Raw genomic sequence first — 72,089 nt, forward strand, 5'->3', positions numbered from 1 at the left:
ATTGGTAATTTTTTTAGTTGCAAGAAGCAAGGACATTAAGAACATGAGTATAGATCAAAGGCTAGTAATACACTAGTGGCACCTAGATTTGAAGAATATTGTTACAATTGTCAAAAATATGCACATAGAGCTCAAGAATGTAGATCTAAAGCAAAAGCTAACTAGACACCTAAGAATCAAGGGAATTTACATAAGCAAGGTAACAAGATTAATTGGGATTACAATACATGGTACAATTATCAGCTATGTGGTTAATATGGTCATATTGTAGAAAATTGTATCAGGATACATTTCAAAGGTAACTTCCAAGAGTTGGATGAATGGAAGTTTGGTTTGTTATAGCTATCAGAAGATTGGACATGTGAGTAGAAATTGCAAGACTCGAGCACTAGCACCTAGCAATGAACAAAAAAAAGGTGAAAAGATTGTTGAGCAGACAAAGAACCAGATGAACCAAACCTAATGGAAGAAGGAGGAAGCAAGAAGTAGTGGAGCTAGTAAAGTTGAGGTCACCCAATCCAATGGATCAGGTGATCACACCAATTCAAACTAAACAAAGATGGTATGTAAGGAACTGTACATTTAAATGTTATATCTTACATTAGTTCCTAACATATGATATGTTAAAATTCATGTGCATAAGATAAGATGCATTAGGATAGATTTGAAGTGAGAACCCAACAAATAATGCATATACATAATTAGTGTTGAGCACGAGTATTGATATCACTAGTGATCAAGTTATAGTGTGGACCGAGCTCCCGTATCAACTGAGTTTATATATTGACCAAGTTGAGATTGAGGATACAGTGCAGTTGTGACAAAGTCAAGGTGTTGATCGAACAAGTATAGTGGAGTATAGTGGTCAAGTTGTCTAGTGTTTGCCAAGATAGTTGTATGCCACCTACATATGCATAGTACATTTAATGGTGCTCTAAAATCAACTTTTCGAGGTATAAAGTGGATTTTTGAAGTCACTTGTCACACTTTGCATCTAAGTTTTAAGACTAGTGTTTTCAAAGAGATTTGAATAGAGAAATTTGAAGGAGAATTCAAAGTGTTCTATTAGCGAATCATGTTGAAAGTGAGAGAGTGTTGTTGTCAAGTTCTTCAGGAGTGTGAAACAAAACCCTAGATTGATGAAATGGAAACCAATTCATCTACAACCACAAAGAAGCAAAAAATCGAGGTGAGTAATGCATAGTTAATCAAGAATGATGTTTGTCCACCTCCAAATTATAAGGCTATACCAAAGATTGCAATGAAGGGTGATTCTATGGGTACCCTGTCATTGATTCCACCAAGGTCATTATGATTCGTGATGTAAGAAGTTGTTATATGTGCAAAATTAGTGAAGTTGGTGATTATGAGATCAGAATGGCACATGAAAAGTTTTGTGAAGAAGGATATTTAAAGGAAGAATTCAAAGCCATGACCAAGAAAGGGTTAACTCTTTCCCTTAACTTTTTGAGGAATTTCAAAGTTGAGAGGATTAAAGTTGTTCTTAGCCGAAATCATGATATGCAGTTGTGGTTGGAGATAGAACTAATCAAGATAACCAAGGAAATCATACATATCATGACTTGATACCCCACATGTGACTGAACAAAGGCCATGCAATGCCAAAGCAAAGAGGTTACTGAAGCAAACACCAAAGCAGTATGGAATGGTCAATTTATGTCAATTTGAAGCATTCAAGATCCTCTTATTGAGTTTGTTGTGCTTGCAATTTTACACAAGTTTTATCAATCGAGCCAACTGAATAGTGTACCCTGCATAGATGTTGATCAAGTGTGGCAGATAGTGAAGAAGGGTCATGAATACAACCTTGTCGAGCTACTGTGGACTCAATTAGCAAAGAACCTAGTTTCAATTTACATGGAGAAGAACTCTATGTGTAAGTTTGGATCACTTGTTATGTGCATATTATTTTATGTTCAAGAATTATTTTCACACTATTGGAAATGTGGTATGGGAACAAGGCAAACATGTGACAAGACAATTTGGAAACTTTATTCGGCAAATTAGTGATAACTTTGGGAACGTTATGGATAATTATTTTGAGGAATTTAAACAAATTATGAAATGGAGGTCTGATATCCCTAAGTCTCTTGTTGAGAAGTATTATGGTGATATATGCTTTCTAGTTGACACGGATAATACATATGTTCAAGCGGTGGTACCGAGGGTAGCATGGTTGATGCCATTGCCCCATGAGATCAACATAGTTGAAGTAACTATCGTCATTACAAAACTCTGAGTAGAGAAAATTGATACAAAGGCCGAGCAATTCGGTAAGTATGAAGTTTCTATGACAAGGATGACTTTTGATGTTATGACTTCTTCTATGGATAAGAGGACAAAGAAGATGATTGAATATTTGGAGAACAAATTATGTGAAAGAGTTGGCCAGGAAACACCCTTACAAATCACTCAAGGTCTAGGAGAGGATAGAAGTGATGATGAAGATGAAGAAGTGGAGGGTGGTAGTGCCAAGAAGAAAGGGAAGGAAATTGTACTTGTTGAACCTAAGGCAAAGAGGGGTAAACAAGTTGTTATTGCCAAGCCAAAGGTGAAACAAACCCTAAAAAAGGGCAATATTGAAACCTATTCAGGCCCCTAATCCTAGCCAATCTAGATCGAGGACAAGAGCATCTACAAGAGTAGCAAGAGTTGAGCCACAAAGGAAGGGAGTAGCTAGAATTATCAAATTTGGTGAAGGAACCGGTGCACAAAAGAGGAATCCTACCCCTCAACACGCTAAACCAAGCCAACCAGCCAAGAGACCAAAGAGAAAGTTGGTTGTGGAGAAAAGAAGAAGAAGAAGATGAGGATAGAACCAAGTCTAGTGATGCAAGTCACTACCAAGTAGCATTGCATAAACCTCCCAAGAATATTGATGAGGTATGTGATAACATAAGAAGTAGTGTAGGCCTATCAGGATTTAAATTCATTAAGTATGAGAAATTAGGAAAATATAATAAAGGAAAAATTGAAGAAGCCTTGATAGTTATGATGGCTAACTTCAAGACCACGCCATTAGAAATATGATATAATATTCTTGATGAATTATATGAAAAGATTAATGAGAAATAGTAGTATGCCATTATGCCCAAGAGAAAAATCAAAGAAGCAACACTTGCACAAATCATGCCTGAGTTGTCAAAGAAACAAATTGAAAAGAATATGGATAAACATAGAGGGAGATTTGTCCCTAAGGTGAGATTTTCAAATTTTGAAGAACAAGATTGAGGAAATTGTTGAACAAAGAAAAATGATATGGAAGAGAATCTTTGGATTGATACTTGATGATGATGCTAATAAAGAGAAAGAATCTGAACAAGTAGAACTTTATTATCAAGAGGATTTTATGATGATACCGAGACATTAGCTAAGGCTATTGAGAAGAAGGAAAAAGAGAGTGAGCAATAGTATATCATCACTGTTGAAGATGTGTCGAGTGATGAATCATAAGATACTGGTGTATTGACTGAGAAAGAACCCAAGGATGGTGAACCTATTCAAATGCCAACACCTGACATGTTGCTCAACTCCAATCTTTTTATTGTGCAAATCAAGGAATATCCATAGATTGGAGAGGAAGATATGGATCAATAAGTAATCGTGATTATAACAAAATCACCTATAGTTATTGTTGATTATAATACATAGCTACAAGAAAAGACACTTAATGTTGTAGATGTTGAGGAACAAAGTGTGATGGCTAATGAAGAGAAGAATGTAGAAGAGCTTGATAAGGTAGATCATACCACAAATGGTAATTCTAATGAGAACAAAGGAAATAAAGAGAGCCATAATGCTCAAGTAGAGAATTCTACTACTAGTGAAGGAAGACCACAAGTCTCAAGTTCTCTTGCTGAGGGAACAAAGGAGACAGTGCCACCAAGTGATGCAAGGATCGAGGAATAGGGTCGGAAGCAGAAGAAAGCAGAGGAAGAGCAAGGACCAAGTGTAGCACCTCCTACACAAATTGAAGCTCAGAAAGATGTCACACATGAAAAAGTGATTATAACTTTGAAGGAATTAGCTTCAGTGAGCATTGATACTAGTGAAGCCTAAAAGCTGAAGGGACGAAGTGTGGATGTCTCATCACACTCTTTATAGTTAGCCTTGCCAAGTAGCAACACACCACAGTCTAAGAAGAAGAAGATGCTAAAAAAGGAGGCAAGATCACCTAGGAATATAATGATTTCGAAGTAGGACACTGATAACTTAACTTATGAGCAGATGCAAACTTTGCAAGAATTGTTGGCAAAGAAGACAAGGCAAGAAGAACTACGAAAAGAGCATTAACAAAAACATGTACTGCATGAGATTAAAGATATCTTTGTTGATGCTTATGATATCAAGGATCCTGATGAAAAGGCCCCAATAATGGCCCAATCAATTCATATTGTAGAAAATGTGAATAATGATGACATTGATGCAAATGAAAAGTTAATGGAGTGGTCTGAGAAAAAAGTTTGATAAGAAAGTTTTGGAGAAAGCGACAACTACCATAAGGCAAGTTGAACTTTCTAACCTTGTAAATAATTTAGGAGTTGCAATGAATATCCAAATTTTGTATAAGACATTATGTGATGTACCAAGATTTACAAAGGATATTCAATATCAGATTTGACAAGATGCAATTAGATTTGAAATCAACAAGACATTCTTTGAATATGGATGCAAGTTCAAGTTCTATTCATTATAATAGCTTGATATTTGCACAAGGAAGATTAGTTGAATTGCAAGCTATAGATTGCAAGATGAGAGCAAAACTTATATCAATTCAATCAATGTTGATACATCATTTAAAGGTTATGCAGAGAGAGTTGTCATTAGGAAAGGAGATAGCTCAAAGAGATTCACAACTCTCTACTGCTAATACTCTGGTTGATCTAGCTACTCAGCTAGAAATCAAAATTCAAGTTTTGGAATCTATTAGAACAAGTTATGACAATGCATTAGCAATGATTATACAGATTCACAAACCCTTTTTGGACAAATATGATTTGACCCATCACCCCAACAACCATGAGTGACAAAAACAAGGGGGAAATGGAAATGGACATGATCAAAGGTATGCATGGAAGGAATGCAAAGTATATATGTTAATTTTGAAAATTTTGTAATGTATAATTATTTTAACATCAGAGTATGTCAGAATTCATGTATATATGTTGTATACATCGAAGTCTTTATGAAGACTGAGTCACAGTCAAAGGCAAAGTACTATTTTTCCAATTTTGGATGTAATGTTTGATCGTGACCAAGTGTTTTGGCCACTAATATCAAAGGGGAGATTGTTGATCCCTGAGTCTTGTTGTCTATTAGTGTCAAACACTTAGTCACTCATATGGGAGAGTTGGTTGGTCATCACTGTGACAGAGCCATCCTACTAAGGCTGACCATTGTATACAAGACTTGTTCATATTTTAGTTAAAGTCGAGCTATGTAATTAGTACCGAGCAAGTCTATGGTCGCTGAGTACTCCTATACAAGTTGAGTTGATTAGAATACTATATAAGCCAAGCTATCTAGAGTTAGTTCATGCCGAGTCATATAGTGTGTGCCGAGCAAATAGAATTTGAGGGACAACATGAAGACTAGTTATGACTGAGCATCAGAATATTCATTTGTCGAGCAAATCAGTTTTGGTATATTTGTTTGGAATGACACAAATAATGAGGTAAATTCTTTTAGCTGACATGGATGCATGATTTAATGATTGTAGAGTCATTTAAGGAGATGATTACGCCTCTTGTTGCATATCATTAATCCTTATGCATGGTAAATGACCATTCAGAAAAATGAAAGTATGTATGTTAATTTTGAAAATTTTGTAATGTATAATTATTTTAACTTCAAAGTATGTCAGAAGTCATGTATATATGTTGTATACATCGAAGTCTTTATGAAGACTGAGTCGCAGTCAAAGGCAAAGTACTATTTTTTCAATTTTGGATGTAATGTTTGATCGTGACCAAGTGTTTTGGCCACTAATATCAAAGGGGAGATTGTTGATCCCTGAGTCTTTTTGTCTATTAGTGTCAAACACTTATTCATTCATATGGGAGAATTGGTTGGTCATCACTGTGAAAGAGCCATCCTACTAAGGCTGACCATTGTATACATGACTTGTCATATTTCAGTTAAAATTGAGCTATGTAATTAGTACCGAGCAAGTCTATGATCGCTGAGTACTCCTATACAAGTTGAGTTGATTAGAATACTATATAAGCCAGGCTATCTAGAGTTAGTTCATGACGAGTCATATAGTGTGTGCCGAGCAAATAGAATTTGAGGGACAACATGAAGACTAGTTATGACTGAGCATCAGAATATTCATTTGTCGAGCAAATCAGTTTTGGTATATTTGTTTGGAATGACACAAATAATGAGGTAAATTCTTTTAGCTGACATGGATGCATGATTTAATGATTGTAGAGTCATTTAAGGAGATGATTACGCTTCTTGTTGCATATCATTAATCCTTATGAATGGTAAATGACCATTCAGAAAAATAAAAGTTTAAGCGGCAAAAGTGAAGGATCTAGATCATTAATCTTGATCTAGAAACTTCTACAATTGGTTATAAAAGAAGGATCTAAGCCCTAATTTCATATGTGTGCGAGAGAAATGAAGTTTGGATGCTAGAAGAGAAGTTTGAAGGTAAATTAGTCAGAGCGACCGAGCAGTTCAAAGGCAGTAAAGTGTAGAACAAAGTTAGATCAGATCAGTGAAAGGATTGGCATTGGAAAGAGGAGATCTATAATCTACATATTAAGTACAAAATGAAGGATTAGATATTGATACATTTTAACAAAGTGAATTAGGATAAATCTCTTAATAGAGTGGTCTTAACAGACCTTTATAAATCTCCTAATAGAGTGCTTACTAAGCTATAAGTTTAAATCCTTTAATCAAGGTAGATTGAATAAGTCTTCTAAGCTCTTAATAGGATAGACCCCTCACAGGGTAGATCATCAAAAGTAATCAAATTTGTAGCCTTAACAGGCAAGGTTTTTTGCTGCAGTAGTGAAGATTTATGGGTGTCATCCCCACCCTAGTTTTATCTTCACATTGGAGGGTTTCTGGGTAAAATCTTTGTGTTATGTGTTAATCATTTATTTACATGTTTATGGATGTGATTAGTAGTTAGATCTAATACATCATTGTAGTAAATGTTTATACAATTTATGATATTATTGTGAGAAGGATTAGAGGTGAAGTTATTAGTTTGAATAATTGTTTAAAAGATTAAAGTTTTATAGATCCCGATTCACATCCCCTATCAATATCTTACTTTCCCATTAGACTTCTAACAGTTGTCCATAATCATTTTGTCTCTTTGTTATGAAGATGCTCAACTATTCCAACATGTGTACTAATATGAGACCTCGACCTAGTCAATATCTGTAAAATATTAAATTTAATTTTTGACAACACATCGTAATAACTTTTACATATGAAACAAGTGGTCGTTGGAGGTTTAGATGTCAATTAACTACATTATAAATGTAAACATTTGAAACACAATTTGGAATCAACATAAGATGATAGCCTCATAATTTGTACAAAGTTTAGAATACAATAAAAATCTAAATAGAAAAACATTTAAGTCATGGTTACAAAAATTGGTATATAATGATTGCTTTACAAATAACAAGGAAATCACCTTTGCTCCATGTTTTAATGGAAAGGCTTGTTTTCGTGTTGACTGTCATTTCGCTTTACAAATAACAAGGAAATCACCTTTGCTCCATGTTTTAATGGAAAGGCTTGTTTTCGTGTTGACTGTCATTTCTCTTTACAAATAACAAGGAAATCACCTTTACTCCATGTTTTAATGGAAAGGCTTGTTTTCGTGTTGACTGTCATTTCCTTACTATGGTTTGGCCACAAAGTGAATCAAGCACCCTTTCACCCCTTTATTAAACTCTTAGGGCTCGTTTGGCTGTTGGCATAGGAATTGAGCATTGGAATTTGTTATATTGGATTTCTTTTACTAGAACTTGTTATTCTAGATTTGTTATTCCATACTTGTTTGGTTCGAGAAAACTAATTATGGATTTGTTACTCTAAATTTATTTGGTTCGACAAAACTAACTTTGGATTTATTATTCACAGTTCCATTTAGCGTCAAGAGCAAATGCTTTGTTCTGTATGCAATATTTCCGATAATCTCATTATCTGGAGCAACATACATATTTGGGCTCTACTCTCCTGCAATCAAATATATTTTGGAATACGATCAAAAGATACTAAACACACTTGGGTTTTCCAAGGAGCTGAGTGCCAATCTTGGCATAATCTCAGGTTTTATGAATGAAGCAACCCCTGCTTGGTTTGTCTTGCTCGTACAAGTAATGAATCTAACGAGTTTCCTTCTCGTGTGGTTCTCAGTCACTGGTCGCATGGGAAAGCCCAAGAAATGGTAGATGTTCACTTACATAGCCATTGGGTCCAACTCTCAGACCTTTACCAACATGAGGGCCCTGGTCACTTGTGTGAAGAATTTCCCCCAAAGCAGAGGGATTATTCTTGGTATCCTCAAGGGGTTTTTAGGGCTCATCGGTGCCATTTTTGAGATATATGGGGCTCGTTCTACTTCTCTTATCCTCCTCATGGGCTAGTTGCCCTGTCTCATCTACCTCACTTTGATGTTCATAGTTTGTCCCACAAATCTTGCTCTAGAATTTAAAGAGCTCAATAGATTTTATTACTTTCTCTACATTGTCCTTGCTCTTGCTAGGTTTCTCACAATAGTCATCATTTTACAAAGCCATATCAGGTTCCATCCACTAGGGTTTAAGCTTGTAGTTGCAACCATTGTGGTTTTTCTTGTGCTTCCTTTGATCGTGGTTGCCAAGGTAGAGTGGGAAAAGGTTAAGGCAAAGTTAAGCCGTATACCTTGGAGCTTGTCTGTGCAGATTGTGACTAGATCACTCATTACTTGCAATGAAATCAAGCGTTCAAACAAAGGTGAGTCAATCATAGAGAGTCAAGATTGCACCCATCTTCTCACCTTGGCCCTCTGCGTCCATTAAAAAATTAGACACAAAACAAATCAGCCTGACAGTGAATTAAGCGAACTTGAAATTTTCATCAAATATGAAAAAGTTAAAATGGGAATAAGAATTGCAATTCCAATAACACCTATTTAGATAGAATAACAAATGCTCGTTTTGGAGCCAAAATGCATTTAATTCCTATTCTCAATTTCGCCCAAACTGAAGATTTGAAATTTTGAGAATTTATTTATTCCAATTCCAACTCATTTCTAACAACCAAACAACCCTTAAAGCTTAAAATCACACCTCGCCATGATTCTCATCCTGTTTTGAACAAGATAGAATTACACTTCTACTTATCAAGGAGGACACCTCGTTAAGAAAGTATGAGACATTAAGGACAAAGAGGCTTTCTATTGTTTTGTTGATTTCAAAAAAGCATTTGATACAGTTCCCAGAGATGAGCTTTGGAATCGCATGGAAGACCTCAAAGTACCAAACGAGCTTTGTGTGGCTATCCATAGGCTTTATGAGTAGGTTAGAGCTAAAATCAGAACAAAAGATGGCATATTTGAATGGTTTGGCAGTGATATTGGTGTAAAAACGGGTCGCCCCATATCACCCGCCTTATTTGGATTATATATTGACAAATTAGAAGACTGGCTAAACAAAACTTCAAGAGGGGGAGTCCAACTTGCTAAGTACGTGATTAAACTACTCCTATATGCAGATGATCTCATTCTAATAGCTCAAACAACCAAGGGTTTAAGAGAACAACTGAGAACATTGGAAGATTTTTGCCAAGAAGTTGGGATGCAAGTGAACACTAGCAAGACTAAAATTATGATCTTCTCTTTGAAGAAGAAACAAGAAGAAGTTGATTTTCATTTAGAAAGAAATAATCTAGAAATTGTGGAAAAATACAAGCATTTGGGCATGGATTTTAACAAACTCAACTAGGAAACTTGTAGAACCAAGTGGATACAAGGAGGATGGAAGGCACTCTTTTTGTTGCAAAACAGGTGTAGGCAGGCATAACTCTAGGATTAGAAAACCAAATAAACTCTTTTTCGGTTGTCGGTCACTCTAGTTATGTTGTATGTGTGAGGTTTTGGGGGGGCAATCCAACCGTTCACAATGGAAGCAGATATAAAGAATACAAAAGCACTTTATTATTATTACACTTAAAGTCAAATCAACCATACCTTGTAAGATACTCTTAGCGGAAGCAAGACTGTTCCCGATGGAAGCCTCTCTGATTATTCGTTTGTTAAATTATCTAAATAAGGTTGAAAATATGAATGATCAATGCTGGCCCGAGATGGTGGTTAAAGAGGAAATAGACAGGAGAAAGAAAACATGGATGAAACAGAATGAAAAGTAGTTAAGTAGGGCATTGTCATCTTAGAGCACCCCAACACAAATGAAGGGGTAAAAAGTTATGTGCTGTAAAATTTAAAATTGTCATGTGGACAAAACAAATGGGGAGAAAAAAGACAAACTATGTGAAAGAGTTCAACCCCATGTGGTGTCATGAAATTAAAGACTACCTACAGATAGACATGAAAGGTAAAAATGGGTTGCTGATTGCGCAGCTAAGAACGGGATCCCATCATCTACGATGTGAGACAAGTAGATGGACGATACCCAAGGAGGCGTGGGAAGAAAAAACATGCACCTTTTGCAATAAAGGATATGTTGAAATGGAATGACACTTTGTATATGAATGCATTGCATACCAAGATATTCGAGTTAAATATGAGAATACTTTGAAGGAGGTCTAGTTACACCAACTCTTTGCGGGAACCAAACTACACAAGATAACTAGCACCCTGAGGCAAATGCATAGCAAGTGCTATAACTTTGTAAAGAACTTTGTAGAGAGGAAAAAGAAAGAAATGAGAAAGTAACAAATATCGTTGTCAAAGGGCTACGAGACTATGGAGAACAGGAGAAAACAACGGATTTAGTTAAAGACTTCTTTAAAGACCAATTAGACTGGCATGGAACAACCATACAAGCTCAAAGAATCGGAAAATGGATTAGAGGAGGCAAAGATAGACATGTTAGAGTGACAATGAAGAATATAGGAGATAAAAATAACATTTTCAGCAAGAGGAAGTTTCTTAGAGGCACACGCATATATCTTGATGATGACCTCACGGTAACTCGGCAAGAAGAAAGGAGGAAGGAATGGGAAAAAGTGAAAACAACAAGAGGAAAAGGCAAGTGGGCGTGGCTACAAGATGGCAAAGCCCAAATCAGCGACAAAATCACACGCAATAAATAGGAACTCGGGCCCACCCAGGAACATTTAACTATAGTTAGCTGGAACTGTAGAGGTTGTCCTTGGAGAAGAGGACCTGGGTTAGGGCCGATAGCTAAAGATAATGACATCATTATGCTTACCGAGACTCATGAACATGATGGATGTAGAGTTCCAGATTTTGAAGGGTATAAGAAGGTATCACTGTGGAATGAAAAGATAGATAATGGTAAGGGGCATGGAGGCATCACCGTTCTAATAAAAGAAACTTGGAGCAGATTTGTAAACTTAGAGAAAGAAGATGTAAACAAGCAGTATATTTGGATAAAAATAACAGAGAATCAGATTTCTACAAGGGTGGCTATATGTTACTTCGCTCCAAAAGGCTCAAAAATATATATAAAACATAGGTTGGATCGAGAAGATCCGTTTGTTGCGCTAAAAAAAGACATAACAGCCTTTAGCTCTTTAGGGGAAATAATGTTAATAGGGGATTTCAATGCTAGAACAACAAACAACCAAACTCTCAATCTTAAGGAGAGTTACAATGAAAGCAGAGATCCAGTTTGGCTCGAAGAAGAAGGGACACAAAAATGGGAAAGATCTTCACAGGATAGCATGGGAAAGATTAATCATTTTGGTGCTGAATTACTAGGCTTATGCTGCCTATACAACATGGTTATATGCAATGGTATGGAAAAGTGGCCTAAATCAGGAGGCATCACATGCAAAAGACACAGTGGACAAAGTGTTGTTGATTATGTTATATGCTCGCAAGACTATGTCGCAAAGATAATTAACTTTGACATAGAAGATTGCCCCATGGAGTTAAAATCTGATCATAACCCCATCTTGATAAGGGTGACTACTCACTTTAAAGATCAACATATTGTCCCAAAACTTTTACAGAAGAGGAAGATGATTCCGACTGGCAAAGTTTTAATGACACAAGAAAACCATGATACTTTTCAAGACTCTCTTTTGCGGCTGTCTAGGGTTCCGGGAAACCATCTAGAGTCTGAAAAACAACATTTCATGGACAAGGATAATCTTGTTCTTACTATCATTAAAGCATTGGAGGAGTGTAAAAGATCTAGGGCCACAAAAGAAGCCAAGAATACTTTTCCGGCCAATCCTTGGTTTGATGAGGAGTGCAAAATGGCAAAAAGGAATTGGAAAAAGAACATGAACAAAGAAAGTAGAAAATAGTATAATCAACTGATTAAAAAGAAGAAAGAAGAGTATGTGAACAAGAGAAGAATAGAGTAGATTAATCTTGGTAAAAACAACCCCAGGAAATTTTGGAAAGAGCTTCAGCAGAGAAAAACTCAGATAGTGAATAACATAACAGGAACCAAATGGCTGGAATATGCCAAGACTCTCTACGAATGTGATCTAAGAGAGCATAGTACCATGGAAACAGAGACTACAGGGGAGTTATTCAGTGAAAATGATATTATTCAAGGCATCAGAAGGTTAGCTGTTGGTAAAGCGCAAGATATAGATGGGCTACAAGCGGAATACTTAAAATGGGGTGCTGAAATCCTCACACCACACATCACTAAGATTTTCAACAATGTCAATAGAGAGGGTTTCCCTGTAAAATGGACTACAAGTGTGGTGATCCCACTCCACAAAAGTGGAGATATAAACAATCCTTCTAATTACCGAACCATCATGATCAATTCACTATTTGGCAAGTTATTTGGTAGTTTGGTAGAACAAAAAATCAGCAACTGGGCTGAAACAGAAGGCAAACATGCAAAAGGGCAAGCAGGCTTTAGACCAAAACACTCTACTATAGATCACGGCATCACTCTCAGGCATTTGATAGAGAAAGTTTGGGACACTCCGGAGAACGAGGCTTTTTGTTGTTTCGTGGACTTTAAAAAAGCTTTCGACACAGTGCCACGTAATAAACTATGGGATAGAATGGTAGAGCTAGATGTCCCTAAAGAATTTAGGTCAGCGGTTTACAGATTATATGAGCAGGTCAAAGCTAAAATCAGAACGACAGAAGGGATATCAGAAGATTTTGATAGCAACATCGGGGTTAAGCAAGGGTGTCCGCTTTCTCCCACACTATTCGGGTTTTATATTGACAAGTTAGAAGAGTGGATAAACAAGACCAATGGTGAGGGGGTGCAGCTAGACCACTTCGTGATAAGATTGCTCTTATATGCAGATGATCTCATAATTCTTGCTAGAACAGCTAAAGGTTTGAAAGAGCACTTGAAAGCACTAGAATTTTTTTGCCATGATGTAGGAATGCAAGTTAACACTAGCAAAACCAAAATTATGATCTTCTCACTAAAGAAGAATAGGGGCATACAAGACAAGTTTCTATTTGAAAATAGCCCCCTTGAGATTGTGGAATAGTACAAATACTTGAGCATCGATTTTCATAACAAACTCAACTGGGATACTTGTAGATCGAAAAGAATCCAAGGGGGCTGGAAGGCGTTATACTATTTAGAAAACAAGTGCAGGAACGTAGAATTATGGGATTGGACGACCATGAAAACTCTGTTTGGTTTGCTGGTCACTCCGGTTATTCTATACGGATGTGAAGTGTGGGGCGGTAGTATGTCCAAACAGAAATGGCGGCAAGTAGAAAGAATTCAAAAACACTTTATCACATGCAATCTTAAAGTCAAGACCACAGTTCCGTATGAAATCCTTTTGGCGGAGGTGGGTTCCTTTCCATTAGAAGCCGTCGCATTGATCCGAATGCTAAGCTATTTAAAGAAAACTCAAGGTCTAGAAACACATCGTTGGCCCAAGTTGGTAATAGAGGAAAAACTTGTGAGGCGGAAAAGCACATGGATGAAACAAAATGACAAATGGATGCAAAAATGGGATATCAACATCCAAGCTTGCCCGGATAACATTAAAGAAATAAAAAAGTTTGTCAATGAAAATTTTTGCAATATTCTGTGGACAAGACACATAGGGAGGAAAAAATCTTATTACATTAAAGAATTTAATCCCACTTCTAGTCATGATGAAAAGGCCTATATAAGGGCACCTATTAACTGGAAAGCAAAAATGTTGATGGCACAAATTAGAACTAGTTCACATCAGCTACGATGTGAAACTGGTAGATGGCAAGTTCCAAAGGAAGAGTGGGGAGACAGAACATGTTTATTCTGCAATATGGGAACAATGGAGACAGAGCAACACTTTGTCATGGAATGCTTGGCTTACAACGACATCAAATCTGATTATACAAAAATTCTGCAGAACAAGGACTTCAACTATTTATTTGAGGAAGATCAAGTGAAGAGAACAGCGGAGTTGATTATCAAAATTCAGAGAAGAAGAGACAAGTTAACCAAAACTTTGCAACTGACTAGTTTGGCTCCTGACTCGGGAGGGCGATTGCATGAGTCCCATAGACTACTTTAGTCTTGTGGACGTCATTAAAATCTATCATATCATATCATATCATATCATGCATATGGTCCCATAGGCTGCCTGACCTCGTGGATGCTGTTAAAATTCATTCATTCATTCATACTGAATCAACTGATTTCAAAAGCCAATCAAATGCCCCCGAGTGCATACCCATTTCTTTCAATTTTACTTATGACGAAGAAAGGTGTCATCTGGCACTGCCATCTGTCGCTGTTGTCTTGCCGCAATTGTACCTCTCATGTGCCCCTGGTGCCTGTTTGCCCTCCCCTGTGTAGGTTTCTGGAGCGATTGCAGCTACTGACAGGCTTCCTACTTCAGTCACGCGTTTGGCTTTTGGGGCCGCAAGTCCTTCAGCGATTGGAAGCCCACTCAAATGAAAAACAAATTGATCATTCTTCTCGTTGCGGCTCCAAATGGATTGTGGGTATGAATGGAAATCTATCCTTTCCAGCCATGGATTGGGAGGAGGTTCCTTCACTACGGTTGTTTTCCTTACTGTGGGTTTGGTTGGCTCCTACCTTGCTCAGTCTCCCTCTGTGCAATCGTATTGAAAATCGAAACTTACAGTACCCATCGTAATCCAATCTTCGGGTTTAATCATTTGTGCCCCCCTCGTAGACCTACAGAAGTGCATTTTGGAGTCTTCGACGCATCCCGCTGATGTTGAAATGAAGCGTGTTCTTTGTGCCAAGCCTTTCTTTGTTGCGGGATTTTAAACACCGGACATATGGAGTAGGTGTTGAATGGTCAAGTGTGGCTTTCGGGCAAGAATTCCCTCTCTAAAACATGGTTCTATTTATTTTCCCGTGACTCAATCTGCCAATTTGGGTTAGGATGCCTAATCTCCCTCTCCATCTTTGGGAAGATTCTTGCTTTGAGGACGTTGACAATGCTATTCGTTGTTTTCTGAAGGTAAAGTACACCACTTACAACATCAGTCATTACATCTGCCGATATCTTGGTGGCCATCAACATTTCTAAGGTGCTTCATGGGGATGTTGCGTTGGTTGGTGGAGTCATCCACCTAATTATGAGAGACTACCACCCTGTTGCAGACAATGGTTTATTATGGGGACTCTTACTTTCTGAATGATCTGGGTCCTGGTGCAGAAATGCAGGCTCTACTACTTGCTGGAGAAACTTGCTGGAGAAATGGCCTTCCTGACGATTTGACTGTGGATATGTTGATTCAGACCCTAGCAGGTGACGTTGCACCCCTATTGGTGGAGATTGAAACGACTTTAGTGGCAACCCTGGGGGATGTTGTGTAGGTTGCATCATTGTTTAGGACTTTGCCTTCTAAATCAACTCAGACTTCTAATTTGAATCAAACTGCCTTGGCAGAAGACTCTGAAAATGTACTCTTTCCTAAGCAGTCTGGATTCCAGGATGTGTGTAACATCTACAGTTGGGCCTCCCCTCTCCTGCCGCGACCCCCCCCCACCCCCCCCAAAGCTGTTCAAGGATTTTTTGGTTGAGGCATCTGTGGAGAATTCCCTCCTCTCCACACCCTAGAGGAACTAGATAATGGTATATCCTAGATGATTGTTCACAGAAGGAAAACAACTCTTTCTAAGTCTCTTTTGAAATCCCATCCCAGGGTTGAGTGCAGATTGCCAGGAAAGGGTCAGATATAAAGTTGAAGTACAAGTTATCCAAAATGGCAGCTTGGCTCAGTTATATTGTAGAATGGCTCGGTAGTCATTGGCTTTGGTTTTGTGTTTCTTCTGTTTGGTTGTTGATCCGCTTCTGTTCTGTTGATGCTCTGTTGTAGATCGGTTTTGGAATCCTGTTAAACCTATATACCCTTAATCAAAAACAAAGATTTGATTTGATGGTCCCGAGACATTGCAATAGTCATGTGTCATGTTGCTTCAAAGGAAGTTTTCTGGATATTTGTTATCCTATTTGCATAGCTTGAGTAAAAGTAGACAATGGCTACAACACAATATAACTGAATTTATCTAAATTGGTCTTCACTTAAGCAAGATGTGCATCTACATGTTCAACAATCAACCCTCATCTATCACTGCCATGAAAGTAATGTTACTGGTCTCATCTTGGCACGTTGATTACTCCCACGCAAGGTGTATAATTTGAACCTATTAGGAATTCATGAACTAGTCAAACATAGAATGGTAAACATGCTTAAATGTCAAAACTAAACTTCGTTGAAAAAGCAGCACTGCTCATGCAAATCTTACTATATTAAAAGCATGCACGTGACAACTAATTTCAAGTCAAGCCTTCCAAGTTTCACTCTTTGATGTCAACTAGTACTAATTAAAACATAGAATAGTGGACATGCACTGCAAATGCCAATATGGCAACGTAATATCACTAGAAATGTTCACAGTTGTTTATTATGTTGTGGGGAAAAAAGTACTGCTCCTGCATATTTACCTTATGGAATGATAAATCACACGTGACAAGATACACTTGCAGAAGAAAAATTGAAATTAAGATTATATTAACCAGTAGATCTCGATAACTTGAATTGGTGAACATCCATCAAGCTTATCAGGAGCAAAATTGCAAACTAAACGCATTAAAATCCAGTCACAATGGAGACTTCATACGGCTCGCAAAATGCCATATTTTATGTGCAACCTACAGCTAGAACCTCAATTTTTGCTATTTTGAACTGCCTATCCATGTGTTAGAATCCCAAATATGAAATCATAGAGAGAAATTAACTTCCTTCCAAGAGGAGATACATACAGATATTGACATTTCAAGCCAAACCCAATGAGATATGATCAGCATTGATCAAATAAATATGCGACAATCAAGAACAGTCAGAAACTATAATGACCTCACCAGAAAGTGTAAACCAAAGAGATCCAACCAGCATGTCTAAAAACAATTAGAGCACAACACAAACTAGTAGTGACCAAAATGATCATTCCAACAAGTGTCTGTCTGTGCGTCTATCAACTGTTGAAGCCAAATCTGAGCTGCATGGAAGATATTTCAGCAGCACGTATCCAAAATAATTTATCACATAACATGTACCATAAGTAAGCCGCAATCATTAGATAAATATGAATTATCTGAGGAATGTATCATAAGTAAGAAGCAATCATTAGACAATTAGCTGAGGGCACTTGACGCAAATACAGCACCATCTCATTCATCAAAATGATGAACTAGCTATGTTCAAGTCTACTAAAAGCAGTTTTGGTGCAAGCCCAATTAAAGATCACCATGACTAATAAACCGAGGAAATTTAATATGAACTTCTATAAATATGTTACTATAAGAGAATTATACATGATGTGAACTAGAATCAACATGTACACCAAGATAAGAGCAGTCTCCCAGAGAAATAAAACCCTAACCCAGTAATTTCAAAGCACAAGAAAGTTTTCAAAGAAGTAGCTAATGCTGACCCATTCATCGCTTATTGCATATATGATTATCTCTAGGCATCAATGAAGTAGTTATCTGTTGATGGTTATTGCCTAAGTCAATATGTAGAAAACCTCAACATATTACTTGATATGTACAATCAAAACAGAAATGCTTTTCCAAGTCTCCATAGTCTAATAAGGCTGCTTAAAATTATTATTTTGACCAGGTCGATTTCCAGCCATTGCAACAATAGCAGAGGTAGTCATCATAAATGAGCTTCTAGTGAAGCCCAAGCCTTTCCTAATTGCTTCAAATACAAGCCAGAAAAATCCAATCCATCCTGCAATACAAAGAAAGAGGTAGATCCACTCAAAATTTCATCAGGAGAGAATTTTAGTACAACTTAATTGTACCCTAGTAATTATAAACCTGGAAAGGGGAATTTATTGAAACAATAAGGGCATTTTCAGTTTTCTTAAACAACTACCAGAAGCAAAAATATACCGAGCACTTCATGACAAACATAAAACATTGGGAGAAGGCATAATATGAAAATGGACAAACCTGGATATAAAAACTTAAAATGCTAGCATGTCAACAGCTAAGATGATAACTACAGTCTACACACAGTCTACACATAATGAAGTTAGCAAACATGTAATTTCCCCTTTTTGGAATGATATGGTTAATGGTTGGATTAGCCTATTTTTTGGCCCTTGTAGGCTAAGACTGATGGTTCGAGGGTCTCAGTTGGCAGTGAAGGAGGGTTATTCCCATTCCGGTGGGTTGCAGTGTTCAGGATTGCTCTTAATTTGGTTCAATTTGGCACACTTACTATTTCTTAAGTGACTATTTCAGGAAAAAAGTAGTCATTACTAATTACAGTAGGGCATCTGAACAAGCTATTAGCAGTGTTGATCACTGGCACTATTGGGTTGATCAGATATTCAAAGACTAAGTATTTATAGTAAGTAATATTTGCAGAGTTACTTTCTTTGGCAAGGCACCTGAATGCATGGTGTATGCAGTGACCGTCCTGCTTTTCAGTTGACTTAGTGAAATAATGATATCGGTGCGAGTTATATTATTTAATTATTAGTAAAGGTACTTCATCAATAATTAATCATTAAAGGAAAATTATAAAGTCACTTTATGCATAATAGGCCAATGACCTTCATTTTAAGTGATTTAAAAGTGCATTAATTGATTATAATTTATGGAGGCAATTATTTATGATGTCAATGTGAGGACATGTTGTATCATTTAAATGATATTAAAAAGGCATTTAATGAGACTTGCTCTTGGGCGCCCATATTGAGGAAAATTAAAGGTATTACTAAGTCAACATCAAAAGCAACAAAAGACTGTCATTTAATGATTTTAAATGATTAAGTGGATCGAACTCTTATTCTTAAGTATATAAAGGCATCATGGCAATTCAAATGGATTATAGAATGATTATTTGTTGTTGCTATTTGGTGCTTAGAGTTGGAGCTTGAGAACAAGGGTTTTCATCTCTACTAGGGCATTGGAGGTTGTGCAATCTTCTTTGTTATTGCTTCCTAAGGTGGTGAAATATTCCATTGAAGGTTTGCCTCAGAGATGGCTTCATACAGGAGCCATTATTGTGCATATTGGTGATAATATTCAAAGATTATTCAAGAGTTTCAAGATTATATGTTTGCAGATCTGAAGATAGTTGAAGATTAAAATTTAATCATTTGCAAACCAAAATTTGTGTTGGCAGATAGAGTGACATGGACCGTAAATGCTACAGTACTTTGGCAATTTGGTGAAATTTACACACGCGTTTACTCTACTTTTGAAGGGTTATTGAAGTATTGCTGGTAGCTATAAATAACATTTATAGCTATCATCTACAGGTTCTTATATTGCTGCTACAGCAGCCATGTTTCGGTCTTTATGCTGGGCATCCTCATCTCAGGCTGAAACACCAATCTTCTTTGGCATATTCTTGCATCATACTGAGCACCTATCTTCAATAAAGCATATTGAAGACATTTCAAAGTGTGCAAATCAATTTCTATTGCAGATTGAAGTTGTTACCAGACCTTATAGCTGCTGCTATTAATTCTAGATTTCACTATTAAAGAGTTGGTGCAGATTCCAGGTATGAATTAGAGTGTTTTCAATCATTATATAGGAAGATATAAATAATAAAATTCCATTGAAGCACTCATATAGTTGAAGTTTACTTCAGTTTGTTTAAGAAAATTGCACAAGTCAATACTTGCCTGGCAATCCATTTAAACATTCAAGAAATTACATATTATTCCAAAACAATCAATCAAATATATCATTGCATAGCAATTCAGTGGCTTGGTGAAATTAGAACTTGCAGAGGTTCTTATACACACCATTTCTAAATGTCTTATAGAATAAAATAACCAGAATGTTAAACAATTTATAACTTGCGAATGAATAAGTCAATTGTTAGTACTTCCATAATCTAATATCACTGCAGAAAAGCACAAAGACTTCCGATTCAATCTGACACGAGTAAATATTGTCTAAACTTATGTACTGAGATGAGCAATGGCTATGTTTTATATCAGATTTATTTCAATGTTTACAGAAGAGTTAAGGCCATGGGATTTACCTGCAACAACAGCAACAGCTGTTATGGTAATCAAAGTTGTCACGGAAATAACAAGTGCAGCAATAGACAAAGCACCCACATATATTGCTGTAAGACAAGTGAAGAAAAGAACCATGAATCCGCCCACTGCTGCTAAAGACATCAATAAACCAACCATGATTGTATTGGTTGTAGCTGCCAAAAAGATCAGCATAAATGCCCCTAAACCTGTCAGGGACAACAGCAAAATCATGCCAACCTGCAAAAGAAAAGATTCACTTTTTCACATATAGCCATAAAGTTTCCAAATGTAATCAATTTTTTGCTTAAGGAATCAATAGCATCTCTGTCTGACTTGTTCTACTCAATAAGCATTAAAGAGAACACATTTGATTGATATCAAGTAGCAAATATCTAACAAGACCAATTCAGAAAGAGGGACCGTCCATGAATAGAAACTACTTTCTAAGAATTGTCTAAATTCAATGTATCTTTCCTTGTTCCCTTAGTTTATTATATGAATAGCTAATTGTTTTTTTAAGTCACAACATTAACCAACTTCCTAATATCATTTTCTTCCCTATTTTCTGATTCCATTTACTCAGATCAAGTGGGACTAACTTAACCAGAATATCCTCCCCATACAAGAACTAGTAAGTTCTAAAAAGCTAGCAACATGAATGGTAAGACATATGATAACAATATCAATGAGAAATGGACATTTATCCTTTGTTGCAAATGTTCATTTGAACCTGTCAAAGACATAGCTGTCTGTTTGTTGTAAAATGCGAATTTTCATTTCAACCAATCAGCCATACCTTAAAGTCCTTGTAAGACTTTCTATTTCATTGACACTTTTTTTAAGAGCTCTCTACAAAAAATTAACATTTTAGTAAATCACCCAAAAAAAGTTGTGCATTTTATTATCAGTAAGTATTGAAGGTGTTTAAGGGGTAATGGCTGTTAAAAGATAATAGGAAAGATAAGGAATGGCAATCTCCACAAATGATAGTCAAAAATAAATTACGATGGGGTTTCAAAAGTCCATCAGAAGATCTTTAGTTTGACAAATGTTCATTTCAACCAGTCAGTCATGAATTAAGTCCTTGTAAGACTTTCTGTTGCATTGGCACTTTTTAACAAGCTCTCTACAAGATTTTACCAATATAGTAAACCAAGAAGAAATGTTGTGCATTTTGTTAGCATTAAGGATTGAAGGTGTTTAAGGTGTAATGGCTGTTAAAAGATAATAGGAAAGATAAGAAATGCCAATTTCCAAGAATGGGTGTTAAAACTAAATTTTGGTGGGGCTTGAAAAGATCTACTGCTTGACAGGGTCTGGTTTTATTTAAAGAGATGCAAAGGTGATTTTATTCTTAGGGCCTTACAAATTCTTGGGATTGAAACTAATAACAATGTGGATTGGAAGGCTTTCTTAGCAATGTGAACTAAGCCGCCTATAGATTGAGATTAAGAGAGTGAGTAATAGAAGGTAATTCAGGGAAATCTGGTATCATTAATATTAGGTGATACTTAGAATTTATAAATGCATTTAATAATAGGTTTTGTCCTAATTGGTACCTGAAAGGCTACCCTCGAAAGAATACTGATTTGAAATTATCCGTTTAATATTGTTATAGTTCGGACTGTTTAGGGAACAGAATATGCTACACCCTCCACCAATTGAGATAATATAAGTGTATTTACTAGTTTGTTCTTTAGGCAAACCAAGTTGGGGTTATGTGTATAAATAGAGATGAGCGAAGCTGTTCGAAATCATCATATTAATTATATTATATTGTAAGAAATTGGAGGTGACACATTGAAATAACTCAGATACTTATCCATTCTTTTTGTTCTTGTTCTAATTATACTATAATAATTTTCTAACAATTTGGGCCAAAACAATGGTTCCCACCATATCTTTCTATCCCTTGCACATATTTGAGTAATATTTTTGGGGATGTGACAATGCATACAAGGAAACTACAGTCCATAATGCAGATATCTACAGTACAATCTGGGTGAATTATTGCAATTTTGATTTTTTTCATTGCAAATCATGGAACTTTCCTGATAAATTTGCATTCAACTATTTAAATTGAGACTAACTTAAGCACCAAATCATCTAGAAAAAGTTGAAGAAACAGAAACATGATGTTCCCTTTTCAATTAAAGCACTGAATGGTATTCCAGTTAACAAGTAATTAGGAAATAAAGGTCCTGTCAGAAGTCAAGTCAGATCAAGACAGTCTTCGGCCTTCCAGAAAAATAATAGAGGTCTATCTGCAGTTCAATCGAATTAAGACAGACTTTCATCTTAAGACTTCTGCTAGAATAGGAAACTTAATTTCAATTAGTTATCAGCTATCTCAGTAAATTAGGAGTTAGTTTCAATTATATGCAGATAAACTAAGAGTCATGCCCTCAGTTATCTCTTAATCAGTTAACTGTACATGTGGGATTAATTCCCCAAATAGTCCATGGGGTTGAGCATAATTGGTTAAAAAATTGATTTCTCATTTTGGAGACCCATGTTCAAATCCCAAAGGGACATCTTGCAAACCACTAAGGTTGCCATTGCACCAAAAGATGGACCTGTTAATGCCCAATACCACCATTAGACTAATAGAAGAAACAAGAGTTGGTTAAGCCATGTCACGAACCCCGCAGGGACGCTGGCCCACTACCAACAATCCTATCTGACCGTCACTGGTCGTGGCCTACATGGATTCAAACCTATGACCAAGCTCTGATACTGCTTGTTAATAGCTAGAGTTGTGTTGCACCAAAAGATCAACCTATTAATGCCTGATACAACCACTAGACTTATAGAAGACACATGAGGCAGTTAACCCATGTCACGAACCCCACGACGGATGCTGGCCCACCGTCAACACATCTAATATGGAATTCTAAGTTGTGACTCTTGGTCTTCCATAGCAAGCTTCTAGTGTGGAAGTGGTTTCTAAATAGGTGGATTTCTAAGTCATGACTCTTGGTCTGCACATGTGATTTCGAGTGCAGTTGCTTGAAAGGAGCTCGCAAGAGAATATATTGTTATATTTTTGACACTCATATGACCAAAATATTTTAAACAATATCAAAATAGGTGGATTGCCCAAATGGAGGATATTATATTCAACACACGGAACAGTAGAAAAGCATCTTTTGGAATTCGTTCAAAAACTTTCTTTTTTATGAGCAAATTAGCAGAGGTCTTCAGTGGAACTACTCAAGAGACATAACCCTCCCACAGTCATTACCATTTCAGTTTGGCCACAGCGGCAGTTGTTAGCAGGATGTAGGAAAGGAAGCACCAAGAGTTATCAAGGAGGATGGAAACCCTCACCAACAATCATCATCCCAGAAAAAAAAGACTGAATCTGTCCTGGGCAACTAGAATCCAAGTGGCACCCAGCTTCATCAAGGGATCCATTCTGTCAAAGATTTGTTTTGTGGACTGGCATAGTTATCAAAAGATCAAAGTTTTGTTCTTATTTTTCCCTACCCAGAAAAAAAAGACTGAATCTGTCCTGGGCAACTAGAATCCAATTGGCACCCAGCTTCATCAAGGGATCCATTCTGTCAAAGATTTGTTTTGTGGACTGGCATAGTTATCAAAAGATCAAAGTTTTGTTCTTATTTTTCCCTACATCAATTATCTTTAATGTTTTAGTTAAAATATACCATTGGTATTAGAGCTGTGATCTTGCCAACTTGTGGGAAAAGGATAATATATATTATTAGACAATAAAAATTTATAGAATTAAGCACCACATGTCAAAAAGTGACTATGAAACAGAAAAAGCAAAAGATTCGGGTGAACAATCATAGGAATATTCTGAAGTGATGAGATCTTTGAAGGGAGTTACAGTGGTTCAAAAAGGTAGGCAGCAACAGCTCATTGAGCTCATCATTCTAAACCAACAGAGTAAGGAAGTATATCAGGCTGCTACACCTCTGAGGAATGGCACACAGAGCATCTTCATTTGCAGCCATGAATCAAAACATTCTAGCAAAGTCAACTACAATTTAGCCAAGGTTATATTAGTGTAGAAAGCAGTGATGTAGGATAAAAATATAGACAAACAGCAGGAGAAGGTTTGGATGCCTTACATGTGGAAACTGGGGTTAAAACTTAAAAGTGCATTATTTCAAGTAGATATTACATTTGTGAATTTCATAAAGTGAAGATGAAGATTAGAACTATAAATGCGAGTAATTCCTGTTCTTAGGCATCATAAATATTTATTAAGCAGGTTGAAAGCTCACTGTCCCCTGATTCAGTGAATCTTAAAAAACACAGGCAAAGCATGGATTCAAAAAACCTGAACATATATTTCATTGAGCCCAACATATGAGGAAAAACAATCAAATTTGCAATCCCTAACCTTGAAGATGTCACACCTGAATGGTGACTTCACTTCCTAGTGACTTTGGCACAACCTTCACACCAGATGTTTGGAATTTTGTGAGATTATAAAATAGATTTGGGAGGCAAGATCCTGAAGACTACTTTTAGGCGCTCAGATAGCCACACTGCCATAGCTCAGTGGATAATTATGTGGTTGAATTTAAAAGAATAGCACTGATAGTACCTAATGTATCAGACCATGAATGTCCCATCTCTGAAATAGGATTTTAAAAATAAAACAATAATAAAATTAGAATATAAAAATATATTAATAAATAAATAATAATTGTAAGATATGAAATATGGATGAAAATGGTTTTAAAATAGTGTACATGAAAGGGACCCTAAACCTATTATTTACACATATATATATAGATTCTTATGATATTGGATGTAAATATAGCAGACTAATATTGAAATGAAGAAATAAAAGCTACTTACCTCCAAAAAAGAATCGGCTGAAAACCTTGTCAAACGATCTCAAAAACTGTTGATTTCCCCAAACCTGAACCAAAACTGCAAAATCTACAAAACCCAGAAATTTTTTTCTTTTTTGAGGGTAGGTCGACCTTGACCAAATAGCGGGGTACAATCTTACCCCGGGGCACAATTGTACCCCAAAAAATCGATCTTGGCTTGCACTGCTACGACGAAAATTCTGTTCGTGGATCCTGCAGGTTTGGCTAAAAGGATATCCAAATCTGCACTTTAATTCGCTGTCCTGTACCTGTACCTACAAGAAAAATGGTTTTTTTTGTTTGGATGGGGGCTTGGATGAATGTGGAAGGAGAAATCTTCAACAAGAGGGCTCCATAGAGATTGAATCCTTCAATGGCTAACAATGGACATCCTTGAATTGGATCTTGAAAGCTTGAACACTTAATGGATAATAGATCTTCACTTCATAGCAAAACCGTTCGTCTGATATCTCTTGTGGGTGTCCAAAACTTCATAGTAGGTGGATGTCAAAATGAGGGAAGAAAGCTTCCTTATGTAGAGATCTAGGGCACAAATTTCTAGAGAAGACTGACATAGAAGCATTAAATCTCAATTAACCTTAACCCCTAGAAATGGACCTAGATTAAATGTAATTTAAGAGTTTACCGTTTTGGAGACCAAAACAGCCGACTCGGAAGCGGGAAAACAATTCTTTTTGAAACCTGGTATACGGAAATCATGGAAACTTGAAATTTGGACCTTGGGTCAGGGTTGAGGTCGACTCTTACCTAGGTTAGGGTCGAGGTCATCCTTGACCTAGGTCAAGGTCGAGGTCAACCTTGACGTTGAAGTCAAAAATGTCAGGATCTCAGTCCAGAATGCTAGAAAAATGCAAAAGAAAGTGGAAAAGGGAGCAAAATCAAGGGAAAAAGCCAGATCTAAGCCGAGGACCCATTCAAGGTACTTGACATGACCCAAAGCCACTTACTCGGAGGGCTAAATGCTCTTAACATGGAAGTGCTTCCATTTTAAGATGATACAATAACAGAATCAAAAGTTAATTAAGTTCAATGAAAAGTTGAAAGATATGTAATGAAGAATTGTGAGTCCCTCAACATAAGATATAAAAGGGAGAAGAGTACATTTGAATGGGGATATTCAGGAAGGAAGTGGGGATCATAGGTATTAAAGAAGGATTAATGTAAGAAGAAAGGAATGGAAGAAAATAAGGAAGTAATTCTTTCAAAGGGCAGTAATGATGAAGGGTTCTAACTCTTTCAAAGGGTTGTAATTATGGAATATTGTGACTCTCTCAAATGGCAAAAATGATGAAGGGTTTTGACTCTTCCAAAAGGTTGTAATAGTAGAAGGTTGTAATGATGAGGGGTTGTGACTCTTTTGAAGGGCAGTAATTGTGAATGTTGTAACCGTTGCAATGTGGTAGACATGATTCAGAGGTGTAGCTCTCCCCTACACTGGAAAATATTAAGGGGAGAGAGTTTCACTTGAGGACATCCAAGGGATATCAACTTGAGAAATAATATAATATTTTCAAAGGCAACAATGAAAAGTGGTCACTCAAGTGGTAATTAAAGGTGGTGACCCCAGTCACCAATAAAGTATAAAGGAGATTTCATCTCAAGCATTGAAAGGGGAATAATCACTCATAAATATATCCATGACATATTGCTCCTATTCTAATAGCAGATTTACATCAGAAAGAGAAACGACAATCAGATTAAATAATATGGAAGAAACATAATAGATATTTAAATCATCAATTGAACTAAGGCAAACAAGGATGTGGCAAGAAATATACATCACTTTTAACAACAGGCAGGATGCATTTACTATAGGTAAACAGATGCAATTAAGATAAGAGCAATGATCTGATAATTTGATCCCATCCGTCGTTGAGTATTACTCAAAAAATATACAATCAAGTTGATAAACAAAGGGCAACTTAAGGATGCAATTAAATCAACCAAAGGAGAGTGATTGAAGAGGCATGTCCATTGCCAAAGAAGAAACACACCAATAGATGTTCCTCCTCATAAAATGCATTAACATATTAAATAAATATGACACAAAAGTATTATGAAGTAATTGGTAAATATTTGCTTGATATTAACAAAGACCGAGAGATCAATAAATGAATGAACAATGTTTCTATAGAAAACAATCGTAAAGAATAGAAATATTCTATTCTAGCTAATAGAAAACTAATAGATAACTACACGCTAACTAAATATTAAAAACATTCTAATATTTACAATAGATTACAAATAGATAACCATTAGATAATAATAGATGCTATCTATTATCGTTATACCCTCCCTTAATGGTTAATCTATCTACAAAACCAAGTTGTCCTATCAGGACCAAGAGGCTTGGTAAGAATGTATGTAGTCTGATCCGTTGTAGGAACATACTACAAGTCTATTGCCTCGTCTTCAACTAGCTGTCGTATGTAGTGACTATGAACATCTACATGCTTGGTTCGTTCATGGAAGACTAAATTTTGTGCTGATTTCATAGCGCCTTCGTTATCAACAAACAAAGTGGTCGGTTCTACTAGTGACATCTGCATATCCCCAAGCATCCGACAAAGCCAAACAACTTCACAACCTACCTTAATTGTCTCTCTGTATTTAGTCTCTATGGAGGAGAGAGAAATTGTCTACTGTGTCTTACTAGTCCATGTGACGACATCGGATCCTAAACCGAACACATATCTAGAAGTTGACTTTTTATCATCAAAAGAGCTTGCCCAATCTGGATCCATGAACCCACTGAGTCTAGGATTAGAACTCTGAGAGTAAAGAAGTCTATAATCTATAGTGTCCTTCACATAACAAAGCACATGGTTTGCTGCCATCCAATAATCGGCCTTGAGAGTTGTCATAGAGCATGAGATATAGCTGACTGGGAAGCTGATATCATGCCAAGTAGTAGAGAGGTAGATGAGACTACCTACTAGTTGCCTATAGTAGTATCATCAATGGGAGGAGAATCAGACTTGGCTAATAACTTGAGACCTTTTTTCATGGGTGTAGACGCAAGCTTGCAATCCTACATACGAAATTTGTCTAACAAAGTCCTGCTATATTTGGTCTGAGAAATGAATATACCAAATGACTGTTGCCAAACCTCAACACCTAGGCAATAATGCATGAGCCCAAAGTCAATCATATCAAAAGACTAGCATAAACTTTGTTTGTTTCCTTGAATCAAAGATGCCGAACTGCCAGTGATGATCAAATCATCCACATAAATAACCAGAAAAAATGTCACCGTCAGTAGTCTTGATGTACAAATTTGAGTTTGAAAAACTCCTCTCGAAGCCTTGATCAATGAGGTACTTATCAATTTTCATTTACCATGCCCTAGGGGCTTGCTACAAGCCATAGAGAGCTTTCACTAATCTGAGAACCTGATGATCTTTATCGCCAACCTTGAAACCGGGAGGTTGCGTCATGTAGACCTCTTCGTGGAGATCGCCATTCAAGAAAGCACTCTTGACATCCATTTGATGGACCCTCCAACCAAACTGTGTTGCCATGGCTAGGACTAATATAATTGTGCTCATCTTTGCAGTAGGAGCAAAGGTCTCCTCATAATCAATGTCCTAGCGCTGAGAGAAGCATTTTGCAACTAAACGAGTTTTGTACTTATCCAAAGTACCATCATATTTGTATTTGATTTTGTAAACTCATTTGCAGCCAATGGGTTTATTCCATGATGGAAGATCAGAAAGGACCCAGGTGTTATTCTTCAGTAGGCTCTGGTGTTCATATGTCATGGCATGTTCCCACTTTGGAACTCCTTTAGCCTTGGAATATGTTTGAGGTTCAAACACACTATGAATGTTGGCCATGAGATAAAAGTTAACAGACTCTGTAGGTTTGCTCTTTTTCTGAGCAGTTCTTCCATCAATGAGCCCAAAATCACAAAGATCAAGATGTGTCTTAGCCCACCACTTAGGCCAGAGAGGAGAATGACCAACATTAGTATCAAGAGATGCTCTATGATTAGGTTCCTCATCAAAAGAATCTGGATCAAACTCGAGTGAGGCATCTATAAATCTGGGTGATCCTGCAGGGTAAGTTGGAGGTGTCTGTACAGGGATCACTGGTATAACTGGAGCTATCAGAGCTGCTAGAGCACTCCCATCAAGTGAACCTAATAAAAGCCTAACTACCAAATCACGAGCGTGTTGAAAACAATTTTTCAATTGTATATTATCTTTGATGTTACACAAAATGTCAAGTCTTTACCAGTCAGTGTTTGTCAAGCTCACTCGGGCAATGAAGACAGTTTCCAATGTTTGTTGAGCATTCCAGAGATAATCAAGTTTGAAGACAGTATCTGCTAAGTTCACTTGGGCACCAAAGGAAGTTTGCAGGAAGACAATGTTTGCCGAGTTCACTTGGGCACCAAAGAAAAGTTGGCACAAAAGCAGTGCTAATCAAGCTCGCTTGGTTAACAAAAGGAATTCAATTCAGGATGCAATATTAACTAAGTTCATGCGGTTAACAAAGGAAGTTTGAAGAAAGTCTTTTTTGAGTTAGTATTGACCGAGCAAGGTCGGCTAAGGAAGGATTTTCTTGAATCAGCATATTTAGTTTGATGAATATTGAATATTTGTAAGTATATTCAAGCAGACTTGACAAGGCAAAATATATAAGTATAAGGTCAAGTTGTGGGATTGAATGAGAGAAGCATGGGATTAAAAAGATAAACCAAGGAAGCAAATTGGAAGGATAATAGAGTATCTTGACTTGACTGAGCTGCAAAGTTTTATTCGATCAAGGAGGATCAAGTATTCAAGCTAGAACAGAGATCTGAAATCAGCAATACAGTTGCATCAACAATTAGGTTGTATCATTGTTACTCTCTAATAATTGTAGCAGTGTATCAAATCTCTTAACAAAGTTAGCTTAACAGCTATTTACCAAATCCTCTAATAATGTGACATTTCTAGATTGAAGTGTCTAAAGACCTCTAACAGGACCACTCCTAACAACGTGATTAAATCCTTTAATAGGATCACACCTAATAGTGTGTTTTGTAACCTTTAATAGGGTTAGCTCCTAATAAGGCTCACTTCACAAAAGTAAAAAACAGTAACTATTTGCAATTGGTGGTTTTTCGCAAATTAGGTTTTTACATTAAATCCTAGTGTCATATGTGTTCATGTTATTTGCTTTTTATTTCTACAACTTAGTTAATAACATTAAACATCTTAAGAAGCATTTATTTCAATGATTGCCGAGTAGCAGTAATTCTTAGTGTTTGCTGAGTGATTCAGTGCTAACCGAGTTACAACAGTATTTTCAGTTTCAGCAAAGTTTGGTTTTGATTTGTATTGACATCTAAGGGATTTGGGATTTATTTTTTTGGTAACTGATTCACCCCTCCCTCTCAATTACTCCTCTTATGTTTCCAACAATTGGTATCAAAGCTTTTGGTGTTTGCAAAGAAGGTTTCAAGGACCTAAGCTAAAGATCAGGATGTCTTACAGAAGGGAGATTCCTAAACTAAACAGAGATAACTTCAAGGCATGGCAGGAACTCATGAGATTGCGTTTGACAACCATTGGAGACTCAAGCCTAAAGAACCTAGACACCAAGTATTGGCACCTACTGGAACTATGACTATTGAAAAAATTACAAAAAAGAAGAATCATAATATTATGATGATTGATATTGCTTCAACTCTCAACTATGCTGAATTTGATGAAGTCAAAGACTGTTGTATTGCTTATGAGATGTGGATCAAGCTCAAAGCCATCTATGGAGGTGATGACAATGTAAGGAGAGCTAAGGCAGAAAATCTCAGAGGTCAATTCGATCAAATGAGGATGAGGGAAAGATGAGAACATTGCAAAATACAGTGATAGAATCAAAGACACTGTGTGCGCACTCAGAGCCTCAGAAGGAAAGATAGATGATGAAACAGTGGTAAACAAGACTCTCAGAACACTTCTTCCTATATGTGTAATTAGAGTTTAGCAATTCAAGAAATGCTAAGAATGACCTATCATTGGATGCACTAGTGGGAAGGTTGACAGCATTTGAGTTACATAACTATGATATCTATATTCCTAACTCTAGCAACCTTGAGTTTGCATTTCAAGCCAAGCTATCACTCAAGAAGAAAGCTGCAAAATCTAAAAAGCAATCTGACAGTGAGGATGAAGATGGTTTTGATGATCTTGAAGTCATTAAAGCATTACTTGCAAGAAGATTTCCTAAGGGCAAACGGAAGTACAAAGGCAAAATTCCTTTGATTTGTTTTTCTTGTGAAGAAGTTGGTCACATTGCTGCAAGGTGTCCAAACAAAGAAGGAAAAGAAGAAAAGAAGAATGACAAGTACAAGGGGAAGAAGGACTTCAAAAGCTATAAGGACTACAAAGACAAAAGTAAGAAATCCTATTACATTGCTAAAGATTCTGATAGTAGTGAAGAAGATGATAAAATGATCTACATTGTTGTTAAGGATGAATCAGAGGATGAGAACGATAAGATGGCACTTATCTCACATATTAGTAAGAATGATACATGGATTATTGATAGTGGTTGTTCTCACCATATGACTGGTGACAAATCTAAACTCAAGAACTTGGTACACTATGATGGTGGAAGTGTTAGATTTGGCAATGATGAACCATGTTATGTGAAAGGTAAAGGTTGTATTGCACTAACCAATGATCTCAGATGTGCTAATGCTTATTGGGTTAAAGGACTGAAGCATAATCTACTTAGTGTGGCTCAATTGAATAACATTGGATTCAAGGTAGAATTCATGAATGGAAAGGCCAATCTGTTGGATAAGAAAGGAAATCTGGTTGGGACTAGCAAGCAAACAAAAGGTAATCTATTCTACCTAGATCTAAATGAAAGTTCATGTTTCATTGCTCAAGTAGAAGAAAGTTGGTTATGGCATAAAGTTGGTTATGTCATGTGAATTTTGATAACATGGTAAACATAAGAAAGAACAAAAAGGTTAGAGGCATTCCAAGCCTGAAGAAACTTGACATGGGTATGTGCAAGAATTGTCAAATTGCTAAGATAAAGACAAGTTTTAAAAACAAAAACTATCATTTTGAAGAAGTGTTGGAGCTGGTTCATACAAACCTTTGCGGACCTATTGGCATAGAAAGCTACACAGGAGATAAGTACTTTATTTTATTTGTTGATGATTATTCTAAAATGATGACATTTATGTACCTGAAGGATGAATCAGAAGATTTTCAAAAGTTGAAATGGTATCTGGCTAGAGTGGAGAAAGAAACTAAAATGTTTAAGATCAGACAGAGGAGAAATCATTTCCAATGAATTTTATGAATTCTGCAATGAGAGAAGAATAAAAAGGCAAGTGTTTGCACCTGGTACACCTCAGCAGAATGGCATTGCTGAAAGAAGGAATAGATCAATCATGGATTGTGCAAGGACCCTGATGATAAAGAAAAAAGTTGCTATTAAATACTGGAAGGAAGCAATCAGCACTGCAGTTCATACCTTGAACCAAGTTCAGTTAATGAAGGATTCAAATCAAACACCTTTTGAATTATGGTATGGCTATAAACCTAATGTGTGTTACTTCAAAGTATTTGGCAGTAAATGTTATATTCTGAAGGAGTCCAGAAAATGAAAAATTTGATGTGAAAAGTGATGAAGGCATATTTCTGGGATATTCCAATAAGAGCAAAGCATATAAATGTCTGAATCTATCTACTTATAAAGTTATAAAAAGTGCACATGTGAAGATTGATGAGTTTGGAGAAAAGAGTGAAGAACAAAGCAGTAAGGAACTTGAAGACTATAGAAACTTTGTTTGCTAAGAGCCTGATACTGTATCTAATGTTCAAGCAAGTGGCAATCAGCAACTTTCACCACCTGAGTCCCCAAAATCTCCAGTTCAACTCGAGTTGCAACAAGTGCAACCCGAGTCATTAGAAGGACTCGAGTCGCAATTAGAAGGACTTGAGTTTCAGCAAGAGGAAACCGAGTCATAGACAATGGGACCCGAGCATGATTCTAAAGATCATGGTGAATCTAGTAATTTCAGAAAGGAGCCCAGACTTGCTGGATATGTCAAAAGGCATCATGTACCTGAGAAAATCATTGGAGATCAGTCAGTTGGTACAATGACAAGGAACAAATTAAAAGGTACATGTTTGCTTACTGAATTTGAACCTAGATTTGTAAAAGATGCATTAGAGAATGAAAGTTGGATTGAAGCAATGAATGAAGAAATTGATTAGATAGAAAGGAATAAGACTTGGATTCTTGTTCCTAGACCCAAGGATAAGAATATAATTGACACAAAATGGGTATTCAAAAATAAGTTGAATGAGAATGGAGAAGTTTCAAGAAGCAAGACTAGTTTGCAAGAATGCTCAAGAGGAAAGTATTGACTATGGAGAAACTTTTGCTCTTGTTGCTAGACTAGAAGGTGTTAGAACACTCTTTGCATATACAACACACAAAGGATTCAAAGTGTATCAGATGGATGTGAAATCAGCATTCCTGAATGGAATCTTAGAAGAGGAAGTCTACATTGAGCAACCAGAAGGTTTCGTTGATCCTAGCAAAAGGGAAACAGTTTGCAAATTACATAAAGCTTTGTATGGTCTCAAACAAGCCCCCAGAGCATGGTATGAAAGGTCACACAAGTATCTCATAAAAATTGGTTTTCAAAGAAATAATGACAACAACATCCTATATATCAAAGAAGGACCAAATAAGAAGATTGTGTTGGCAGAAATCTTTGTGGATGATACATTGTTTACTGTAAATGATGATGCAAATCTTTTTCTGAGGAAATGAGTACGAAATTTGAGATGTCAATGTTTGGAGAGATCAAATTCTTTGTTGGCTTGTAGATTCAACAGAAGAAGGATGGTATCTATATTACTCAATCAAAATACATCAAAGAGATACTAAGTTTGGAATGGAGAATTCTAGACCAGTTGGAACACATATGTTTACTAGACATAAACTTTTCAAAGATGATGATTCAAAAAAGGTAGATCAGACTACATACAAATCAATGATTGGAAAACTTCAGTATGTGGTGCATACAAGACCTGATATAGCATTAGCAGTTGGAATGGTGGCAAGGTTCTTTGCTAATCCAAAAGAAAATCATATGATGGCAATAATAAGAATCATGAGGTATCTAAAAGGTACTAAAGATTATGGTTTGTGGTATAAGAAAGGAGACAACTTTGAATTCAAAGCATTTATTGATGCTGATTGGGCAAGAAACATTGATGATAGAAAGAGCACTAGTGGTGGAGCATTCTTTCTTGGAAAGAAACTAGTATCTTGGACAAGCAAGAACCAAAACTATATCTCTCAGTCAATAGCAGAAGCAAAATATGTTGTTGCAGCAATCAATTGTTCAAATATTGTTTAGTTCAAACAACTGTTGACAGGTATGAAGGAAGATATCAAGGATCCAGTTGTTGTTTTTTGTGATAACACTAGTCCAATTAACATTTCCAAGAGTCCGGTGATGCATACCAAAACCAAGCACATTGCAATTAAGTATCATTTCTTAAGAGAATGCAAGACAAAGAGGTAAGATTGGAATATGTGAATACAAAAGAACATATTGCAGACATATTCACCAAACCATTACATAAGGATGCATTCTTGTATCTAAGAGGTAAGCTAGTTGTCATTCTCCTATCTAAAGCTCACTGATTAGATTTTAGTGATGCATCAACCAAGCATGTTGAAGATCAGTCAAGTTGATGCAGTATTGTAAAGGGCAGATTGCATATAAATTAGTACATCAGGTACATGGAAGTTCACTGAATGCTATCTTTGGCATGAGATGTCAAAGAGGGAGAGTTCTGTCATACATCAAATAAATTTTATGTCTGATAGGGAGTCTGTTGTCATATATCAAAGATATTCTTTATATATGTCAAAAATGTCAAAGATGGAGAATGAACTTGAGGGAGAGTTTGATATTGCAGTCACAACAATTAGAGATTGATGATAGAGGGAGTTCACACTAATAGAGGGAGTTCTCATGGATGAGAATTAGAATGAAACTAAGGATATTATCCTTACTTTTATTTTGCTCTAAAATTTCATTGTATTATGACATGTGTTGTCATCCATGCCAAAGAGAGAGATTGTTGAAAACAATCATTCAATTATATATTGTCTTTGATGTTACACAAAATGTCAAGACTTTTACCAGTCAGTGTCTATCGAGCTCACTCGGGCAATGAAGACATTTTCCAGTGTCTATCGAGCATTCCAGAGATAATCAAGTTCGAAGACAATATCTGCCGAGTTCACTCAAGTACCAAAGGAAGTTTGCAGGACAATAGTGTCTGCCAAGTTCACTCGGGCACCAAAGAGAAGTTGGCATGCAACCGGTGTTAATTGAGCTCGCTTGGTTAACAAAAGAAATTCAGTTTCGTATGCAGTGTTAACCGAGTTCACGTAGTTAACAAAGGAAGTCTGAAGAAAGTCTTTTCTAAGTTAGTATTGACCGAGCTAGGTTGGCTAATGAAGGATTTTCTTGAATTAGCATATTTAGTTTGATGAATTTATTTGTTAAGTCTAGCCGACTTAAGAGATGAATATTGAATATTTGTAAATATATTCAAGCCAACTTGACAAGCCAAAAGATATAAGTATAAGGTCAAGTTGTGGGATTGAATGAGAGAAGCATGGGATTAAAAAGATAAACCAAGGAAGCGAATTGGAAGGATAACAAAGTATCCTGAGTTGCCCAAGCTACAAAGTTTTATTCAATCAAGGAGGATCAAGTATTCAAGCCAATACAAAGATTTGAAATCAGCAATATAGTTGTATTAACAGTCAGATCGTATCATTGTTGCTCTCTAATAATTGTAGCAGTGTATCAAATCTCTTAATAGAGTTAGATTAACAGCTATTTGCCAAATCCTCTAACAAGGTGGCATTTCTAGATTGAAGTGTATAAAAACCTCTAACAAGGCCACTCCTAACAAGGTGATTAAATCCTTTAATAGGGTCACACCTAACAGTGTGTTTTGTAATTAGTTGCAATTGGTGGTTTTTCCCAAATTGGCTTTCCACGTTAAATCTTAGTGTCATATGTTCATGTTATTTGCTTTCTGTTTCTACAACTAAGTTAATTGTGGTTAATAAAATTAAAAATCTTAAAAAGCATTTATTTCAGTGTTTGCCGAGTGATTCACTACTAACCAAGTTATAGTAGTATTTTCAGTTTTAGCAGAGTTTGGTTTTGATTTGTATTGACATCTAAGGGATCTAGGATTTATTTTTGTGGTAATTGATTCACCCCTCCCCTCTTAATTACTCCTCTTATATTTCCAACAGAACCTTCATAGGTTGGTCTACTGGATCAGGGACAAGAGAAATTGGCACAAATAGTCCTTGTCGCTCATCAAAGACTACATCACGACTATAGAGGAGATGAGATGTCTCAGTATCGATCAAGTGGTAGGCATTGTGAACACTATTGTATCTAGCAAGCATGAGTTTCTCATTCTTGGTATCCAACTTGGTGCATAATGCATTAGGGATCCAAACAAAAGCAAGAGAGCCAAAAACCTTCAAGTGACTGATTCTAGGCTTGTGACTTGACTAGGCCTCTTCTAGAGTCTTTACCTTTGACCATTACTGTGGGTAACCGGTTCAAAAGATAAACTGCAGTGTTAACTTCTACCGAAAACTTCTTTGAAACATGACTCTATTCGACCCATCTCGGTGATTGATTTGTTCCGATATTCAACTACATTGTTCTATTGTGGTGTGTGGGGTGTACTTAACAGGCGCTTGATGCCATGAGTATCACAAAAGCTAGAGAATTCATCAGAACAAAAATCCCCCGGTTGTTTGACCTAAGAGTAATAATAGATTTCCCAAACTATTTTTCAACTAAAGGTTTAAATTTTTGTAAAATAGTAAATGTTTCTGATTTCTTTTTAACAAAATATACTCACATTTTTCTACTAAAATCGTCAACAAACAATAGAAAATACATGCACCCAAGAACAACAAGAGTGGCCATAGGTCCGTAGCTATCGACATGAACAAGCTAAAGTGCTTGAGAAGCTCACCATGAATTGCTACTGGTGAAAGGTGTGCGATGTTGCTTCCCAGCCTAACATGCATCACAAACTTCAAGCTGCTAAGTCTGAATCTCTACCAATTCGAGGAAAAGCTCTTCCCGAGCAAGCTGAGAGAGATAATGCACATTTAAGTGCCTATATCACTGATGCCAAAGTGTGCTAATAGAAGACCGCCGAGCAGCCATAGCTAAGTCCTGAAAATCACCAGAATTAGTAAGTCTGAAAAGTACATGATCCTCAAGACCCACCTCAACAATAGATTGAGTTGCCCTATCAGTGGTGATACACTGATGTGAACTGAAGGTCACATCCAACTGTGAAGAATGTCACAGCAACTGACTGACTAAGAGAAGATTAAGTTACATCCCTAGAACGTAGTACACATCAAGGAAAATGAGATTCCTCCCAGCAGACTAAATCTGAATGTTGCCTATACCAACAATGGTGTACTCTTCTCTGCCACCAAAATTACTTAATCTGAATAAGGCTGATAGTCAATGAACTAGTCTCTGCAGTGGGTGAAATGACAAGACACCTGAATCAATGTACCAAGTAGACGACTTCACATGATCTACAAGTCTTTTAGCCATGAAAGCATAAAAGGTAGATTCGGTTTGCTCAGTGTGCTCTACATTGTTCGCTTTGGGATGCGAACCAGATTCCTTAGATTGGGTAGCTAAGTGTTTCCAACATTCAACCTTCACATAACCATACTTGTGGCAATAGTTGCATTGAATGTTCTTTTTCTTAGAGCCTTCTAAAGCTGGAGTAGAGGACTTTTGCTAAGAAGACTGCTGAGACTTACCTTTATCCTTCTGAAAGGATTTAACTGCAAAGGGTTGCTCTGTGGACGTGGAGCTAGAACTGCTACCGAACTGTTGTTTCCACCGATCTTGCTGATGCAGAGTGTGCAAAGATTTGTGAACTTTAGATCAACACCAGTAGAAGTGATGTTGAGAATCTTGATAAAATGCTCGTAGGACTTAGGCAAACTTTTGAGGGTTATGACCACAATGTCTTCTTCCTCCATCTTGCGTCCAATGGCTAGCAACTAATCACAGATTTCCTGAATCCTATTCAGGTGTTCTTGAAGCAATTTCCACTCATCCATGATAATAGAAAACAAAGTGTTCTTGACAAAGAAGGCTCTGCTTTTGTTTGAAGTCTCATGAAGTTCCTTGAGATGCTTCCATATCTTGACAACTATTTTGTCAGATGGAATCTAAGGGAGCTGATCATCAACTACAGATAATTTGAGAAGCATCACAGCGTCCCAATTATTTAGATCCCATGTAGCTTGATCATTACCAAGTGCTGTCAAATGCTCTGTAACACTCAGAAAAATTTGATCAGTATTCTAATATTCAAAGATTGTTAGTATCTCTTGCTTCCATGAGCCATAATTCCGACTAGTGAATTTTGAATTGCCCTCGAGAAGAATATTAGTCAGAGTTGCCATAGCACATTTTTCAGTGAAAAAGCATAAAAATCTATGAAAGCATGTACTTCGAGGCAAAAAAATGGAAGACCCAGAAAAATTGAAGGGCGGCCCAAAAGAGAGCTCAAAAAACTCAAAAAAGAATATGTTGTCGATTTCTAGATTTGTTGGATCAAAAACTAAGGCATGAAAATTGAGGCACCCAAAAAAATCTGATGACAACCCAGTTAAGCTCTCAAAAAACCCAACAAGAATATCTAAAAATATTTTGGATCTGGTATAGAAAACTAGGTTTTGAGCAAAACCCTAGCCGACTACAAAATGAGCTCCAAACAATGTTGGATTTGGGCAAAGAAGTTGCAAAATTGGACCAGAAATAGGCGGATTACAAAGGCGTCAAGTGCTATGAAGAGGTCGTGGCAATATTAATAGGAAAAAAATGGGAGTTTGTTGCTTTAGATGTGAAAAAAGAAGCTCGAGGCAAGCTTGCACACAAAAGAAAATCAATGCCACACAGATCACACAAAATGATGCAAAAAATGAATAGATTTTGACAGTCAATCAAGCCCACAATGACCAGACACGAGCTCGAAAAAATTGCGAGTTGCAAAGAGAAGATCCAATCGCGAGCAAGAGAAGAGAGCACAAGTTGCAAGTAATGGCCAAAGATTTTTGCATCAAAAAACCCTGCACGAACCAAGTATTACAAAGCAAATATATTATAAAGAAAAATGATTTCAAAAGGAAGGGTCAGATTGAAATTACTATTTAAAAAAAATTTGAATATTGGCTCTCATACTATATTATGAAGTAATTGGTAAATATTTGTTTACTATTAACAAAGACTGAGAGGTCAATATATACAAAAGAATGAACAATGTTTCCTTGGGAAACGATCATAAAGAATAGAAACATTCTATTCTAGCTAATAGAAAACTAATAGATAACTACAGGCTAACTAAATATTAGAAACATTTTGATATTCATATTTGTAATAGATAACCATTAGATAATAACAAACGCTCTCTATTATTGTAATAAAAAGCACCCAGGACCTCACATCAACAATCAAACAAATCAATTCAATTAGCAATTACTGCTCATAGAGCCTGCTTCTTTTTATTTCTTTTTGTATTTTTTTCTTTTTTTAATTGACTTGACAAAAGTCAATATAAAAAATTCTTATTCTATTCTATTTTCTAATAATCTATTTATTAATAATTAGGCAAAAGGAGGTAATGAGAAGTGGGTAGATTCATGGTGTTTCTAGTAGTTTACGTTGTTGTCAGAAATTTTCTCCCTTAGATGAGTAATGAATTGAATTTCAGGTTGCAATCTCTCAGATATTAGCAATTAGGCACAAAGGTCAATCAAATCAGAAATTCCCATTTATTGCAGACACTAGTGTTGGAAACTTACAATTGAAACAATTGTTATTTTGTCATTGATGTCAAATCTATGTATGAGACATATTGCTACTTAATCTAAATGTCATATCTATTTGATTGATGAAGAGGATTTGAGAGTTACTCATAACTATAGCACCTAGAGGAAAGGTTGAAGTTATGAAAAGGAAGTTACAATGGATATTTGATTAGATAGACTTTGATAAAGCAAAGTAATTGTTTATGTCAAGAAAGCTAAGCCAAGCTGAGCAAAAGAGTAAATGCTAAGGAGTGTCAAATAATGCTAGTGTCAACCGAGCCACAGTTAGTGCTGAGCAAATCTAGTGTTGACCGAGCATTAGCATCGACTGAGCAAGTTAGTTGATGCCAAGTCAGAAAGCTTAAACAACAACTGAGTATTTCAGTGATTTCCAAGTGATAGTAAAAGATCAAATTAAAAGGAATCGTAAGATCAAGCCGACTCAGTTGATTTCTTGGGAGATATATAATGTGTTGAAGATTAAATTGAGTTGGATCATTAAATTTAAGATGGTCATTAGGTAAAGACCTAACAGAAGGATTCTAGAGAAGTTTCTAGAGGATGATCAAGAAGTTGTACAGATACATTGAATCGAGTTGAATCTAATTGTAAAACCTAAGATCTACGGTGGATGTAGAAAATGGTAAAGCACAGATTGTTTATTTAAGGTTGTATAGAACTGAATATTTGGTGTTGAGTCCAGCCCCAGCCAGTGTGCGTGTGAGTTTGTATGCGAAGGAAGTCATACAGAGAAAGGTTGATCAAAAACACAGAAGTAAGTGGATGTGAAGCTAAAGAGAAAGCTTGCAGATGCTGTTGTTGATGAGTGAATTTGAGTAGAAGGCTTACATGTTGATGAGAAGAGTAGACCAATTTCTTGAAGGGTGTCCAAGCAAATCAAGATTAGAGATGACAATGAAAGGCTTATCAACGAACCAGCATAAGGACCGAACAGAAATTTGAAGCAGCAAAAGTCAGTTGTAATCACATAGATCAAAACCTACTATTTTCTTTCTTATAATTGTAAACAATTTGTATTGAAATCCTTTTAACAAAGGTTGACCTAACAGTTATTGGAAGACTTAATAGTCTGTGTAAATCCTTTAACTAGGTGACATTCTAAATGGAATGATTAAAGTCCTCTTACAAGGCCACACCTAACAAGGTGATTAAATCCTCTAACCAGGTCACATTTAATAGTTTGTATTGTAACCTTTAACAAGGTTGGCTCCTAACAGAGCTCACTTCAAAAGAGTGAAAAAGAGTGACATGTTGCTGGTGGTTTTTCCCAAATTGGGTTTCCACGTAAAATTCTAGTGTCAAACTGTGATGAATGTCTTATGAATGTTTTACATGTGATGATGTTTTCATTATGCAATGCAAGTTAAGTTTATGATAGTTTTATAGTAGTGACCAAGCAACAGCAAGAAAAGTAGGATTGACAGAACATTGATGTGTTTAATGTTTAATTGTTCAAGTGGTACATATAGACCTTGAGTAACTGATTCACCCCCCCCCGCTCGCCGAAGTTTTTCTAAACTATTCTAACAACTAGCACACTTGTGCAATTGTGTTATGCATGAAATGTGTACTTGGGATAGCTAGCATCTTATTTCTTTTGTGAAATTCTAGATTCTAAATTATTCATTTATTTTCGTAAGGACTCCTCACTAGATACACCCCCTTATCTAGATGGCAAGAGCCACATGAGGCCAAGAGGGGTCATAATTGGCTCTTTGGTCTAGTGTAGAGGGTTAATGGATTATTGATCTCTCACTAGATACACCCCCTCATCTCATTGTAAAAAACCACATGCGGAGAAAGGGGATACTCTTCTCTTGGGTTTAATGTAGAGGGCTAATGGATTATGGATCTCTCACTAGATACACCCCTTCATCTAGATGGAAAGAGCAAGTAAGGACAAGAGGGATAATAATCATCTCTTGGGTATAGTGTAGAGGGTTAATGGATTGTGGATCTCTCTCTTATTACACCCCTCATTTGGATGGCAGGAACCACATGAGGCCAAGAGGGGTAATAATGGCCTCTTGGGTCTACTGTAGAGGGCTAATGGATTATGAATATTTCACAAGATGCAACCCCTTATCTAGATGGCAAGAGCCATGAGGCCAAGAGGGATAATAATCGGCTCTTGGGTCTAGTGCAGAGGGTCAATGGGTTATGGACATTTAGAAATATATGATTGTTTCTCATACAAATGGTTTCAGGTTTTGATCTTGGTTGTGACATTCTCTATTGTTTTGTAGTGTGTTCCTCGTGATCCAAAAGTTGTAATTCTTTCCAGTTCTTGTTCTAATCTGAAAATATGTTGTGGCAAATTATGATGTGGCATGTTGACATAGCTTCTAATGTGGCATGTGGTTCTTTCCATAACATGTGGAGGTTGATTAGAGCTGGCAACTGGTAGTTTGTCTCTACATGTTTGAATTATCTTTGGTAGTTGTTCTGGTTATTTCAGATTTGGCATTAGGCAATGTGTGGCATGTGTTCTTGGTCCTTTTTCCTAAGATGGATCATGCTTTCATATTTAGGTTCAGGTGTTATATTTATTTACTATTAAAGTGTCATTCATAACTCTAGGTCTCATACTTAATGCTTATCTCTTATCTGGATGGGTTCATGCTATCTTGGATGTATGTATTTAATGTTTATCTCCTATCTTTTTAGGGTCCTCGACTCGGATGCTTTTGACATGGGACTTATTTGCATTTATCTATTGCATGAGATCTATTTGTAATATCTCTTGGTTTGGTCGACCTTGTTGTAGTCTCCAATGCTCTATCATGTATATAAGGACTGTTGGTGCCTTAGTAAAATGTAAGTGTAAGGTGTGAAGCAAGTGAAGTGTGTGAACCAATGAAGTTCAACAATCAGTTGAACAAAGTTCAATGACAATGGCATACAAGAAAAGGCAGTAACAATTTGCTGCTAAGGTGGACAGTGTTTTGTAAATTAGTTGCATTATCAAGAGAATCTATCTTTATCTACTTTGGAGGCTTGTACGTACTTTGACAGTGAGTCTTGGGTACACAAGTTTGTTGTTGTATCTTGCTACTTTGTATGCAAGTCTAGAGCAGTGAGCTCCTATTTGTACTATAAAGCAATGAGCCTTCTTATCCATATTCATTGTTGCATTGGCAATGAGCCTCTAGTTGCTAGTTCGGAGCTATGAGCTCCTATCATCTTTTGAAATCAGATTTTATACTTCAGTAAATTATGTGGGCAAGTGCTCACCATGGTTTTGCCCAGTTTGGGTTTTCCATGCATAAATCTTGGTGTTCATGTGTTCTTGGTTTTTTTCTTTATTTGCATATTGTTTCATGTGGTGATTATTGTAGTTGTTGGGATTTTTTTAATGTTGATTTAATCCTCTCAACATTCGGAGTGTGTTTAACATAGACACCTCACTAGGTACAACTCATATATCCTAGCAAGAGCAACATGAGGCCAAGAGAGATAATAATCGAATCTTACGCCTAGGGTAAAGGATCTGTTAAGGCGCCCTAATATACCCATCACTTTGCCTCTCCTATGGTTGGACTCCAATAAACCAAATAATAATTGCATGAAGACCCACCTCTGACCCCTTGGGACGCATCTTGAAGACTGGGGCACATCTCTAATACCAAAAATCCTGCTTGAGACATCTCCAATTGCAAGATACTTTCAACTGCAACATCTCAAAGCTCCAATTGTCTCCCATGAAGAAGCATTGGTTCTTTGCACAAATAAAACAATAAACCTAAGTTACCAAATTCTCTCCAGCAACCCTCAAAGTCTGGTTCGATTTTGTACAAAGTCTGGTCCTTGTCAAATTTGCCTGCAGAGCTGCAAATTCTGTCAGAGGATCTCGGGCAGAATTTGGAAGAATTTGCTGCCTAGTTGCCAAACTCAAGCCGAATTTGGTCTCAAAACAATTTTTTTTGACTTTTTAAAAGTTCTTTTTTTGGCCTAATTTAGTCTATTCAACCCTCCCAAGTCCCAACCCTAAAAGTGACCATTAAAACGGCCCAAAAGGATGGTTAATATGTCATTTCTGTATTTGTGAATTAAAAAAAAAAACTTGCTTATAGAGGAAATCCAAATTAAGAATAGGTGAAATCCAAAATGACAATTATAGAGAAATTTCTTTAAAAGGGCTATGATACCTTTGAATCCAGGGCTTAATTTGAATCTTAACTTTTGATCTAGCTTGGTTAGAGATCCTCTAACCAATACAAAATAAAAATTCAGATAACTGCACTTATCTTCTGATGATTCCTTCGATTCTCACACCGTCCCCTTGATCTGGAAATATGTTCCACACATGTGAACAAGGAAGCATATCATGTTGTATGTATGGCTAAATGTTGCAATTAATATCCTACTGAAATGAAACATAGATATGGTGGTGTATTTTTCTATGTCGCTTTACTATTAGCACAATGGTGTATAGACTTATTTCTTATTACATATATAATTCAATAAAACATATGTTTTAGTATTGTAGAGACTAACCCAAAACAAATCTGAACCCACCCCAGAAAAAAATTGAATGAATTTTGAGCCCAAAACCTCAAACCCGACTCTGAACCCAAATCCAAACTGGCAACTTAGCAAAAATCTCTAAAAATTAAAAGTTAAATGCACTGGAAAGATGAAAAATAAACACACCACAAATTCCATGCATTTGACCAAGGAAGTGTATCATGTTATTTTTATGGCTAAATGATGCAATTAATATCCTATTGAACTAAAAAATAGTTATGACAGTGTATTTTGCTATGTTGCTTTACTATTAAAAAGAGGTGTATGGACTTATTTGTTATTGCATATATAGACACTTATTTTTTTTAAATATATTGTTTTTGTATGGACTAACCCAAAACAAACCCGAATTGACGCCAAAAAAATTTTGAACAAATTTTAAAACCCTGAATCTCGAACCCAACTCTAAACCCAAATCCAAACTGCCAACTTAGCGAAAATCCCTAAATATTAAAAGTTAAATGCACTGGAAAGATGAAAAATAAACACATCACAAAAGGAAAAACAGGAGTCATGTTGACCACAAGTATTTTCCATTTGGCTAGTTGCAATTCGATGCAAAACTCAAAAAATACGCATATTTACTATAATCTGTGTTGTTCTTTTAATCCTGTGTAGACTTTATGGTATAGAGAATAAGTGTGAATTCTATTAGATCCTTGAGAGTTGGGAATTTCCCTATGATATACATGTTTTTTCTTCATTCTTGTGAGTAGACATATTCATATTCTCATATATAAAATCTATATTCACATTCTCATACATAAAAACCAAATTCACATTCTCATATATATATATAATCATATACAATAGCAAAAGGATTTGGCTTGTTTAGAAGATTCAACTTGTTGGTTCAGGCCATTGCCTTCAATTTCCTTATATTCTTTGTCTATATTCATATTTAGTTTTTACAAATATACACCTATTTTCAGATTTTCTTAAATTATTAGATTATATTTTAAAAAATTGACCTCCCCAAGTACCTAGATCTTTTGTTTTGAAAAATCCTATTAAAAAATAGTCATAACAGTACCATTATCAGTCTCTAAAGTCTCCGAGTACTCCATTTCAATGCATCCTTGGAATATTTCTTGTGGTTAATTTAAAGTTCCTAACTCTAGTTCCTATATCTAGCAAAGAAAATCTATATTGTGGATTATGTTTCAATGATTTCCTAATATATTGCAGGATCTCAACCAGAGACATAACATTACTTTTTTATTCTATTTCTTCTTCTACTTGGAAACTTTGATTTGGGGAAAACACTAGGACATCTACCAGAAGGGACATTACAGATAGCCACCTTGGAGTCCTTTCCATGGAAAGGTTTTATGAGCACCTCAAAGGTCTAGTTAAGGCCCTTGGCTCAATTTCATTCTAAGAAGCCATCAGAAGGGCCTTGACATTAGAACCATCCGATTTCCTTGACATGGGAGACTGCTAAACCTAGCTAATTTTTATAAGAGTTTATCCCTCAGAGTGCAAGTTCAGAAAGATCACAACAGCAATAGAAGGCTCTTAACACTCTTTTTTCCATAGAAATTGGAGCTTGTACCCTCTCAACCCACAAAAAATCAAGAAGTTAGGCATGCCTTTAAGAGCCTGCAAACAAGTTACATGACATGCAATGAGATGCAGAGGAAAGATCTATGCTTTAACTATAAAGGGCCTTGGCATCTGGCACATTAGTGTCAGGGAAAGGTGTAAGTGCATTTGACTAAGGCATTACTGCAATGAAGAGGGAAAGTGTGAGTTGTGCATAGCAAAGGTAATGGGCCTTCCATCACTAGGGAAGAAGCCCCTGTGGGGCTGATCCCCTGAAATCACTCATCCTCATCTTGCTTGATAAAAAGAAAATTAACGGAAGGACTTACTAATGTTCTCTTTCCAATTAGAGCACTGAATGGAACTTCTGTCAGCGAGTAGTAAGGAATTAAAGTTGTGTTAATAATTAATTCAGATCAGGACTATATCTTCAACTGTAGTAAAGGTCCTGTCAACAATTAAGTCAAATTAGAACCAGGTCTTTCATTGTCTTCTGCTAGAATAACGCAAGGTATTTGCCACTTACACATTAAGGAGTCAAGAGTTATGTGGTGGATTATATCCCTCAAGGCTCAAATCTCAGTACTGATTGACAAGTTAATTAACATTACATGAGGGATTAATTGATAAAATTGCTTGATCACTCAAGCTAAGGGTATTATATGAAATGCCAGGAATAACAGAAAAATCATTTTATAAATCATAAAAAAAAACTTCTTTTGCGAAGCACAACAATAGAGTTCTTCAATGCCAAAGGGCTAAGACAAAAACCCATTGGTAGTAGCTAGGGAAGTAACCTGTGTCACAAGGTTCGCCGAATTTTCGGCTCCAGGTTCGAAATTCGGTGAACCTAAAAAATACATGAAAAATTCGTAAAAATTCATCTCAAATTCGTGTGTGTAGACTATAACCATGAGTGCAGGTCATCGTGTATGTAGATTATAACCATGAGTGTAGGTCATGGGTTACAAGTCGTCCAACCTCTCTGCTTTCCCGTCTAGTTTGAAGGCATTAACTTCTCTGCTTCTCGTTTGCCTTCAGCGTCTCTTGAATGCCCTGCAACGAACAGTATCTTAAACGAACTTGGCTTTCATTCCTCTCCATCCTCGTTCCTCTCCGTTTGAAGGCATCTGAAGTAAACTCGTTCCTCTCCGTCGGCGGTTCGAGAATGATTATATTGTTTTTAACCTTTTAACAATGTTCAGAGATTATTTAATTTTAGGTTTTGGTTAATAGTTTTAAATTTTAATTATAGTATGTTTAATATTTTATTATTTTGAGATTATTTAATTTTAGATTTAGTTAATAGTTATAATTTTATATTATTGTATGTTTTGTTATTGTTATTAATTTTATAATATTTGTTAAATATTAAAATTTAAAACATGTTAATATTATTTTATATTATATAATCATAAGTAGCATATATTTATAATTAAACATGTAAATACTTATATTATTTTATCAATTATTAAAATATATAATAATAAAAATAGTACATATATATTTTTTTAAATTACATTAAGGCGAATTTAATGTCGAATTTTTTTTGATATTTTTGACTTGTCGAACTTCATCCGAATTTCAAGGTCGTCGAACTCGAACTTGAACTCGAACTCGAACCTTGTGACTTAGGAAGTAACCCTCTAGCATGATGTAGGAAAGGAAGCTCAAGTGTTATCTACAGTATATCAAGAAGAATGGAAACCCAAACCAATAACATTATCACTGAATAAGAGCAAGACAAAATCTGGGCAACTTGATACATTCAAAATCCAGCTTCACCCCAAGACTCATTTTGACAACTAGGAAATCTAGTGAGTTATGTCAATGATTTGTTCATCTACCATAGGTATCATACAAATAAATCATAATTTATATTATTAGCTTTCCTTGCATATTTTAGGGAGAATATTTTAGGGAAATCAGATTTTACTTATCAATCCTCAATGTGAGAGTACACAAACTAGACGCAGGGGAAGAAATCGCACAAGGCAAACCTCAGAAAAAAGAAGATGGAGCCAGAAACAAAAACCGAGGGATCTTCTACTCTATAATTTCCAAAAAAAAATACAAAGTTTGCCAATTTGAGTATATTGTGCAAAACATTTGGGTAATATGGCCAAAACCAATTGCCGATGGGATAATCTCAAGCACAGACTCAGTCAATTGCTGAGTTTGCAATTGAAATTGATAGGTCAACCACTAGTCAGTAATACACAAACCAACGCGAACCCACATATATCACGACTGCTACCTTCAGTTGGTACCATGAGGCTGCATAACACAATACCAAAAATGGAAATATGTAAGTTTATGGGAAGGATCTAATCAACTAGATCTAGCAAATAGAGAAATATTTTTATGTACATGAGATCTAGCATGGATGAAAGTTGGTAATGGCATCTTTATTTGGAACCTAAGCAATTCACTTGGTATCATTGGCTTTGTGTTCAAAAGAAAGGTCTCAAAAAACAATTGGTTTGTTCTTACTGATTATTTACCTTTTAACCAACCATTGCCTTTGCAAAGGTTACACCTCCTAAAGTGTTGCTTATGATGTTCCCCTTTAATTCTAATTTTAACTGGTCGCTGTCAAGAAATGTGAGTCGGCAACTTGGAATATCAACTATGTCAGCCCTTAATTATTATACTCCGTATTCTATAATGTCATTCATCACTAAGTGTTTTATCATTGCCTAGAGCAATATGACATGTCAAATTCATCCAAAGAGGGTCCATTTGAATTGAACACCTTACATTTGAATCTTGCAACAAACTGTAATGACATCTAAGACATTATTGGTCACAAGGAAGTTCATCTTTGAAACTGTAAAGAATTATACTGCAACTGGCTGTGCTCATCTAAAGGATCACTCTACATATTTCCTTTATCACATGATCATAGGGCAACATCAAGGGGGGAGATCCAATTTCAATAGCAGATCAAAAGTTCAGACGATCAGAGAGAGCATCTTATTGAATATCATCTCCAAGGATTGTATCTTAAGAAGCCTCTTAGTTCCAAAGAATTCAATTTTGAAAGCAGATTAACCCACTGTAATTCATGACTGAGTTCTTATTCTGATTGTAGCTCTTGCATTAAGGACTACTACAGTAATTTGAGATATGAATCAAAGAAAATTATTGTGTATTTGCCTTCCATTGTATGGGTTTATGAATGCTTTTGTGCTAAGCCTCAATGTTTCCAAAGATCTTAATTAAACCATCCATCCATGACTGCATCATAAAAGCAGCTGGAATTTTTAGAAGTATATACAATGTGCTGAATTTACAGTAACAATCCCCCCTCCTTAAAAGCTTTCTAGGGGTTTTTAGCATTCTTTTGAGATTATTCTTTAATAGCCTTTTTTTTATGCACCCAATGGAGCTGAAACAAATCATCCGGTCATTAAAAAGGGAATGTCCCCTCCAAGCCTTCAAGTCAATTGGATGTCACCCAAACACAAAGGATGCATACCCTGTTGAATGTTCAAGTTTTAAAAATTATGTACCATATGAAGCTGGATGGTGACAAAAATATTAGAAAACTGAAGGTAAAACTTTTGATAACAAAATAATTCAGGTTCGAAGCAAACTTGTATTTAATTTTATACTTCCAAAAAAAAGGTGCTTTCTCAGTTCAAAGCTTATTCTTCAAATATAGGATTGCAGATCTTACTTTTTTCAGCTGTAACTTTGTTGATCAATATCATGATACCAATAGGTGGCTCAAGGGAACCCTAGAAACCAAAGTCAACAGACAATCAAATATATATTGAAACAAATGTCCTCTAGGAATAGACCAAAATTGGGCACAACATGAGGATAATACACTTCACTAGGCCATATACAGATGTAAATGGCATAATAAAGAATACGCAATCTTGAGATTGTTGATTTTGTAACTCTGGTAATCATAACTGATCTGAACTACAGATCCTACAGATCCGTAAAGCACGAATATCCTTAATAGGATTTGCCTCTTTATAACCTTATATGATTATCCTTATTGGTGGCTTCCCTAGGAGCATTTATTAATGTTCATTTTGCATAGTTGTTGTTAGTATAATTACTAACTAATTATGATTTCTAGGAGACGCTGATCTTAGAAAATAATCAATAGTTTATACATAAGGGCTGACCTAGAAAGAGTCATATCCTTTGTAAGGACATGCCTCTTGGGTGCAATATAAGTATGAGATTAGAGAACACACAATACACAATAAAGTCTACTCCTCTACATTACTGCCTTTTATTACAGGGATAAGAACATTTCCAAAATTGTTATTATACTCCAAGTAACACTTCTTTAAAGGTTTGTATATTCCAGACTATCTTCAACGTCAAGAAAGGCATTACATCACTTGAATTGTAGCAGAATTTGTAGAAACATTACATGGTATCATAGCTTTGGTAGTCGAACCTAGGCTCTGCAAATTGACAATCAGACTTAAAATATCTAGCAACTCCTTCTACCTTCAATGGCTAGCACAATCAGACCCGAAGATAGGTTTGATGGAAAAGAACACTTCGTTGCTTGGACATTTAGAATTATGATGATTCTTGAAGACAATGATGTAATACGGTTTGTTGATAAAGAATCCAAACAACCTGACGCTGATCCTCATAAAACTATCTGAAGAAAAGGAAACAGGAAAGCCATGCAAATCATATTAGATGGAGTTAAAAATGAAATAGTACCTATGCTAATGAAACATCAGACACCATTTAATATGATGAATGCATTATTAAATGCATATGAGGTTAACAATGCAACTAGAACCCTTGCACTAAAAAGGCAACTAAATCATATACAAATAAAGAAGGGAGAACCTATGAATTTATACTTCCTAAGGGTGGTTAGTCTAAGAGATGAATTTGCAAGTATAGGAACCATAATTGAAGACAAAGAGCTGGCACTCATGGCTATAGATGGGTTACCAGATTCATGGGAAACATTCTCACAAGGAGTAAGTGCCAAAGACAATCTTTTAGACTTCAATAAACTAAAAGAGATTTTCTTCAAGAAGAATCTAGGAAAAATAAGAAAGGAGGAAAATTAAAAACTGAAGATTAAGAACTTCATGTTCTCAACACAAATTCTTGTAAAGGTAAGAAGAAGTACTTCAAGAAGAAGGCTAATCAAAGAAATGACAAATCTGAGAGATTTATCCAAAATAAAATGCTTCAAATGTGAAAAATTTGGACACTATAGATCTAATTGACCTTGGAATACAAAGCAGCAAGTAAACGATACAAACGTTACTAGGAAAGAAGAAAACTATGATCCTGAGAAACGTGTATTGTATTTTGCACTGTCAAATGAAGTATCAAGCACAACATGGGTAATTGATAGTGGATCATCTTGACACATTATAGGATACAAAGAAGTACTAAACTCAATATCAAAAGAAGTTAATGGTGAAGTTACCATAGGTGATAATTCCTCTCATTCAATCGAAGGAATTGGGAGCTGCACCTTGAAACTGAAGACAGGTATTTCTCTCCATCTCAAAAGAGTACTCTATGTACCAGGAATAAAGAGGAATCTAATCTCTGTTACAACACTTGAAGATGATGGACGTAATGTTAAATTCATAGATGGTAAAGTAATGACTTGGTCTAAAAACTCTTCATTTAAGAAATCAAAATTAATTGGTCAAAGAAAGGGATACTTGAATGAATTAAACAGAGAACTTATTCAAGCCTTAATTCATAAAATTGTTGATATAAATGAAATGTGGCATAGAAAGTTAGGACATCTAAACTTCAAAGCCTTATCAACCATGGAGAAGATGGTTACTGGTTCACCTAAGTTGATAAAAGATCATTCAAGCATATGCAAAGTATGCGCTCTGGGTAAGAATACCAAAAGTCCATTTCACAAAAGCACTAAAAAAACTAACAATGTTTTGGAATTAGTCCACTCAGATTTATGTGGACCTATGTTTGTTCCTTCTCTTGGAGGATTCTAGTACTATATACTTTTTATAGATGATTTCTCTAAGAAAACATGGATTTACTTCTTAAAATGTAAAGAATCAGAATAAATCCTTAAGAGATTTAAAGAATTCAAAACTTTAACTGAAAACTTATCAAGACACAAAATTAAAACTCTTAGGATTGATAATGCAAGGGAATATACTTCAGATTCGTTTAAAGATTTTTGTAAAGAAGCAGGAATTAAGGAGTATACTGCTCCTTATACCCACAACAAAACGGGGTAGCAGAAAGGAAGAATAGAACAATTATAGAAGCAACAAGAGTTATGATATTTGATCAAAATTTAGAATATTATCTTTGGGCAAAAGCCTCTTGTACTGCTGTCTATATCCAAAACAGAAGTCCTCATTCCCACCTTAGAGATAAAACTCCTAAAAAAGTCTTTTCTAAGGTTAAACCAAATTATAAGCCATCTTAGGATATTTGGGTGCCCAGTATACATACATGTTCCAAAAGAAAAGAAAACTAAGTTAGAACTTAGTAAGGATGTAATATTTGAAGAAGATTTAACATTCAAAAGAGCCTTTAGTTTTGAAGATCCTGCACATATACCTAGTTCTAAAGAAAATCCTAAATCTGAGTTTCAAGGGAGAACATTGGAGAAATTGAAGATGAAATTCAAAATCTTAATCTTGAGGAAACTCAAAATCCTAAGAAAGACCACTTTGGGATATTAAGATTGTAGAGGAAGCACAAGACTTCGTTGCACCATCTGGAACCTTCAGAGAAAGCAAAAAACCCAAAAGATTTTCTAGTTATGTAGCAAACATGAGTGATTTATCTAAATCAGAACCAACCAATGTTTCAAATGCTATTAATCATACAACTTGGAAGGATGCTATGATGGAAGAATACTAATCCATTATTAAAAATGATGTTTGGGAAATTGTTCCAAGGCCTAAAGGAAAATGTGTTGTCTCTTCTAAGTGGATATTTAAAATCAAGCATGTTGCTGATGGTAGCATTGAAAAATATTAAGCCAAATTCGTAGCCCGGGGATTCTCTCAGAAGGAGGGAATTGATTATGAAGAAACTTTTGCTCCAATTGCCAAATACACCTCTGTAAGAGTAGTCCTAGCTATTGTAGCATCAAAGGGATGGAAAGTACATCAGATGAATGTAAAAACAACATTTTTGAATGGAAAGATTATAGAAGAGGTATATTTGGAACAATCTGAAAGATTTGAAACTCATAACTCTAAAGTCTTTGTTTGCAGGTTCAAGAAAGCTCTCTATACGCTTAAACAGGCTCCAAGGGCATGGTATGAAAGGATTGATAAGTATCTATCCAGTTTAGGATTCTCCAAGAATGAAGCTGATCCAAATCTCTATTATAAAAAAGATAAGGAAAAGAAAGGAAAGGGGGTTTTATAGTCCACGACACTATGCCAAGTTTTTGGGTTTACGTATGGTGACAGTGATATGAGACTACCTCGTACTCTTTTTCGAGAGGCGCTTGGTGCTACAAACAAGGCGTACATACTCTACCCCCCAGTGGGATTTGAACTTGTGACCTCTCTTTCAAGAGTACAAGTTCTCCACCGCTAGGCCAACTCAGGCTGTAAAGATGATATGATGATTTGGTACTATATGCTGATGATTTACTAATAAAAAGTGATGATCATCTTATAGACCAATGCAAAAAAGATTTAATCAGAGAATTTGAAATGAAAGATTTAGGACTCCTTCATTACTTCCTAGGACTGGAAGTATGGCAGAATTCTAATAGCATCATACTTAATCAAGGAAAGTATACATTAGACATCTTGAAGAGATTTGGAATGTGGAACTGCAGACCTATGTCTTCTCGAATGGAGACTAATTTACACAAACTTAAGGAAGCAGTTGCATAATCACCCTCCATATATTCTACTCTTTACAGACAGATGATTGGGTCTCTTATGTATTTGGTAAATACAAGACGTAATATTTGATATATTGTTAATACCTTAAGTCAATTTATGTGTAACCCAAAGGAGATCACCTAGTTGCAGTCAAACACATTATGAGATACTTACAAGGCACTCTTAACCTTGGGCTCAAGTATGAGAGAGTTGACTTGGACTTACATGGGTACACAGACTCAGATTGGGTTGGAAATGTTACTGATAGGAAAAACACTTCAAGATGATGTTTCTGTTTAGGCTCAGCGATGATATCTTGGATATGCAGAAAGCAACCATCAGTAGCACAAAGTTCGACAGAAGCTGAATATATTGTCGCAGCTATGGCCTCTCGGGAAGTAGTTTGGCTTATAAAGTTACTTGTGGGATTATTTGGTCAACTCATGAATCCTATTATTATTTATTGTGATAATCATAGTTCTATCAAGCTTTCTGTAAATCTAGTTTTTCATGATAGGTCCAAGCATATTGAAATTCCTTACCATAATGTAAGAGATATGGTAGACAGGAATAATGTAAAATTAAAATACATTTGCACTGCAGATCATACAACAAATATTCTTACCAAACCTCTTCCTTGAGTGAAGATAGATCACTTCAGGAAAAGACTTGGTATGGTTGAATTATAATACATTTGTATTCTTGAATTATTAATGAAATAATTTTGAGTTAAAATTATTATTATCAAGCTTCTGACTGTTATGGGCTCCACCATTTGTATTCATTATTTAAAGGTGACGATCTCTGAAATAATGAACACTTGTATAAAGACATTATGAGAGATGACAATCTTTAAGATAATTTATTGAACAATAGAGAACCACTGTCAGATCTGGATGAGTTCAAGATCACGTTGCGATGTAGACATTTCTATGCCTGAGTCACAACTTGGATAAAGGAAGAACTTAATCATTCTCCGGATTTTATCCTGTGTACTGGTAGATCTTAGCTCAGGATCATATTGTGATATAGGTCTTCCAGTACCTATGAGTCACAACTTGGATAAAGGAAGAATTTAATCATTCTTCGGATTTTATCTTGTATATTGCATTTCATGCAATACTGTCATCACAAGTATGAGTGATAAGTCATATCTCAAGTATAGTAATATGACATAGTATCATGTGCTCTATGATACCACATGCTTAGAAGATTCAAATAGATATAAAGTATCAATCTATGCTTATTCATCTTAATCGATGATGCTAGATATGTTATCTCTCAGTATGATTATCAAGTTAAGAGGGAGTGTTAATTCTATAACTCTGGTAATCATAACTGATCTAAACTACAGATCCTACAGATCGGTAAAGCATGAATATCCTTAATAAAATTTGCCTCTTTATAACCTTATATGATTATCCTTATCAGCAGCTTCCTTAGGAGCATTTATTAATGTTCGGTTTGCATAGTTGTCGTTAGTATAATTACTAACTAATAATGATTTTTTGGAGACGCCAATCTTGGAAAATAATCAATAATTTATACATAAGGGCCGATCTAGAAAGAGTCATGTCCTTTGTAAGGACATGCCTCTTGGGTGCAATATAAGTATGAGGTAAGTATGAGATTAGAGAACACACAACACACAATAAAGTCTGCTCCTCTACATTACTGCCTCTTATTGCAGGATAAGAACATTTCCAGAATTGTTATTATACTCCAAGTAACACTTCTTTAAAGGTCTGTATATTCCAGACTATCTTCAGCATCAATAAAGGCATTACATCACTTGAATTGTAGCAGAATTTGCAGAAACTTTACAGAGATGGTCTTTCCAAACATCAATGACTTAACAGACAGCAAACCAAGGTGAAGTTTACCATCAACATGGAAAAAAAGAGCACCACAAATTATCAAATGAAAAACATTAAAAGACTTTTATAACGTATCACACATAACACGACCCCCTTAATAAAAGTTTCCGAAGGAGATCATATTTAACAATTGAATATTTTAAATTTGCTCAATAGATCTAGTTGTGAAAGTCCATCAATATCGAGAAAGATAAGGTCTTGTCTGACGTGATAAGCCAACCGACTTATAATTATGATGATCTATCAAAGACGCCAACTACAAGTACAGCCAATTCAAAGCACACACACAAGCAATACTAAAAACAAGACTTGAGATGTCGCCACCGAGCAGTAACTTGACTAGTTTATCAGTGGAAAAGGAATCATGAAGTACATAATAGAAGTGCCAACAATTTCAGCACGGAGTTACATAGCAACAGAAAGCCAAGGTGATCCATGAATAAGAGGCTTCCTAAAATGTCTCAGTATACTCCAAGCCTTTTGCAACGAAATGGTCTCATGAAATTAAATTCTCAATGACAAGTGCTACGGAGAAATAGAAATCTTAGCAAGGTTTGCAGAGAAATAACCCTGAAACTTTTAAGCCAAACCATAAGAAAATGAAGTTCATCGAAGCTACGAGTCTCCGACCTATAAACACTCTAAATTTTGGGGTCTAATTTTTCCAAAATCAAATAATAAGGTTTAAAGGGATCACGTGATGCATAAAACTGAGGCAGAAGTCCCTCCATAGGACTCTGCCCTATGCAATGCTGGTAGCTAAGGAACAGAAGTGTGTCCAAAGACTTAAAATTTCTTATTGTCGCTTAAGAATGACGACTTGTTAGTGCTCAATGTGAATCTTAACAGTAACGAGATGGTTTTTAAATTCAAAAATATATCCACTAGTTCAATGGGTGATGATTCCATACCGATATGACAAGAAAAGCTCGCCACAATCCTCCTCGATGCATCCAATGCATCAAATTGTAAGTGGAATTCCTGGCGGAGTACTTGATTCGAGGAGTATTCTCCTTGAAAGCTCGCTTGGTCCTCTCAATTACGCCCATCCCTTCACATTGTGTTGGATCAACTATCTGAGTCACCAGAGCTTTGAGAGCGTCGAGCAGGCCTTCCACCTCTGGTGACTCCTTATCGAACAGGCCTTCCTCCTCCTCCTCGGCTTCCTGATGAATTCCGTTTTCTGCCATGTCTTCCAAAGCCCTCACGTCGCTGGGATTGGGGTTTCAGATTTAAGGGAGAAAAAGTTCCAGAATGGTTCATTCGGATGACACCTGCAATTGAAATAAGCGTGCTCCTGACACTTGTATGCTTTGACTCTTTGAGATGGCTAAGACAGTTAGTTATACGTAAAAGTCTTTTTACTTAGCAGTGTAGCAGATTTTTCAGTTATAAGTAGAAGTCTTTTTCCTAAACAGTGTAGCAGATTTTTATCTCCAGGATCTCACGTGCCATTGAACTTTGTCTGCAATGTTTCTTAAAATCCAAAGAAACTCCCTCCACCAAGACTCAAAATCGCTTCCTTCTCACTATTGTCTCCCTTTTCTATTATAAAGTGAACTTTGAAAATTTAGAAGAAAATGTTAATGGGTTTTTGGTTTACTTGTGAAGTTGAATGGCTCACAAAGAGTCCACCGCCAATCAAGTCTTGTCTTTCCTTTAATTGCGCTCAACAATTAAAAGAAAGACTAAAATCTTAATTGCTCAACTCCATACCAGCTCTCATCATGGTTAGATGAAAGATTTCTAAAGAAGGGTGGTAAGAAAAGATGTGAAGTTGAATGGCTCACAAAGAGCCCACCACAAATCAAGTCTTGTTTTTCCTTTAATTGCACTCAACAACTAAAGGAAAGACAAAAATCTTAATTGCTCAACTCGGAACTAGCTCTCATCACTGATAGATGGAAGATTCTTAAAGAAGGGTAGGAAGAAAGGATGTGTACATTTTGCAACATAGGAGTGGTGGAAATGGACTAGCACTTTATCAAAAAATGTATTGCTTATGAATACATTATGGATGAACAACATAAGAGAACTTTTTGATAAGACAAGAATGCACAAAGCAATTATCTTGCGGATCCACAGAAAAAGGGACTGCCTTGAGAAACTGCATCAACCAAAGTGATTGAACCTTAGTGTCGTCCCTTAGACCGTTTGGTCTCGTGGACGTCATTAAAACTTTTCATTCATTCATTCAAGGCTCTGACATCATAAGAGATGAGGTTGGGATCGTGCTCTAGGTCATTTTGATGGCATGGATACCCCTCAGTCCTTGGCTCTAATCCCAAAGAGGTTTTAGGCACAAGTGGGTATGTATTGGATTCTTAAATCATTTTAGTGGTGGCCTTTGTTGGTTGGTAGTTCACAGGCCTCGCGCCTTATATAGATATAATGGTGGCAACTCTTTAGAACATTTTTTTTTTCCCAACAAGTATATTTACATAAAATGCGTACACAATATGAGTCTTGATTTGTATTGGTTTTGTTCATTTCATGTTTAATTCAATATTTGTTTTAACCTTTTAAATTGGGTTTACTTTCAATAGATTGATTTTCAAACAAAATTTTAAATTGAAATTTAATTAGTACTTACATCACTTAGGTGTAATGTTTGCATTGATAGCAACATATCTCAAAACATACTCAATAACATATTATCCATCTTCACTAGTTGCAAAAGTTCAAGCAAACTTATTTCTCCTTTTGCTACTATAGTGTCATTTATTGTAAAATCAATGTAAACTTGGGTAAGAACTAAAAGTGTATCTCATCGTGCTTTGAGTTTTGTGGTGATAGTTGCAACTCACAAAAATAAATTATAATTGTTATGTTATACATAAGAAGATGAAAGATTGAAATGAGCAAATAAATATGATTGTAGAATAAGTATTGCTTACATAAAATGTAGTGACAATGCCTACAGAGTCACAAGGAACCATCTTTATATCAATACTGAAGTGTTAAAACAAGTGTGTGTCCTAGACTAGAAACCAACACTTGCAACACCCACACACAAAAAATATGAAAGAAATGTAATATATCAATTGAAACATTAATAAGCTCTTCAAATCCTTTCATGTCAAAAGACTAATATTAGCGATAAGCAATAGTTTCATTAGGCCACAGAAGATGAAACCAATCAGTAAAAACATTAATAAGCTCTTCAAATATTTTCATCTCAGAAGACTAATATTAGTCTTAAGCAATACTTTCATTGGCCCACAAAAGAAGTCTACAAGCCAATTAAATAGTTGATTGCAGCATGTAAAGACATTGCCTATTGATTTGTCCAAAGTAAGTGTGCCCTCTTTCTCACCATCAATGTACTTTGTATGATCAACAATCTGTGGTAATATAGTTCTTATGAAATGGACTATTGAATGACCTTCAAAAACATATAACCAATACAATATCAAAGTTAGGATATTCCCATATTTGTAATATTTCTAAGCATAAAACATCCTGCTAAAACACCACTATATAGAAATACTCTGTATTTTTTTTTCTCACACACTAAAATTGTAACTTATAGTCCTACTTGATGAGTACCATATAGAAATGTAGAATAGTTATAGAAAAAAAAACATGCTTAGAAGGTAGGAAAGCTTAGAAGGATACCAAGATGTAAGCTTTTGTAACTTTATGGAACAAGTTACTTAATAAGCAGATTTTTTGCATAAACAATAATAGTGAACCCTTTGTGTGGTAATGACATATTTATGGTTATGTGATTATACTTGACAATAAATATGAGTACCCTCCGTGGCAACATCTTTATAAATAAAATAGGCTTTCATATAAATTCAACATAGTTTAGGAAAATGAATGATTACCTTATTCAATTCAAACTCTATGATACATTGTAAACCCAAGCATCTTTGAATCGTATAGCATTGAAGTGGGAAGATAGCCAATTTATTTGGAATCAAAAGAGGTGCCACATGTTTCACTTGATAGTTACAATTTTTATATGCATACAATGGAACTCGGACTTGTTAGTCAACAAAATTGTAATTGTTAGAGGAAACATGTGAGACCTTTCTTATGTTTATTCATTTGTCAAGTAATATGGCTATCTCATGCTTATAAAATAGTTGCACACAACATTAATTAAAATATATATATTATTGGGAAAGCTTTAATTGAAAATTTGATTTTGACAAGTGGAGAGATGAAATACCTAATACTTGGTTGACCTTAACAAATCACATTTAGAGAGCCATTGCTACGCCTTGGAGTCACTGAAATGTTACAGTGGAATCCTATAGAGAGGTAAGTGTTAGCCTCAACTGATGATGTAACTAAGAATGCTATGAATGTATGTGAAAGAGTCATAGTAGTTGTTATATTGTTACAACATCTTACTTGGCTAGGCATTATGCTAATTTGAGAGAGTGTCATGTCATTTGATTGATGAAGAGGATTTGAAGAAAGTATGATGATGCCAAAGTTGATAAGTATGGTATTCAATGGGCACTTGAATGAGTTGGACATTGATAATGTAATATTGGTTTGATTGTTTTACAATCATGAAATCATGTAATGTAGTATGAAGTCTATGTATTCACCAAGCTATACAAACTAACAAACTACACCAAGTGACAACGTGAAAAAAAGAATACAGTATTGCTTGAGCTACTATAGTATTAACCAAATAATTCATATCTTAATTGAGTGATGTATGACTTAAGTGAAATGTAATTGTTCACCAGTATGAGATGAAAGAAAAAGTTAAGAAATATGGAATATGAGGTCGACTTATGGTGAAAATAAAGAATGTTTGAGAAGTTCAAAGGTGAAAGTCAAAGTTAGTTACAAGATCTATGGCTAGAAAAATACAATGAAGATCCAATGTTGGTTATTTAAACAAGATAAGGTTGAGCACAAAGTTCAATGAAAGTTCTATTTTCCAAGTGACTAGATTCAATGTATTTGGTATAATTTGAGATTTACGAATGTGGTTAAGCCACAAAACGTAGAAGAATCTGGAAGCGGAGACTTTACCATTTAATGAGATGTTGGAATAAGTTTTTGGTTGTTGATTAGTTGGTAATTAAATGTTGAATGGATGTGAATTATTGAAGAAAGAGAAGGAAAGGAGAAAGGTGAACCAAGAAGAGCATAAGGAAGATCAAGCTGAGTTAGTGAAAGTGTGAAGAAGTGAATCAGCCAGACAAAGATCAGAAGGAGATCATAGGAAGAAGACGTAACATAACAAAGATATGAAAAAGCAAGGCAATGCTAGATATTATAGATCATTTGACTATTGCTTTAATACCATTGTAGCAAAAAAATCTCTTAATCGAGTGGACCTAGCAAGTCAATGAAATCCTATATGATAACATTAATTAGTGATATTTGTAAGTCCTTTAGAGCAAGTCACTCTTTAGACAAGTTCAAGGAGTAATAAGGTCTAGATGATATTTATGTTAAAACCCTCTAACAAGGTCACACAAAAAATGTGCATATGACCTTTAACAAGGTTGGCTCCTAGCAGAGCTCATTTTAGAAGAGTGAAAATTATTTTAGGTTGTCGGTTCTAGGCGGTTTTTTCCTTTATAAGGTTTCCACGTTAAGTCATGGTGTCAAATATGTGAATGTTTTTATGTTGCAAGTTTATTTTTATGGTATTTACTCAATACTGCAACTCAGTAACAACTAGGTAATAGTAAGGTAAAAGCTAAGTTATATTTCTAATACTCAGTAATAACATAAATAGTGAGATAATAGTTTGAAAGTAATAATAGAAATAGTGAGATAACAATTTGAAAATGATTGATTACAAGATTGAATTGTGAAGTTGAATGAGATCACTGAGTCATTGTTTTTTATGTTTATGAAGTTGCATTGGTACTAAAGTGTTTGAAAGGCTTATAGGATAGTTGGGCATAGCTGATTTACCCTACCCCTCAACTATTTAACAATTGGTATAAGAGCACAATGCTTGGAGGAAGAAGTTTGAAGGAACTTGAGCTAATGATTTGAAAATGTATAAGAGAGAGGTTCCAAAGCTTAATAGGGAGAATTTCTCCTTATGGAAAAATAGAATGAAGCTACACCTATCTAGAATTGGTGACAATGCCACATATTGGCTGGATAGTGGATATACTACACCCCTTCCTATGACCTTGGAGAAAATGGCTAAGAAGAAAGACCATAATAGTATGATGATTGAAATTGCATCTTTCATGAATGCTCTTGAGCTTGATGATGTCAAGACTTGTGTTAATGCTAAAGAAATGTGGGACGAGTTGTCACTTGTACATGGTGGATATCCAAATGTGTTGAGAGATGAAGCAGAAAGTTCAAGAGGCAAGTATGATGACATGAGAATGAAAGAAGGTGAAAATGTTGCAATGTGAACCAAATCAAGGAAGTAGTAAGTGCAATCAGATCTATTGGAGGAGTTATCAGTGATAGTGAAATTGTAAGTAAAGTTCTTAGAACTCTTTTACCCATTTATGCTATAAAAGTTTATGCAATTCAAGAAGTTAGAGCTATGCTTGGTAATGATCTTACACTGGATAGTTTAGTTAGTCAATTATGATAACAATATGGTTACACTTGGAAATGCTTTTAAGTCTTCTCTAACCATTGGTAGTTCAAAGAAAGAGAAGAGTAGTAAAGATGAAATTGAATCTGAATATAAAGATGATATGGATGATATTGAAACATTGCTTGCAAGGATATTATCAAGAGGAAAAGGAAAATTCAAAGGTAAACTATTCCTGAACTGTTTTAAGTGCTATGAAGTTGGTCATTTTGTAGCTAAATGTCCTAACATTAGTAAGAGTGACATAAATGATAAGAAATATCACAAGCCTTCAATGAAATATCCCACAGACAGAAATCAAATATCGTCATTGAAACATAAAAAAATGAATCTTTATATTTTTTATTCTATTATTTGTAGTTTTGGTTGTGTTAGAGATTTTGTATTTAATGTTTTGGATAATATTTAAGAAGTGTTTCTTTTAGTTTTGATTGTGCGAGAATTTTTTATCAATAATTGATATTACACTTAGTCATTTATTATTTTCTCAGCTCTTCTCATTCTGATAATAGATTATGGACTGTGATTTTTTAAGTTGTAAAAAATTGTATACAATGAAATCTAGAAATTACGTTATTTTTATTTAATGGATTGTGAAAATTTTCAAACATAAAAAAAGTGTTTATGGCTGAATTTTAGAAGGAATTTTAATAAATATATTTTCTTCATGATTGGTTGGTTTTGAATGAACCACTTAAACATCACACACTAAAACTTGATTAGTATGCTTGATTGGTTTTGAACAAACAATTTAAGAGTGGATGGTTTTGAGAATGACTATTAAGTTGATTTCATGGTGAGAATTTCCATATATAGTTTTATTTCTTTTTTGATATTGCAGAGAGGTGGAACCCATACCATCTCTCTCCTCTGAGTTACCCATTAAAGGGAACATGCTTCATCCACACATGCTTGTGATAATTACAGGTTTCTTAATTGTAGGATTCTTCTTTTGTTTGAGGATAAAGAGCCTTGTGAGGGATGTATATGGTCACAACTCTTTCCTTTACCTTTGGATTTACCATCTTCCTGGTTCTCTTTCAACCTTTCACCTTCCACGATTAATAGTTTCCTTTTGTCTAAAAATTAAAAAATGTGTGTAGGCTTTTCATAACATTCCTACCGCCACACTTGGATCCTTGGGCATATAGAGAAATCCACAAGATCAAATAATTCCTCTTTTTTTATTACTTTGGCTAAGGCTTCACCTATTAGTTTTAGGATTTCCTCTCTCCAATAAATTCTTGGGGTAGATTGTAAAGTTTGAACCATATAAAGATCTCATGCACCTCCTCCTTTTTTGGATTGAAATTTGGCATCCATTTCTTTACAAAAAAAACCTTTTCATCGATAGTATATGACCCATTCTTCAAAACCATTCCCTAGCTTCCTCTGTATCTATTATCACTAATAGGAAACCATTGATAAGAGCTCTAGCAAAGTTTAAACCACTTCATTTTTCCTTTAATAATTTTATTATTTTAGTTATGGGGCCAAACCATTTCAATACTAGTGCTTTATCATTTAGGAAGGCCAAAGATTCTAGATATTGTTGAGTGCTTACTCATCTTGATGCTACTATTGCTCAAGTTGCACCCTATTTATCCCCCTCTACCATTGGCCTCTAGTCCAAAACCAATAGTGATGTAGGTTGTTTCAGCCACCGATTTTTTTCTCTACTTTCTTCAAATATAAGTTTGGTTATTTGTGTAAAGAACCACTATTTTTTGATTGCATCTTGTCCTCCCAATTCCTTCCATCCCTATTAAATTAGTTTGTCCAAAGCCTGCTTTTACAAAAGTCCTAGCCCATTGGTCACTGATGCCATGAAAGCATGGATGAAGTCTACCATTTTATGTCATTCCTTCTTCCTATAGGAGGCCAAGATTTGTATGTCACTCTTGCATTATTTCAAAACTAGCTCTACTTATATCTCTTTCTTATTGTTGAGATTGTGGTCTCAAACTAAGTTAGTGCTCAAATCTTGGTGTAGTGGTTTTATGCCTCCTATAGGTTGTTTCTTTCAAGTATAATTAGGGATTGGTATCTTTAGTAGGTTGGTGCCTAATTCACATCATAATGGGTCTATTAATTTCCAAGGCTTGATTTATTGTGTTCATATGTGTTTATATTCTTGACTTGGTAAGATGCAAGTAAGAAATCCTAATGATAAATATGGATGTAATAGTAATTATATTTCCACAATCCATGAGAATCTTTTTGAATGTTGTTTCTCAATTTGATTGTGTGATTATTTTTTCATCAACATTTCAGATCACACTCCATGATCCATCATCAGGATAAAGAGAGAAAGCATGAGGAGAAAAATAAATAGCTGTAGACCTAAGCTCTCTTAAAAGGGGGAGGTTGAAAGGAGGAGATAGTGGTCAAGGAAAGTAAAAGAGGAGTCACAGATAAGACCAAAAAATAATAGAAGTAGAAATATAAACAAGGATAGAAGACCAAAGTCTAAAATGTGGAACAACAATACAAGAGAAAAAAAAGATACTAAATGGAGAATAACTAAAAATATTAAACATGAAGACTAATAAAAAAAGTTAAATTAATATACTAAAGAGATTAAAGAAGAGAAAAAATTCAAATAAAGAGACCTACTAAAATCAACAACAATAAACCAAAAAATATAAAAATAAAAGCTACTTAGTCTTTAAAGATAAGGAGACAAAAACTAAAGGTATAGACTATAAAATTTAAATAAAAAAATTAAACAAAAAAACATACACAATTGTACATAAGTAACAAAAATAAACATAAAAATGTATAAAAATAAAGACATGGAAAAGAGAAAAAGCAATAATACGGATGTGTTGATGATAATTAATTTTCAATCAAAATGAGATTTTAATATATTTATTCACATGCCTCTCAATATATTTGTGTCTAACATCTATGTCATGTATTAGAAATTTTGTTTTAAGTATGACATTTACCTTCATTAATTATCACCTAGGTCCTAGTCACACTTTACTTAAGCTTACTTAGTGAATTTTAAAAGTAGTTGGAGCATGTCTACTTTTGGTGAACCTATCATATTATTATATTATCATAACCACTTAAAGTGAATGAAATTTTCCACTATGGAGGGTGATCCATCTTTTATAGACATGTGACTTTGCCTTTGGTGGGAGATCCACAATTTATGGTGTTATAATACTATTACCTATCAACCATTTGTGGGGTGACAAATTTTCATGTTGGTTATCACGTGATGAGAAAATGATAGTTTTTATCATCTCAAACACTCCTGTGATCTCACCTTGACTTAGGGGTTTCCTATGTAATTACTATTTGTTATTTTGATTTGTATTACATTCTTGATAAGAATACAACATATTCTTGGCATATTCATTCTCTCTTTCTATTGTTCTTTGCACTTGGCTTCTAGATCATAACCAAATCTTACAAGGAATAAATGAGAGCTCGCACCCATACCTTGACTATAACCAATATCACATGCCAAAAGGATAATAGTATAATTAGGAATAAGAAGGAATGTTAGGTTAGCACTATGATGCAACTCAACTATTCAATCAATAAGTTTTTGATGTTGTATAGAGGAAAGTTGTGGTCACTAAGGACTTCTCAAGATATCATAGCAACATAACACTATATATAAGGTTTCTACTATACTACATAACTCCACATCACGTGTTGTCTCTCAACATGGTGTTGGAATACTTTAGAATAACTAAGAGGGGGGGTCAATCAGTTATCCAAGGTCCAAATGTACAAATAAAACTTTTTAGTATTGCAATTTATAATTACGCATGCATTGGCCATTCAATACATTAAACATATGCATATTGCTAACCTATGTCAAAATAAATTTGCAGAAATGTAAACATGCAAAACCATAAAATCAATCACAAATTTTGACACAATGATTTTATGTGGAAACCCAATTTGGAAAAAATCACCAATAATATGCTACCAATTTTCACTCTTCTAAAGTGAGCTCTATGAAGAGCCAACCCTATTAAAGCTTACAAAACACACTGTTAAATGTGACCTGGTCAAAATATTTCAATCACCCTATTAGGAGTGAGCCTTGTTAGAGGACTTTAGAATATTGTATTAGAATGTCACCCTATTAAAGGATTTACAAATGATTGTTAGGTCAACCTTAATCCAAAGGATTTATCCAGACTGATACAATGATTAGAAATTAGCAATAGGACTTGATTTGATAATAAAACACAACTCACTTGTAGATTATAGATCTCACATTCAGTCCTCCATTCTTCTTGGCATTCATGCCCTTCATCTTTGATTTCTTGTTCACCCTTCAAGCCTTCAACCTCTTAAGCCTTCTTGCTTTGCATGCCAATTGTAGATTCTTCTATTTAGCCACCATATGAAGCAATACCCTAGACTTCTTGTCTTTCTTAGGTTCTTGCACATGACAAAAGTTTCTTTTGGCTTTCTATCTCTATAAATAGAGAATTTAGGTCTTTTGTCACTTAACCACAATTGTCCATTCTAGGGTTAGGTAAGATTCAATGAATCTACCCACTTTCCCATTTTAGTCCCTTCTAGAAACTTCTTCTACAATCTTCTTTAAATTTGTCTCAAATTGTTTATCTTGAATTATGTGCTACCAGCTCATCATAGAAATCTTCCACATTCTTTACATGGTTCAAGAAATCAACTTTTTGGGCTTAGATTCATTAAATCTTTGATTAAACTCTTTTTACTGTCACTCAACATCTACACTATTCACTCACCAATAATAGTCTTTTGATGCTTGGCCAACACTGAGTTGCTTGGCATCAACGAATTCTTCCTTGCTTAGTCATTACTATCATTTCCTTGATGCTCGACACATACTATTTTTCTGATGCTTGGCACATACTTTTTTTCTAATGCTCAACATATAATGTTTTTCTACTTGGCCTAAACTAAGTTTGCTCGGCTTTCACTTTTTGCTTGGCCAGGCTTGGCAGTAGATTGTGATATACAATTTTGTTTTTTACTAGTCTAGGTGACCAATTTCTTTCCTAAGAAAATGCTCTCTACTCTTTCTATCATCAATATTTCCAGCCCAATTAGAATTAGTATAGGCTCTCAATTCAAACTTGTCATTTTTCTTGTAGTATAGACCATAGTCTTTTATTCCTTTCAAGTACCTCATGATCCTTTTAACAACCATTAAATGATTCTCCTTAGGATTTTCATAAAACCTTGCAACAATCCCAACAACTAATGCAATGTCAGGTTTACTATAAACTACATATTGCAATTTGCCAATCATAGACCTGTATAATTTTTGATTTACTTCAACAGAATCATCAATTCTGGATAGTTTGTGTCCTGTCACCATAGAAGTACTAACAAGGTTTGAATCCTCCATACTAAAAGTTTTCAATCTTTCCTTCACATACTTGGACAGAGTGATGTAAATACCATATTTCATCTAATATACTTATAATCCAACAAAGAGCTTTATCTCTCCAAACATAGACATCTCAAACTCTTTCTTCATTTCATTTGCAAATGTCTTACAAAATGCATTTTGTCCTTAAAATATGATATCATCAACAAATATTTTAGCTAGTAAAATCCCTTTACCTCCTTTTGTCTTCAAGTATAGATTGTTGTTATCATTAGTCTTCTCAAACCCAATCTTCACAAGATAGTTGTGAAGCCTCTCATACCATGCTCTTGGAGCTTGTTTCAAACCATATAAAGTTTTGTGCAATCTACATAACATGTTCTTGTTGTTTGGATCAAAAAATCCTTCTGGTTGTTCTATGTAAATCTCCTCTTCTAGTATACCATTCAAACATGTTGACTTCACATCCATTTGATAAACATCAAAACATTTGTATGCAGAGTAAGAAATCAGAGTTCTTACTCCTTCCAGTCTTGCAACTGGGGAAAATGTCTCTCCATAGTCAATTCCTTCTTCTAGTGCATATCCCTTGCAAACTAATTTTGCCTTATTCTTTGTGGCTTGACCATTCTCATACAATTTTTTTATGTACACCCACTTGGTTCCAATCACATTCTTGTTCTCTGGTCTGGGTACTAGAGTCCATGTTTTGTTCTTCTCAATATGATCAATCTCTTCTTTCATGGCTTTACTCTAGCCTTCATTATCTAATGCATCCTTTACTGACTTAGGCTCATGCATGCTTGACAAACATGTATCATTTCTCAACCTATTCCTTGTCATTGATCTGACTTCTTTATTTCCAAAAAATTGTCCAATAGGGTGATGTCTTCTGACATACTTTAACAATCTTGGTTTATGCTCTTCTATCTACAATGGGTCTGTCAACTTTAGAGTCACTGTGCACTTCTCTATCAGGTAACTCAACATTCCTTTCATGTACTCTAATCTCAATATCAGAATATAACTCAACTTTTATCTACAACTCGGCTCTGGAATGCATCTTGGCTCTTGATTGCAACTTGACATCCATTGTATGTGACTCAATAGTCACTGATTCTTGTTGATTAACAACTTGGTTTGCAGAATCATCATCATCAACAAACATGTCTTCATAATAGTACATAAAGGCTATGTAGTTTTTAGGTTCCTTCTTTGGTTCATCTTCATGTACTTCTGTATATTCATCAAACTTCACATTTGCACTTTCCACAACTTTGTTAGTATTAGTATTTAAACACTTATAAGCTTTACTTCTTGTGGAATAGCCTAGAAATATACCTTCTTCACTTTTAGCATCAAGTTTACCATTTTTATTGTCCTTAAGAATGTAATACTTGCTTCAAAATACCTTAGATATTTGACATTGGGTGAGTATCCATACCACAATTCAAAAGGTGTGGAGTTTGTACCTTTCTTGACTTGTACTCAGTTCAAGGTACAGAAAACTATACTGACAACTTCTCTCTAGTATTTCAAAGAAACATTCTTCTCCATCATCAATGTTCTAGCACAATCCATTACAGATCTGCTCCTCCTTTCAACAATCCCATTTTGTAGAGGGATCCTAGGTGCAGAAGTTTGTCTCTTGATTCCTCTGTCATTATAGAAGTTTTCAAACTCATTTGATGTAAAATCTCCACCTTTGTTAGATCTCATACATTTCAAGCTCGTGACAGTTTCCTTTTTAACTCTTGCTAGATACCACTTAAACATTTGAAAAACATCAATTTTTTCTTTTAAGAACATTACTATCATCATTTTTGAGTGATCATTGACAAATATGATAATGTGCTTGTCACCTTTGTAGCTTTGCACATCAATTGGTCCACATAAATCAATATGAACTAATTCAAGATTTTTTTTTGAAGTATAAGTCTTATTTTTAAAACTAGACATTGTCATTTTGCCTAACTGACATTGTTTGCAAATTACATTATTAGGTTTCTTTAGTTTTGGCAAACCCTTGACTCTTTTTATCTTACTGAGACTAACCAAATTATCAAAATTTACATAACATAACCTCTTGTGTCATAGCCACACATCATCAAATTGTACAACAAGACAAGTAGCATCATTCATATCAAGATAAAATAGCTAGTCTAATCCCCACTTCCAATTAGTTTTTCCTTAGTGTCATAGATCTTAGCTTTTTTGTTATCAAATTCAAATTTACAACCTGGACTATTAAATTGTGACATGCCTAATAGATTATAGTTAAGTCCTTCCACATAGTAATAATTGTCACACATGATCTTATTGATCCATTTCCTTTAATCAGACAGGGTGCATCATTGCCAAATCTAACACTATTTCCATTGTAATACTCAAGGGTAACTTATTTGTCTTTAGTCATGTGATGTGAACATTCACTATCAATGATCCATCTATCATTTTTGTTCACATAAGATATCAATGAAATTGCCTCATCTTTATCAGAATCATCCTTCATAGAAACATCGACAACTTCATCATCATGATCTTCAGATTCATCATTAGATTCTTCTTTAGCAATGTAACAAGCCTTCTTTCCCTTGTCCTTGTGACCTTTGTTACTGTAATATTTTATACCTTTGAATTTGTCTTCATTCTTGTTGTTTGACTTATCAAGACAATATGACCAACCTCATGACAATTAAAGCATATGATAGGTAAGTTACCTTTGTATTTTCCTTTGCCTCTGTGAAACTTCCTAGCCAACAATGCTTCCAATTCTTCTAGTTCTTCATCATCTGTATCACTGTCACTAGCAAAAGGTTTGACCTTTTTCTTTTTCTTATCTTTAGGCTCTTTTAGTGTCAGCTTAGCTTTAAACATAGATTCAACATTTTCAATTTGAAATTATTAAAATTTGAAAGTTCAAAAGTAGTGAGTTTGCCAACCAGTCCTTCAAGGATCAGATTGCTACCAAGGGTACACCTTAGTTCTTGTATAGCAAAGAATCTAATAGCATAGATAGGCAATAGGGTTCTCAATACTTTGTTGATTACAGTCTTATCTTCAATATTTCCATCAGATCCTTGAATAGAATTAACAATATCTTTGATCCTTGCACAATACTGGACTATAGTCTCACCCTCTTGTATTCTCATTTCATCAAATTTTCCTCTAAGGCTTTTAGCTTTGGCTCTCAACACATTCTTGTCTCCTCCATAGATCACCTATAAGGCATCCCACATCTTCTTAGCAATATCACATCCTTTGATATCATCAAACTATGAGTAGCTTTGGACAAATGCAATCTCTACCATTGCCTAATTGTATTCTTTCTTTTTTTTCAATTGATCATTAGTTGGGGCTCTAGTTGGATCAACATGCTTAGTGGTGATAGTTGACTTTGCATAATCTCCAAGACCTCCTAGATGTAGCTTCATCAAGCTTTACCATGTAGGAAAGTTTTCCTTGTTTAACTTGAACTCCTCCTTTTTGTACATCTTGATCTTTAGCTTTAAGTACCTTTAAACTTTCTCTTCACAAGCACTTGGTGTTCTAATACCAATTGTTGGAATACTATAAAATAACTAAGAGGGGGGGTAAATTAGTTATCTAATGTCGAAATGTACAAATAATTTTTTTTAATACTGCAATTTATCCTTATGCATGCATTGACCATTCAATACATTAAACATGTGCATATTGTTGATCTATATCAAAATAACTTTGCATAAATGTAAACATGCAAAACCACAAAATCAATCACACATTTTGACACAAGAATTTTACATGGAAACCCAATTTGGGAAACACCACTAGTAACATGCTACTAATTTTCACTCTTCTGAAGTGAGCTCTGTGAGGAGCCAATCCTATTAAAGGT

The 72,089-nt window shown here is 35.4% G+C and overlaps 1 protein-coding gene across 1 annotated transcript; it reads right to left on the bottom strand.

Annotated features, from left to right (window-relative positions):
- Positions 1 to 17,928: 17,928 nt before the first annotated feature.
- Positions 17,929 to 57,584, bottom strand: LOC149557015 (voltage-dependent L-type calcium channel subunit). The gene is made up of 3 exons (XM_089831668.1): positions 57,218 to 57,584; positions 20,678 to 20,915; positions 17,929 to 18,397 (listed from the first exon to the last, which is right to left on the bottom strand). The coding sequence occupies exons 1-3, from the start codon at positions 57,494 to 57,496 to the stop codon at positions 18,249 to 18,251; spliced, it is 666 nt and encodes a 221-aa protein (XP_089687794.1). The 5' UTR covers positions 57,497 to 57,584; the 3' UTR covers positions 17,929 to 18,248.
- Between the last annotated feature and the right edge of the window lie 14,505 nt (positions 57,585 to 72,089).

This window comes from Cupressus sempervirens, chromosome 5 (genome assembly GCF_028749045.1).
Source record: "Cupressus sempervirens isolate cs-2001-9-10 chromosome 5, ASM2874904v1, whole genome shotgun sequence".
NCBI lineage: Eukaryota > Viridiplantae > Streptophyta > Pinopsida > Cupressales > Cupressaceae > Cupressus > Cupressus sempervirens.

Bases quoted from the DNA above. Each gene is read 5' to 3' on its own strand.
- LOC149557015 (XM_089831668.1), bottom strand. From the start codon at position 57,496: ATGGCAGAAAACGGAATTCATCAGGAAGCCGAGGAGGAGGAGGAAGGC. The intron at 20,916-57,217 runs GTATGGAATCAT...TTTCTTTTGCAG, and splicing joins GAGCTTTTCTTGTCATATCG to GTTGGCATGATTTTGCTGTT. The intron at 18,398-20,677 runs GTAAATCCCATG...TTTGTATTGCAG, and splicing joins AGCTGTTGCTGTTGTTGCAG to GATGGATTGGATTTTTCTGG.